This window comes from Saccostrea cucullata, unplaced genomic scaffold, assembly GCF_032062105.1.
Source record: "Saccostrea cucullata isolate Sc308-1 unplaced genomic scaffold, CSIRO_AGI_Scuc_v1 ctg532, whole genome shotgun sequence".
Taxonomy (NCBI): Eukaryota; Metazoa; Mollusca; class Bivalvia; order Ostreida; family Ostreidae; genus Saccostrea; species Saccostrea cuccullata.
The window spans coordinates 605,072-677,160 of record NW_026936742.1 but is presented as its reverse complement, the minus strand read 5'-3'; the positions used below and the strand labels follow the sequence as shown (position 1 = coordinate 677,160).

The window sequence follows — 72,089 nt, the reverse complement described above, 5'->3', positions numbered from 1 at the left end:
AACAGGGGATGTTCAGCCCTCCGTGGCCCCTAATCCCACCTCCGATATTTTGGAGGTTCGTGTTGCTCTGCTCCTATTTTGTAGTTTTATGGACTTTTGATCTCGTTATCTCCATATGTTTCATACATGTAGTAAGCATTAAAACATGAGGACTGTATCTTAGAAATTAGAGATGGAACCATTTTCATTTTTTTTTACAGAAGTGGTAACTGATAAATAGTACCCCACCCTCAAAATATCCGTCCCCATTTGTGGTAGAATTTGATTTCCGGTGTTTTTTTTTTTCATTAAGTATAGAATAGTAAGTTTATAAAGCTGAGGATTGTATCTGAGAAACTAGAGATGATACCACCATCATTTATTCCACGCAAGTGAAAACTGACCCCTAGTACTCTACATGCAATCAGGATTTTCGACCCTAAGGTCTAAAGATTTCGATGTCCCCGATCCTGATGTTGATTCACTTATTATAATATATTTGTAGGATAAAAACTGAAATGTAACTCAGAAAGAAGAGATGGTAACATCTGCATTTTTTTCAAAGAAGTGGTTACTAACCTCTGGTACCCTACAATCAATTGTCGAGATGATAAGCATATCGACTTGAATCAGTTAATCATATTATTGATCATATTAACCATTAATTCATCTTTACAATTGGAATATTATACTTTTGTGAAATAAAAACACTATTAACTCTTAAGTTAGCCCATATATATTATTTTTCTTTTGAAATTTCAATTATCAAGTACTCAAAGTATAGTGTACAACTGTATAATATTTTAATACTGTGTATCTACAGTTTCTGATGTCAATAATCAGTTCCCAGGTACTATTGTATATATACATTTGATCCAGTGTCTATTGTGTGTCAATGATCAGTGGCATTTAATGAAATTTTAATTTTGGTATACTCCAAGTCTTTTGTTTGTAATCATGGTCACTGGAGATCTCCAATACTCTCAGCTTAAAATAAAATCCTGAATTGGAACACCTCTCACTCCTCTGTGGTCATTTCACTCTTGAATTCAAATGTATGAAGTCGTCAAAGAATCTGCGAACATGGCGTGCTTCCGGTCGTTGCTTCGCCTCCAGTGTCCAGCATTGGATGATGAGGTTACTCCACTCCTGATCCGGACGATAACGCTCAAACATTTCCGGTCTGAGTCCTTTCTCCAACAAGAATCCGAGATCTGAGGCTTTATAGCCTTTCTTTGCGAGAACATCAGAAATGTGGTCTGCTGCGTCAGTGCCATACCACATTTCCCATAACATGATACCGAGGCTGAAAATGTCGGCCTTCCTGTTGTAGATTCCTTTCTGTAGATGAATTTCCGGTGCCATGTAAACTGGAGATCCCGCGAGAGTTCCTGAAATATCGTCCTGGGGCTTAGAGAGACCGACATCGGTTAATTTTACATCGTTGTTTTTAGTAAGCTGAGAAACAAAAAATATTAATTCTAATATAAAATCAAATTAAAGTATGTCAACTATTTTCGTTTCCTGATTATAGGGTTTATGAATAATTTTTAAAAACGATACAAGCTTCTCACAAACAAGTTTATTAAACAGGGATATCAACAGTTTGTAAAATCGTCAATGCTTGACACAATTACGTTGTCAGCAAGTACAATTTATCATCAAGTCGAATGCTGACTGAACTTTCAATGCTAATTATATGATCATTATTTACGCATTGAATTGTCTACGGATATTTCTGTTTTCACGGTCATGACAAGGAAATACAGCCGGTTATGACTGGTCAACAGGGGATGCTTCCTCCTCCATGCAACCTGATCCCACCTCTGATGTTTTTAGAAGTCTGTGTTTGTACTGCTCTTGTTTTCCATTGTGTCAATGGACTTTTTAGCTTGAGTACTGTTCGTTATCTCCATGATTGATTGCACAATTCTTTGCGCATTTTTTTTTCAATGAAATATATACACTTACTAGGATGTTCTCAAGTTTCAAATCTCTGTGTACCAAGTCCTTTCCATGGAGGTACTCTAAACCGTGACAAAGCTGAGAAGCGTATCGAGCCATTTCTAATTTGGGGCGTAGCTGTAAGGCTTCGTCAACTGTTCCGGGATTCTGATAGTCGTCGGTGATAACTCTGTCTTTAAGTGTGCACTGGCAGAATTCTAAGATCATTATCCAGTACAATTTGCCGTTGTCCTTAACTTGGAGAGTACAACCATAATAACGAATCAAATTGCGATGGTCCATCTCCCTAAACAGAAATTTCATTTTCAAAATATTAACTCATTTTTAGCTTTAAAAATCGTAAAAGAAATTAAGGAGTATGACTTGCACCTACATCTAAACATACAACAAACATAGTAAAAATTCATTGAAATGGAAGTAGTTGATTTTCACAAAAATTCAAATTCAAATATGGAATGAAAACAAAGCTTATGCAATACATGAAGTCTCCCACTGCAGCTGTTTATAAATAAATTATAATTTACCTCATCGTGCGATCCTCCAGCAAAATGTCACTGACTGTATTAGAACGAACTGGATCTTTGAACAGTTTCAGGGCAACATTTTCCGATTTGTGACCCTGCTGAAGTTTGGCGGCGTATACATCGGCGAACGCTCCACTTCCGAGTTTGGAGTTGAGGCTCCACTCCAAATCTCGTAACCGATAGTCCTTGCGCATGATGTCACTTACATATATCATGTCTAGTTGTCCAAGCAAGACAGTGCTCCTCCGTATCAGTTCTGGGACTTCGTGCATGCAGTCGGCAGACTCCTGAAGCTGTTTTTCTATCTCCATTATCATTTCCTCATCAGATGAAATAAAATCTGGAATTTTGCGAGCCACCATATCTATGCCTTTTGTATATCGCATAAGAAAAATTTCTATATTTTTGTAAAGTTCTTTGGAATTAAGAATATTTTGAATGTAAATATCGACAGCGTCTGCCATGCTTTCTTCCGGGGATTTTTTCTTGTAGCTTTTGAAAAAGGACTTGGTTGATTTGCTGCTGTCAAATCTCCCTGCGATACTAACAGCGCCCCCTAGCGATCTTACTTTAAGGTCAGCAGTCCTGTCATCTTTTTTGCTGTCTTTCTTCTTGTCTTTGGGTTTCTTGCGCCGAGGATCGCCTTTAATTGTTTTGTGTAGATCTCGGATGATAGCATTTTCACCAGCAATAAGGGTACCTTTGAAAACAAAGAAAATACATTCACAAAATCGAATGATTGTATGATGACCTTACTGTTAAAATGGATCTTAAATTTACATACTCGTACTTAATTTAACTAAACTGCTCACTTTCTATCTCTCGAATCTGGTCTTCCATGAGTTCACAGTCCCTTCTCAGTTTGGCGATTATCCTATCTTTAAGTGTCTTTATCACTTTGTATTGTCTCTCCCACTTGTCTATGTTCATACAGACACGGTTCTCAATGAGCTCTGAGGCATCACGAATGAGTTTCTTGGAATCCTTTGACCCTGGACACTCTCTCGGATCCCATGATTTGCAAGCTCTTCGGAATTCATCAGAGTTTATTATACTTGTCAAGCTTTTGTGCAGACTTCCGATTTCATGTTCCATTCCTCTTCTGAGGTCGTCCACTGATTGCAAGGCCTTGCATTGGATAGTTTGCATTCGTGCCTTGATGTCGTCAATAAGTTTCTGCTTCTCAATACTGTTACATTTCGCCATGTTTTTGGCTACTTTTAAGGAATAAATGGATCTTTTCAGGATTTGGGAAATGAACCTGAGGACAAAATTCATAAGAACAAAATTAATACCCAAGAAAGTCTGATTATTAGTTACCTCAACTATATCTATCCGCTCATCATGTCTAATAAAGGTTACACTGTTAATGTAAATTGAACACTAGTAACAAAATATGTCATGTTATTCAAACGATATCTGCAAAGTTTTCTTTTACTTTTAAGAAGAATAAACTTGCAGTCAGTCTTTCCTACAGAAGATAAATGGGCAGTAGTTACCTGTAGTGAAGGTTCAACTTATTTTCAAGACTAGCCGGAAGTAATTTCTGTATCCCAGTCAGCATCGTTTGTTGTTCCGGTGACATTTTACCCAGTGTGGCGTAGTGTTTCTGAGCCTAGATTAATATTTATGGACAGAATGTCAGATGATGTATCTTTTTCCGAGAAAAGGCGATTAGAAAGAAATACAGGTATTTCAAAGATTACTGATAAACTTTGACCTCCATGATTTTTATAAAGAATATGAATTGGAATACCTCCTCCACGGACATAAAAAACAGCTGATCTTCCGTTATGTTCCGGAAGAACTTTTGTAACTTCCGCATTGTGTCGTCTCTGACTTCCTCTTTATATTTATCGGGAACGGTTTCCCATTTATTGCAAATAAACATGGTGCTGTCGTGGTGCAATTCTTCTTCACTCATATTGATGACAGTCCGGAGAAAGTCTTTCAGCTAGAAATATTTTTAAAAAAGGTGTTCAAAATATTTACTAGCTGCAATAATGTAGCCCTCTCCGATTTTTTTTATCTGATGTCCCCCCCTCCAAAAAAAAAAATCGGAGAGGGCTACATTATTATAGCTAAATATTTACCTGTGCACATTACTCTGTTCTGCATGGCTTGTTTTGTCACTGATGATAAAATTCACAGAGCCTGGAACGTTAATACAATTTATAAGAAATCACCTTTCATTTCTGAAAAAAACGTTTGCAAGATATTTACCCTTCCCTCGTGCACTCCGCCAGCATTGGAACTGTTGACCACGTAAATGAAGCCAAATGATTTTTCCAGATATCTGCCCACGTGTTTTACCATACTTTTACTTTCTCCTAGCCCCGGAGTATCCACCAACACGATACCCTCCTTTCAATCAATATAACAACAATTACACAACAAGAAAAGTAGCAAGGGTAAAAAGTCTAAAACACATATAAACTACTGGTGGAAGAATTTTGTTTAGGTAGACGTTAGGTTTTACTCCAGCGAGCAATTATGTTGCCATAAATGCATAGATACTTATTACACCAATTAGTTTTAAAGATTTAGGTCTATGCCTATATATTTTATCCATCTTCCAACCCTTTATAGACTAGTGCACGCCCATGGAGTTTTGGGTATCAAACTCTGCAAACACGAAAATTATTTCACATTATATCGATTAATAAATAAAGGTTTTAAGCCTTTAAAATAAGACAAATACATCTTACCTCTAGCAATGGGAAAGGGTATTGGATTATGATTTTCTCGTAGGGACTTTCCTCCAATACCTCATCAACTTTTGTGATTCCATCTTGCAGTTCCTTTAAACCTTCCTTTGAGCTGATGTCGACTTTCCTTGGAGATTGTTCCCTGATACCCTCAATGGTCTTGTAATAGAATGTGGCGGTCTTGCGGTTGTCTCTGCTCTTGTGGAGCTCACAGAACGTGCTGGTACAGGCTAGTTGACTGGTCGGAAGGATGTTTGTCTCTAACAGGAGATTGATGAAGCTACTTTTACCTGCGCCTGTTTCTCCTGGGGAGGAAGAAGAGAAGAAATAAGTGGACCTGAGTTGAATGAGAATCTAGCTTACCTTTACTACAAGTACAATGGAAAACATACATGTGTATGGTGTACTAGTAAGTGTTTATTTGTATTTAAAGAGATGAGACCTTTTAAAAAAATCGTTTCGTGTTTCTGAAAGGGAGATAATTTAATACGTGACACATGTATTCATTTCTTTTATGATTTGCTTACCTGCTATGAGAATTGTGCATTCCGGAGACATGAGCTCGTGTTTCCGGACCTCACATTTGTGCACAAGATCTGGAATGAACCGTATAAGGTCGCTCTTTTGTTGCCTTGGCAATCTTTTGAAGAGTTCAAGCGTCTCGTCAATCTTGATTCCAAGTTTTTCCCGTTTCCGATGATCATCAGACATAGCTTCCTGGAAGCCATTGGATATCTAAAATGTTAATTGTAAAAAGTGATGAAATTAGGTCATCAAAACAGAAGTGTCGGGGGTATTTTGGCTTGAGAGCATCTAGTGTTTTATTTTGGAGTGATACAGATAATTATTTTACCGGGTTTCCATAAATTTTTCATGACATATGAACTACTGTATCAAATTGAAATAGCAAGTTTGTATACAATAAATATACTAGTTTGGACTTTGTCTAATTTTTCTAGAATCAATACATTGAAAATATGCATTATGATTTAAGGATATGTTTTTCCAATATAATATAAATACTAGTGTCGTGTTTCTATTAAAGCATTAAAATTCACTCTAAAAAAAACAAGAAGATACAAAAGCTCTTTGATAGACACATAAAAGAAAAAAAAGCGTTGCAAGAGAATAAACTCTTAAAGTAATCTTTAAAAATATTATGTATCATAAGAATAAAATGTAAACTGAAGCTTCTGATTTTAATGCATTTCAAAAGCGAGTTTCACCTTTCTAATTTCTAAGATAAATATAAGTTAATACACCCTCCCATTTTTTAAAATAAATTTATGAAATGAAAATTGATCAATATCTATTTTCAATTTGTTTGAATTTTATTTTGAATGTATGTGTGTTTGCCCATGATTTGTTTTTTTAATTTTTTTTTTGTTCATGGACACGGAACATCAAAATAAATAGGTATAATTTATCTTCGTCTTTTTAATAGCAGATTCAGGTATATATAGTTATTTTGTCAAGCAGTCCGTTTGTCTGTCTGTTTGTCTGCAAAACCTTCACCTTGCCCATAACGTTTGAATGAGGATCGAGAGTTACAACTTCCATATTTCACTTATTTATACCTTGTGAAAAGATATTTCTTTGAGAACCAACCTATTTGACCTCTTGACCTCGGAGTTCGACCCACTTTTGCAACAGTTTATCAAACTTTAGCCTTGGTCATAGCTTTGAATAGTTGATGTAAAGGCTTTCACACTATTGTAATATGACTTTCTTAACGATATTATTTTCCTTAGCTTTGACTTTGAGCATTGAGCTGGATAACAAAAATTTTGATCTTTTGAACTTGAAATCAAATTGCATTTGAGAAACTTTATTCTTTGTAAGAAGCTGCCATATGGAAAGGGACATCAGTTTTTCAAAAACACAGCTTGTTTTTCTTGTATTAGTAATATAGTAATAAATGCACAAATAAGGTATACTGAGTACTACTATCTGCATTAAAAAAAACAATTTCCAGTTATTATATTATTATTCTGTTTAACCATGTTTTTCAATAATATTGCACAGATTGTATGAAAACACTCCCTTATGTCTCTTAAATCATTACACATATAGAGAATCCCATCTGCTGTTTTATCCACATATTTACAAGCACTTTGAAAAAAGAACGATTATCATAATGATTATGCTATTCTTGTTAATCCAAACGCTTCAATAGGATTGTTTGCAAATTTGTTAAAAGAAAGCATAATTACTCCTCGCCCTGGTACGTCTTTAGAAGCGTTTCACTTTATTAACTGGCCATAAAAACAGAAAAATCAGACACCAATATCTATGTTTTGACAGAACCTTTGATTTCCGTATTCAAGAGCACATATAATGCGTTACCTTGTTTTCGTCCTATAAAAATCAAAAGACGCATACAGGTTTTAAGTGTTAAACGTTTAAAAACACTTTAATTTATTTGATGTGCTAACTTCTGAAATAATATTGAACATGGCAGTTATCTCAACGAATTTAAAATCAATACATGTGTCTTTATGCTTGGGCGCATTCTGAAAGAGTATTATTCAATAGAAAGTTACTGAAAAAATATGCCAAATACCTTTGAATATTTCATAAGTTATTTGAAAATAATTGTCGTAAATTTCAAACAAAATCCAAGTTCCTAACTTACTTTTGACCCCCTTCCCCCGATAAGTCTTACGTCTGTGTTTCTCATCTGTATAATATTCTGAATATGTAGCTAACCCTTATTTAAGATTATATCTTATTGATCATATATAAAAAATGAACACCTTTTTGTGTGCAGCCTCCAATATTGTTATTGAACTTGAATTGTTTAATTATTTTGACAATGTGGCATTTTTTTCTTTATATATTTACTCAGTGTAACCCCCTTCCCCATATCCAACTACCTCTCCCTTTACATGTCTCCGAACATTTCTCCAAACATGTTTCAATTTCATATTTTGTCAGGTTATTCTACCTCCTTTTAATTACCTGTTTCTTTACTTCTCTGGTTGGTTTATCCTTTTTCTTCCAGTGATCCACAAGGATGTGCACGGCCTGTTCTGTATTATTTATTCCTTTGGTCGGGAGTCCCCAACTTTTCATGAACTCTCGCGCCGTCATGAGATCTGGGATTTTTAAGATGTCCTCCTCACATTTCACACGATAACTGTCCTTGCCTACGAAGCTTTGCGACATGATGTAGCCCAAAACCAGAAATCAAACTTTCCAAAATGGATAGCTTCACTCGTTTTCCGCTGTCTCTGATAGATCGCCGTCTATCATTCCGTACCCGGTAGTCAATCTAAGGAACCCGTCGCAAATGCTTGGTTTGGTTTAGGTTTCGCACAAAAATGGCTGACAATTCAAATCTTCCTCATTCCTGTCAAAACATACAGCGCGTATGTCTTCTTACATTTCCTAAACAAAAGGGCCGGGTAGGCCCACAATACCTCATGCATACTTCGTTTATTTGGGGCCCTTTAAACGTGTTCTTTGGTGCATGTAAGAATACAAACATTTTGTATCACATTCGTTGAATAACTACTTTAAAAAAACAATAAATTACTGTAGTTTAAACAAAATTATATTGGTTTTATGAGATTTTAAAATTATTATTGGCTGTCAAAATTCAATGCAGTAAATATAAGTGAAAGTTGTTTTTTTATTTTAAACTACGATCTTTTTTAAGTACTGGTATATTGATGTGTGCTTGTTAAGTAAACAATGTTTTGATAAAACTGCATTAATATTGAAAATCTGGCAGAAAATTTTATTTATCCTGTTTATTCTAAAACCTTAAAGCTTCTTAAATGGTTTTAGCATTGTAGTTTTCCGCATTTAAAAATATCAAAGTCGCAAAATGAATAATTATGTATTCTACTTCCGGTCACAATATTTCTTTTATAATGCAATAGAACTGATTTAAAAAATACGGAATTAAAATTGACTTGAAGATATGAATTATAACCATGACGTTATAGTAAATCATGATTCGAAGTAAAATATAACAATTCACCGAGTTTGACTCATCTGTTTCACGCATACATTGTATTTAGATATTTCACTAGATAAATAAATTAGAAGCAAATTAACTGTTACAACAAAATTTTAATTTATGATAAACTTGATGACTTCAAGTTGACTATCATCAGCTTCCCTTATTAATGTAGCAATATCATATCTGCATATAGAATTTATGTGGTTACGCATGAGTATACTCTACGAATGAACAATTTCTAGAACGATGCAAACTATTGATTAATAAGTAGGTGAGATAAGAAATATCAATAGCCTCGTTTAAAATTACATGTAACTTTTCGCAAATTCAAATAGTCGAAACACTCCACATGCTAGTAAATACCATTTATCCTCTCTGCACTGTACACTTGTTTCAGGATACTATGGTACTTTATTTGATGAGTTATTCATTTTCTACGATTGTCTACGATTGGTTTTTTTTTTTTTTTATCGTTTGCTCCTTCATGACAAGGAGTACATTAAGGGTGTTACCGGTAAACAGGAAATGATCCTCCCTGGCACCTGATCCCGCAGTAATATTTTGTATATGAAACATATGTAGATAACGAACAGTATTTAAGATCAAAATCCATAAAACAACAGGACCAGAGCAAACACGGACCTCCCGAAGTGTACTCCTTGTCATAATCGGGAAATAATAAATAATGGACTAACAATAAGTGTGAAAAAAGTCAATCAGAAAATACTCAATGATAAATTGTATTTGCTGACAAGGTCATTGTATCGACCACGTACGAAATGACGTCTTTAAACGAGACTGCTGAAATTCTTGTTTCATCAACTTGTTTGTCAAAAATTTACCTAGCTCGTTTTAGAAATTGTTTATACGTGGAGCATGCTCTTGCGTATCGAATCAACTGAGATATATAAACTCATATGCAGTTGGTGAAATTATATTTCCATTTCCCTATGATAAATACTACAAAAGTGAATCTTGTTAATTTCTCCGTGATTTCTGTGGCATGTAAATTTCTCTATATTGAAATACTACTGAAAGGTCAAATGTCAACCTGCATGTATACGTATGGTATATGACTGGCGTATAATTACACTGAAGAAAAACAGATGTTTTGTTTAATTGTTTACTAAGTAATTAGATATGATATATATTTTTACAAACAAAAAAATTAATGAATTATCTCCGGATCAAAAGCAAGTCACCAGTCCACTATCATCGAGACCTCGCGAGACCGAGAACTCCACTTCCGTAAACATGGTAAACAGCCCATTACGTGGAGAAATCGGCATTGCCACATAGATCTGCACTTCATTTTCTGATACAGACATCGTCCCTCAGTCATTACCATCCGACTTATTAAGCAATCCAAGTTCTTCGGTTATTTTAACATCCACACGTATCTGTTTCCTGACCATGCTGACCAACTCCCGTTTCATAAACTGCAACATTGCATTCAATATGTCGGCGGCGAAGTCTCCTAGGGCCTGTACACGTGTTCGTGCTTCCGACAACCTAAATTTAGGTCACATATATAATTAAAATTAACAAGATTGCTTTGATCATAATTTAAAATTCTTTTGTTGTTTATTCTATAAATGTTGATATTTGGCTACAGTAACTAAATAATCATTAAATTTGGTTCGTGTTTTATGGGACTATTTTTTTATAGTAAAATTTGACGTCACGGGGCGGGGCTATGGAAAATAACATGGAATGCCTCGTGTATTTTAAATATTCTAAATTAGACGTATTCTAATTTATTTTAAGATTGTTATTTCAAGTAAAAATGGAAATGTAAGGAATCACTGTCTAGTTAGGAGGCTATGCCAGGGACATCAACAATAGTGGGGAACATGGGATAATTTTAGCATAACGGGCTTCGCCAGTTATGCAAATTATCCCATGTTTCCCACTATTGTTGATGTCCCTGGCATAGCCTCCTAACTAGACAGTGATTCCTTAAATAAGTCTTTCCTTACCAAAGTACATAGCCTCTCCAAAGGTCCTAAGCAATGCCTCCACGTCGAAGCAGGTGGATACTGGGAACCTTTTGATCCAAGGCTATATTGCAAGGGCGCACGGGAAGATGAGACTTGATTGATTGATTGTATGTTGTTTAACATCACTCTCGAGAATTTTTCTCTCATATGGAGACGCCATCACTTGCCGATGGAGAGCTACAAATTTTGTCCTATACTCGGCACTCAGGGCCATTGAGCAGTGAGGGATCTTTTTCGTGCCAATACCTACTGCTACACGTGACCTCGGTTTATACGGTCTCATTCGAACGACTGGTTTCTACTTCCCACAGTGAGATTTGAACCCGCAACGTAAGGATCGACTCCTTACTTCGCGACTCTAGAGCAGACGCTCTATCCACTGCGCCACGCGGGCGATAGATGAGACTTGAAAGCCTTTGCTGATAACTCATCTAAAAGAGCAAACTCTGATCAAAATCCAGTTTGCTAAGTTAAAAGTAACAGAAATATACAGTCCAATAAACGAAGCAGATGAAACGGATAAGAACACCCTCTACGAGCAGTTACAGAGAGAGAGAGAGAGAGAGAGCACCAAAACATTATATACTCATGTTATTTGGCGATGTCAATGCAAAAAGCTGGCTGAAAAGCTTAAGTGTGCGCTCTAAATAACTTATCTAAAAACCCTCTTTAAGCACCTTTACATAAAGATACCTACATACCAATCTCCTAGTGGAAGAGATATGAACCAAAAAATGATCATGTGATTGTGAATGGCAGATACAGCAAGTCTGTATATGATTTAAGGGTTCTTCGTGGTGCAGATGCCAATTCAAATCAAAGTAAAGATGAAGCTCTGAAGAAAATTAAAGCCATTCAGAAAGCAACAGGAAGATGTTTGAGGTCAGCAAGATGAAAGATCGAAGAATATTCAAATGATAACAGCTTTGAATAAGAAATAGGTGTCAGCAAATATTTGTTTAGAAAAACAGTCAACGAAAATGGACCCTTGTGAAGAAGGTATACACTAGTAATAAAACAGCAGAAAAAGCCTTGAGCAATAAGAAAAGGAAACACAAAGACTTTTTGCAGAAACAGAGCTGATAAAAGAAAAAATCTGGAGGATACTTGGTATGGCAAACCAAACGGAAAAGACATCAAACGCAAACCGCCCAAGTGAAGTTTACCAACTGACTAAACAGTTTTGTGTGAGAGAGAAAAACAAAACAAGAGGCATAAGGAACAAAAATGATGAGCATATCATCGAGGATGAAGTAATATTGGAAAAGTTGAAAGGACTTTTTGAAGAGGTTCTTAATGTTCCAAGAGAAGCAACAAAATAATCCGAGGGATGAAAGATCCAAGAGAACATAATTGCTGAAATTACTACAATTGACACAACACAGTGCGACAAGGATGTATTATGTCTGGGTTCCTGTTCATCATTGTGGTAGACTGATTAATGAGAAAAACCAACAATAAGGAGAAAGGAAAACGATGGAAATTTATGTTCACCACAGAGGACCTGGATAATGCAGAATAATTCGCCCTTTTCCCCAGCAAACACAGCTCTATATGCAAGAAAAGACCAGGAGATCTAGATGTCGCTGAATATACACACTTAAAATTTAAAGTGGACAAGACAAACAGAATCCGGTTAAATGATAAGGAAGTAGAAGATGTCGAAACATTCCTCTGCCTGGGTGAAACAATACACAAGACGGGAGAAACTGAGGCAGACAAAGGGAGAAAGCTAGGATTAGCCAGGATTACTTTTGCATTCCTTACCAAAATATGGAAGTCGGCACAATACAGCACAAAGACTAAACTTAACATCTTCAACACAAAAGTTTTATCTGTGTTGCTGTATGGTTCCCAACTAAGAAAACCACCAAGAAAGACAATGAAATTTTGCACACATTACATCGAATTCAAGGAGATCCTAACAATTGTATGAAAGAGCAAGATTCATACCTTATTAAATACGATCAAAGGATGGAGATGGATAGCCCAAATTCTTCGAAGAGAAGTCAGTTTACAGATTAGAACAGCTCTCACATGGACCCCTGAGGGAAAAAGAAGAAAATGACGGCCAAAACGCACCCGTCAACGCTCTTCTGAGAATGGAAAGAACTGGGTTGGAGCAGCTAGAAGGAGGTGAAGGTGGTTGCCATTGACCACCGTAAGTGACGTACTTTGTTGAAAAGTTTTATGCATCCTCCAGGGCACGGAGAGGATATCTAAGCAGTATTGACGATCATGACTCAACATCTTTCTTCGCGGTTCAATAGAGCTTTCAGAATTTTTTTTATTAAGATTATAAGTTAATTCTTTGTCCTGTGACCGGTCTCGGTATCCTAGTGGTAGAGCGTTCGCTTCGTGATCGGGAGGCCCGGGTTCGATTCTCGTTCGCGGCGCCGCGTCATGCCTAAGACGCAAACATAGGTGGTGACTGTTCCTTCGCCAAGCACTCGGCACTAGAAGTGAAAGTCACGGATCTTTCGGATATGACCTTAAAAACGTAGGTCTAGAGTCACGGTTGGAGTTGGCACGATAAAGAACCCTCACTGCTCAATGGCCCTGAGTGCCGAGTATACGTCTAAATTTGAAGCCCTTCACCAGCATACAGAGACGTCTCCATATGAGTGAAAAATTCTCGAGAGGGACGTTAAACAATATACAATCAATTTTTGTCCTGTGTTGGACTAACCGATCCCATACAGTACGTTGTTAAGAGATGAAAAAGAACTACTGCAAGAACATGCTCTACGTATACGTATGAACAATTTCTAAAAAGAGGTAAATTATTGAAAAACAAGTTAATGAAACAAAAATATCAGCAGTCTCGTTTACAGTCATCATTTCGTAAGTTTTATGGTCGATACAATGACCTTGTCAGCAAATACAATTCATCATTGAGTCACATGCTGACTGACGTTAGTCCATTATTTATACAGTGAATTGACGACGGAATTTTCCATTATTCCCCGATCATGACAAGAAGCACACGGCGGTTGTGACTGGTCGGCAGGGGATGCTCACTCCTCCATAGCACCTGATCCCACCTCTGATGTTTTGGAGGTCCGTGTTTGCTCTGCTCCTATTTGTATTGTTTTATGGACTTTTGATATTGAGTACTGTGCGTTATCTCCATATGGCTGAACCTGACCTTCTTATTTCTGCCTCAGTCCTTCCTTTTTAATCTATTGTGGCTCCCAGTTAAAGAAAAGTTGTGTTGTAAATTCTCCTTGTCCCCTGCTATTCATACATTTTCTACGGCCACATCTAGTATATTTGTAAAGAAGTATATTTTTGTTTTGTTGTTCCTCTTTCACTAGGCATAAAGCTTGGTCTGGTCTCAGATTGTCTTCTATCGTATTTGTACGATGCAGAATCATTTTTTCCAGGCTGGCGATGTCTCTTGTTTGTACCGGTCACGGTAGCCTAGTGGTAGAGCGTTTGCTTCGTGATCGGGAGGCCCGGGCTCGATTCTCGTTCGCGGCACCACGTCATACCTAAGACGCAAACATAGGTAGTGACTGTTCCTTCGCCAAGTGTTCGGCATGAGAAGTGAAAGTCACGGGTCTTTTGGATATGACCTTAAAAACGTAGGTCCCGTGTCACGGTAAGCGTTGGCACGATAAAGAACCCTCACTGCTCAATGGCCCTGAGTGCCGAGTATAGGACTAAATTTGAAGACCTTCACCGGCATACTGTGAGTGAAAAATTCTCGAGAGGGACGTTAAACAGTATACTATCAATCAATCAGATGCTTCACCCTCTTTAACTAGATCTACCTTGATACTGTCTCTACTCGTGATTATTACATAATGATTTTTTTTAATATAACGTTCTCTTCTCTTATTGGCGAATCATCGCTTACTCTACATTCATTCTAATACATTCTTTCTTCAAGAAGTTCTCATTTTTTCTATTGGGACATTAAGAAATCTCTCAAAGTGTCTTGACATCTCTGTAATGTTAATCATGCTTACATGTAATGAGTAAAGTAGTCCGCCGATCTTTGATTGTATATCACTACATGTTTACCCGGCAAAGTGGGAAGAATTTAGACTTTCTCGTAAGGTTTGAAGAGTGATGCAAAATGTTGTGTAGTATTACATAAAAAGTGAAACAAAGAAAAAGTGAAAAGAGAAAGTGAAATCTAAGAACTAAAGAGAACTTACAATTTACTTAAATTTTAGGTACTAGTATTTATTATTTATATTTAATTTATTTCAAATCGAAATCTTTTAATCCATGCATCAAAATTTTGTGTTAAATACCCAATCCATGTCTAGTTTTGCCCGTTTAACTTGGGAAACAGTACCTTTGCCTTTGGTAATCTCGTTGATACCTTTTGGAATTCAGACCGATTGTTGGAATGCCTGGTCTCCAAAAACGACATAGATCTGAATATATTTCCATTTCTAAATTTTTTCTCTATGATAACCCTTTGAAAGTAAGCGGAGTTGATTTCCTGATAATTCTGCCGGAATGTAAATTAGGCAGGTCGATAGGTCAGGAGCTATGGAGGCCTAGTATGCATGAAAATCTCGTGCGCATCTGTCTCTGAGTCTGACGCTAAGGAGGCCAAATATGCATGAAAATTCCGTGCGGCTGCTGTTGTGTTCGGAGAGGCCTACCACAGGAGTCTGAAGTTTTACTCATCAAAAAAAAAAAAAAATCCGGAAAAAAATTTTCCTACCCTTAACTAAAAAAAAACCCCCCAGGATGGCAACGTGTTTTGGGGGGACCCACCTAAACAAATAGATCTGGGCTTGGCTAGAAAAATCTCGCGACTAATTCAGTTTCCGGAACGTTTTTGTTATTTATTCAATGTGAAAAATTCAATCTGCTTGACGACTACGGGCCGTTCCTAGCCCTTTTTCCACTTTGACAGCTCATCCTGGACTCCATGCCACTAAACCGGAAGAGAATCTCGCAGTGTATATTTGACGTTTATAAAAACTTGTTCAAATGAAATAAAATAAATAATTGTTCAACGTAATTTTATTCAGTTATTTTAAATATATTTAACAGAACTTTAAAAAGTTATTTATTCTTTTTCTTACTTGTACGACGATGTGTACCAGGGACAGATAATTCAGTTTTAACAAGCGCCAATTTTAAATCAATGAAAAGCCATGTCGACAAAGAGCCAAACAGTTAGACTAAGCACCATTATAAAGCATTATTTTGTTTGAAAAATATATCTTTTTATTGATCACGTATGGTAACATAAAATTGTACATGAAGTTTTACATGCATTTTTTTTTGGTTCTTTTCTTCAATTACGTCATTTATTCACCTCGGAGTTCACTTCCGGTTTAGTGGCATGGAGTCCAGGATGAGCTGTCAAACTGGAAAAAAGGCTATGAACAGCCCGTAGTCGTCAAGCAGATTTGATTCCTCAACTTGAATAAATAACACAAACACTCCAGATACTGAATTAGTTGCGAGATTTTTCCGACCAAGCCCAGATCTATTTGTTTAGGTGGGTCCCCCCAAAACACGTTGCCATCCTGGGGTTTTTTTAGTTAAGGGTAGGAAAAATTTTTTCCGGATTTTTTTTTTTTTTTTTTTTTTTTTTTTGACGATAAAAACTTCAGACTCCTGTGGGCCTACTAAAATTGGGATGGGAATCCTCGTGTAATTCAAATCTATGTCTGCATTTTTAAAGTCTAAATCAACAATTTTATTTCACAATGAAATGGAAATATAAGGAATCACTGTCTAGTTATGAGAGTATGCCAGGGACATCAACAATAGTGGGAAACATGGGATAATTTTAGCATAACGGGCTTCGCCCGTTATGCAAATTATCCCATGTTTCCCACTATTGTTGATGCCCTGGCATACTCTCAAAACTAGACAGTGATTCCTTAAATACATCTGCATCACGCAAAATGCACCACTCTCGCATACAAACATCCTTTTTGATTGGTGGGTATCACCTATGAATATGCAGAGAGGTAAAATTATGTTAGAGTTATCTTTCTTTCAGGAGGTTTTGCAGGACTTTGGCAAAATGCGATATAAGCTCTTAATTTTTTTAAGCTTGTAATTATGTAAATATAAGTTGGTTTTTTTTATTTAAGAAAATGATATTCACTTAAAGTACCAACACTGCTTTGTTTTCTTTACGAGTCGGCTCTGATACGAACAAACAAAAATACAAACACACAAACTTAACTTGGCTTTTCGTTGATTTTGGTAAATTCTTATGCTTTAGTTTTTGAAATTGTCAAATTTACTACCATATTTATAATAAATATGTATAAATTTGAATAACGATAATAAAAAGATTGAATCGGGTATCATTTTACATTCACTGTCATCACTGGACAATGATGAAAAAAAAGTGCATTTCATAATGTGGTATAATTCCTACATAGTAATTCTCAGAATTTTCTGATAATTACATGAACGTAAACGTACATGTATCTTTAACATTTTATTTCAATTTACTAGTACAATATAGATACGCTCTGATTGACGATAGTGGATTCTATCTGATAAAAAAAATATATTTTTTGTGTTGCAAAAACATGAATGTTATTCTTTGCAATAATTTTGGTTGCAGCAAATTATGAAATAGTTTTGCCTGGATTTGGATATTGTGAAAATCGTTTTTGTAATGCAACCAACATTTAAATATGATTAAGAATTAGGGTATATACCTTTGAAATCCTCGAAACTTATAAGTTTCAAGTTAAACTAGAATGTGACACATACTACATTTAGGAATTTCTTTCATATCGAATTCAAAATTTGTGCTTGATATGCAAATCAAACCCGCCACCCCACCCCCTATCACATTCTACTTTAAAAAATATTAGCTACGGACGGTTTGTCCACAAATTTTCCCTTAAATTTTATTTTTCCAAATAACATAATAAAAATGAATCCACCCATTCACTTAATATAAACAGGTGCATATTCTGACAAACTATGAGCAGGTCAACAAGAATGTTGCAATTAATGGGGTCTATTTTTCTTTCTGCACATTTTGCATTCCATTGTGATTGTCTGGAAAAAAAAAATGTACCCAGTGAAGTATACATCGTTTTATGATTGTTTCTCTGAAAATGCATTGACCCGCTTATAAGATATATCAAAATAACTCTCCAACAAAGTTTTAAGCCTCTTTTTTCTGTCTGTCTGAACTTTCTTTGACTTGGTTTCCAATTGTCTTTCTATTTATTAAAATTCAAAACAGATTTTGCCGGTCTTCCGTGACCTAAATATTCAGTCATTGTTCAAATCACTCCACATTTTTGTGGCTGGCTAAAAATTATGAATTAGATACCTATTTGGCTATCAATCAACAGAGTAAAAAGTGCGTACACAATCTACAGAGTAAATCTTGCCAGCCTTTACAAAGAGTCTTACGGTGGGCATTGTTACGTCCATCCCCATTGGTTGAAGTCACTGGAGTGTGACGAAATCACAGGTCTTGTTATTTTACCTACAGTGTTACGTTAAATGGAATTCAGAACTCAGGTGTATTCATGTGTGCGGGCATTTTTACGAATGTTTAATAGCACACCTGTCATTATTAAAACTCAATCGAAGTGGAGGACCCACGAAATTTAAAAGACAGCTGTTTGATATGGACCCTAATTATAATTATAATCAGGGAGTTAATCCTCCAGAATCATATAACGCTGTGCCCCCCTCGCAGAACATGCAAGGGACCAATATATGGACTGGGAATTATCCCAACTTTCAGCAAATGCAGCAACTCAACGCACAGCTCGGTGCAATGAATCTGAACAATTCTGGAACAAATTATTTGGATGCTTACATGTCCATGGCAAGAAATGACCCTTCAGCAGCAGCTAACAATGGACCGTACATCATCGCGTCTGTACAACCTTCTCCGGTGACAATTACTCAAGGAACCCCGGGACTAAGCATGCCAAGCAACTTGCCAAATAACATCACAGGCTTTCCAAATGGACAATTTCCAGCGCCATCCCAAGCAAACCAAGTTGCGGGGGTGATGACGCCGGAGCAGTTTGCCTTGTGGACACTTCAAACAAACATTGCTCTCGGAAATATATCACAGGAGTCTTTAGTTAACAACCTCCAATCCATTCCAAAGGGATCTGTGTCAGTACCAATAACTGTTGCCAGTATTGTTTCTCAGACATCTCAAGAAGCCGTCTCGCCGACCACCTCTGTCAGTTCTAATTCCGCTCCCCAAACGCCGTCTACCCCAGGGGCAAGACATCTTTCTGAAGGGGCACCAGGAATTGGAAAACCTTTGCAAGTGCAGCTGAATGAAACCGGAAGTACCTCATCCAGTTCCATGCCTGGATCGCCGTCAAGCATATCAGGACACTCTCTTCCGGAGACATCAACTTTCTGTCCTCTTTCTCCGGATTCTGAAAATGTATTCTTAAACGGTGAATGGAAATCAGGAAATGTTCCCATTCGTTCCCATTCCCTTAAATATCAAGTGAAATATCCAAAGGACAAGTGTTATAAGTGCATGAAGAAGATCTACCCAATGGACAAAATGGGTCCAGTAAAAGACGCAATGTATCATAAAGGGTGTTTTGTTTGCAAAGTATGTAAAACTCTTCTAAATGTAAAGAATTATTACCTAAACAAAAATGACACATTCGACCATGACGTTTACTGCAAGTCACATCAGCCCGTGGGCACGGGGAAAGGGACTGATGCGGACGCTGTGTTAATTAAAGGTTTAATGAATGTCCCAAAACTGGACAAGGTAAATGAACAGATCAGGGGCGATAAAAACTATCACCTGGATGCCAATGCTGTGGAAATTGCCCATGCACGGAGTGTTCCGGCACCTGACCTTCAGATGGCCAACAAGGTCAAGGAGAAAGCGTGGACTAAAGATCAGAGGAAGTCGGAAAGTGTTCCTCCCCCAAACGTGGTGCGGTACAAAGATCCGGTTCCGGAATATGATCCAGAAAGTTATGAAAGATACGTGGTAGAAAATAACCCTGATTATTAGTTCATGGATAATTGGCAATAATGGGTTAGAAACGAACGCGGGAGTGGATATAAATCGGACCTCAAAATATGTATATCCCCTCTTATTATGGGAAGTCATCATATTTAGGACCATCTACATTGGCCATTGTATGATTTAAATCGCCATACTTACGGTTAAAACGTTGTGTGAGATTTAAGCTTGATTTAAATTGTATAATGGAAAACAATCCCGAGGTTTTAAACAGAGGACTTATTTGACCCATTGCGTTTTATACAGTTTTGATTTCATCGGAGAGAAAATAGGGTTGGCAATGGTGCGTATAGTTAACAATAAGAACCTGTGGTGTCGGGCAGAGATTTAATAAAGCTGACCCTAGTCGCCTATACACCTGAATACCTGGACACCAAATAACAATTAATAGCTCCTTATTTCGCCACATTGTCCATTGATGGTCATTCTAACGCCTCTCGGTGGATAATCGCCGCTGAAATCGTTAAAATTTACGGAAAGTCTCACACGTGTTTAGACAGATTTGGTATGAATACACCAACGGAGTAATGTCGTAAGAAAAATTCTCAATTATCTGACTAATAATATTGGTGTTAATCAGTATTTACTCTTGTAGATGTTCACATTTGACATGAGTAATCAGCATATATACGATAGATATTATTACAATTACGACTATACAAGATATTTTATGTACAGTATATAACTTTCTTAAGGGGCATCAATCAAAATTATAAGCACGTGCTAATTATGTTTGTGTAATTATTTTACTTATAAATGAGATGTCAGAAAAACACAGAATTGAGGACTATAGTTTATACTTATCATCCATTTAAACATGACATACATTGTATATAAGTATTTATAATATACCTTTGTTATTTATTGTTTGCAATTGTTTATATACCTCAATAACACTATAACGATGTGTTCTTGGTCTTTTTTACCACAGAGATAACGATCTCTACAGATATTCGCTAGAGTTTTCCATAAGCTGAAAAACAGATATAACTTGGCTAGTTATATGACCTTTTCTCGCATGCTTCTGTTTCTAATACAAAGGCAGTGTTTCGGCGTACCATGTCATTTTTAATGCAAAGTCTTTTGTCCTCGTGTAGTTTAAAGTAGTTTTTCACAATATGTAGGATGCTTGGAAAGATATGCGTTGAAATGCTTAAAATAAGACGTAGATCCAAATCGTCCCATTTTGGATTTATTTTTTATTTTTCCTCTATGACGAATACTCCTTTTCGATGTTACTTTTCTATAACAAAACGACTTTGCTCTTGTTCAGAAAAAAACATTACCCTGTTTCGCATGTTTTTCTGTTCCCCCTTGCAGAAGAGTTACCACAAGGAAATATACGTATAAAATAGTGACTGCGTCTTATTTTCGTAACTTATTTAATATATCTGACCAATTCATTTATTTGAAATCCATGACAGCAGAGTGTTTTAGGTGCGAGTAGTAACCCCCCTCCCCTCAAAAAAGTGGAGAAAAAAAGTTTGTAAATTAAAATGTTATTGTTTGAAAGAAAATAAATAATTTATATATAATATGGACCTGAGAAGAGAAATCCCTCCTAGCCAACACCCCCCCCCCCCCTCGGCAGTTCCACTTTTTCAAAAAAGTGGCAATTACCGCAATTTATTTTTGTGTCTTTCCAGTCCTTTTCTACAAAAACACATATAAATATATACTCGATCAACTTACATGTGTATGTTTATGACTAACATCAGGTAATTTGAGCGCGTGTATTCATCAAATCAATCTTCATATTAGATTTATTGAAATATTGTCATATATTGTATGTTTAATGTGCTTTTAGCATGACATTTAGATGTTTTAGTGAGTCATTTTGTTTTTGCGTTAACCAAGTCCTAAATAATAAGAAAATTTTCTTGACTGGGATAAAATTACGAGTAGCAATTTTCACGAAATATGACGAGTTTGAATTATCCACTTTTTGACATAACAAGGTGGAATCCTTTTTATTTTCCCCAATTATTTCATATTAATAATTAACACGAATGTAAAGTAAATATTATGAAGGAATTAATTTTGATGAAGTCTGGCATAAGCACCCGTTAGCCTTTCGACTACTGAGTATCCGGCTGCTCTTTACCGGTGCTAGGACATTCAAGTTCGTTTCAAAGGTCATCTATTTGTCGTTCGCAAGAACATTTACCCTAGCTGTTGGGTCCGCAAGAACAGGATACAACTAATATAATTGGAAGAATGATGAAGGATCAGACTTCAGTAATATCATCCCAAAGATATACAAATGGGAGTCAAATATCCCCCCCCCCCTACTCTAAACGAAGTACATGTAAGATTTTTTGTAGTCTGGACAGTTGAACTTTTTATGCTTGATTTTTTTATTACCTCCTCCAACCCTTACTTACTTTTCTCTGTCGGGTAATTAGTTTCCCAAACGATTTGTCAACTTTTAAAGAACTAGAAAATATGTTGCTTCGGGTCTGAGATGCATTTGACACAAAACCATAAAGGCAATTCGAGCATGCATCATACCTAAAGTAGTCCTGCCTTTTTAACGAGTTTTCATCACTTTGCATTTAAATTAACTGTCACTTAAACGGTAACTTAACCCGGATCTCTCTCTCTCTCTCTCTCTCTCTCTCTCTCTCTCTCTCTCATGTATAAGGTGTATGGTTTAAGTGCTTAAATATCTGCTTACAACACTGTAATTAATCTAAATCAAGATCCGTCCTTCTGACTTGATAAATCACAAGATAATGAGCTCAAAACCAGCCTTCAACATTTCCTAGAAATTTCTGTCAGATCCAAATCGAGTCACAGCTAAAAACGATAAACGCATTATTGCAAATTTATTTTACTGCATTCAAGTATATGAAAAAGGAATCTGCAACTGCCGTCAATAAAACTTCCAACGTCATTTCTTCTCTTCTTTTAGAACATATCAGGAAAAGATTTTTTTTAATTTCCCAAACGATTTCAGTACCTTTCTTTCAAAGCAAAGAGGAAAAAAGTTTTTAGCTCCATTGGCGATTGTGTTTCGTTAGTTTGTTGAGTGAATTTGTGGTGTTAAAAGATTTTACTGGATATGAAAGGTTCTCTTATGTTTGCGTCAATGATATAAATTTAATAAAACATGACCGAGAGCAATACAAGCGAAAGAAGGGGACATAAATCCTGGTGTCCTTTTCTCGTCGGTGACTCGTGTGACAGGAGCAAGACTGAGGGAACAAAACGTACCTCACCCCCTGAACCGAAAGTCGCGTCTGCCGTCAGGTCATGCGGACAATGTGATTATTTACTGTACAAATACGGCAATAATTTTTCACTTACTTATCAAAAAAATCTTGTCAAATTCAATGAAATATCTTGTCACAAGGCTGATCTGAAGGAATCCGCTCGGAACTGTCTTGTTTACGTGGTTGTACACTGGTCACGGATAATATGTCACGAGGAGTCACGATTGAACAATCATACAGACAGATAAAACATCATTTGGTTATTTAAATCGGTCCTCAATGATTGAAAAAGTGATTTCTCTTCATGTATCATTAAGATTCCCTGATTTATTGAATAATGCGAAGGATTGTATATGCCTTAACTCTTACCTGCGCACATTGGGATAAAAGATTAAAATTTTAGAAAGATGCTTCAAACAACTTGGCCCTTTTCCCCTGAAAGAAGAGTATTATAAGTGTTATCTTTTAAACAATAGAAGCGGGTTATGTAAATTTTTTCTGCAATTTTATTGTTTATATTTATATTTTTTATCAATTAAAGTAGGATTAAAAAGATTAATTATTGTATTAATGATGCGAACGTCTTTATACGTATGGATTTATAGGCGACCTGCCTACTGCAGTTTATGCAGTGATGAAAGCAATGGGGTTTCTTAAGAAATAAAGGAGAAAATATTCAGTGGATGTAAATATTTTAGAATGAAAGCAATGTTATTAATTTTTTTTATACATCACATTAATTTATAGGGGGAAATACTCAAAAAATACAATGTACTTCAAATGGAGAAATAATTGTTTGGTGTCACAAACATCTATATACCAGTTCTTTGATTTTTTGGGGCCAAAAAATAACGTGCTTTCATAACTTTGTTTTGTATATGGCCTGTTTCATTAAATTTAATGTATTAGCCGTCTTGAATTCAACTGCAATGCATGTACACATGAATACCTTTGTTCTTAATTTACGACATACAACTGCTCTCAAAAATCTTATCCAAACATGTAAGTTTACATCATATTTATCAGTCTTTTATTTTATATCTCAAATATTGTGTATATTTTTTTCGCTTATTGAAGCTTATGTAATAAGGTGCCCCATGTCCATCTGTCCACCCGATTGTAAACAAAGAGCTTGGTTCACTTTATGCATAAAACGGCCCTGTAGATATACAAATTTATTGACCAACACTTAAATGTTCCATTTTACACTTAAAAATGAAGCAGAGACTTAGTTCTTTCATTTCCTATAGCTATTAATTTTTTTCTCCTTAAACTCCAGGTCTTGGAACAGAGGCTTTATGGAATTGCAATGTTCTTGAATTTTGATGGAAACAGACCTTATATATTTGAGTTCTTTCAGAGAAGATAAGTAATATGAGCGCACCCTCCTATCTAAAAAATAAAACATGTCTTGTTATCCTCAGAAACAGTTCATTAATTTACTGGTTGCATATCTTATATCAGAGATTGCGCTCTATATCAAATATTGAAAAATAGCTTTAAATTGAAAATTGACTGTTTTTTGTAGATTGTTTCAGAATATGAGTAAATTGACGCATTTCATGACGTCATAATGCATTGACTAGCCAGAAAATTATGTCATTTTTGATAGACATGCAATCACCAATGGTCTAAATGATATTTAATGCATTGTTAATTAAAATAAAACAGTTTCAGTTGTTTAGAAATTCACAGGGCCAAAAAGACCATAAGTGAACCTTGTTCTTTTCAAAGTGCTATTTTTTCTTCTTCAATATGACTTCACTTGGTTCACGATACATAAGGAGAGGAATCATCGCAAATGAGACTGCAATGCATTATTCTAATTGAAGCATCAATGTATGGTCTTTTTTTATTATTATTTTTTTTTTTTGCATAGAAGTATAAAAGAGTATTTTTCTTCATTTATTTCATTCTGGACCATATGGATTCAAATGAGTAATCGGCTTTGTCAGAAAAGCAATATAACTGAAAACATTCAGGCCCTCTCCTTCTTTCTATGTGCTCTATCTGTGCCCGGTTTTAAGATTAAACTTTTCAAACTAGAGAAAAGCACGGATTGTTCTTCACCGCCCGGACGTGAATGGTGGAATGTTTTCTTTTCAGGGTAGTGAGTTGACACAGTGTGTCTTGATGGTCAAATAATAAATAACATTTAGTTGGCCAAGTCAATATGTATACTAAAAGAAAACCAATACTATTGTTACTGGTACTAACACATAACCGTACCTATCCTCCGGGTCTCCTTTTCCTTCGGGGTGCATTCGGTTTCTTGATGTTATTTTAAAGTTTGCGAATTCCTTTGGATACATTTGGTAAACTGAATGTAACTTTAAGGTAAAAATCGGGTCAAATATATCATGAATAGTAAAACGAGCAATCAAGTTTAGAAAAACCAAAGGAATTTTGTCAAAGAATACATATTTGAACTATGAAAGCCAAAGTTCTAACTTTTAAAGTTATGATCAAGATTAGAATTGTTTTGAATTGGTAAAACTCCAAGTCAGAGGGTAATATGTGAATATCTTGTTATAAGATATAAACAAGTGAAATATTAGCTGCAATAATGTAGCCCTCTCCGATTTTTTTTTTTTTTTTTTTTTTTTGCACCAACTGCAGCTAGTGAAATATGAAAGCCATTGCACCAACTATTCAAAATTTATGGCCTGGGTCAAAATTATTTATAGATGTAGGACAACCTCAGTTAAGGTTAAACTGTCAAAATCATTTGTTTCCAAAAGAAGGTATTGTAACAAGGATCGAATACCTTTGAAATATGAAAGCCCTATGAACAATAACCGTCCGAAAGGCCAAGGTTAAAGAATTTTAAAAGTTGGTCAAAGTCTAAAGTAAAGGTCAAAAATAGTTATACCCTTTGAAAGGTCCTGTCACAATGAATACATATGTGAAGTTATAAAGACGGAGCACTAACTGTTGATGATCAAAAGTTATGACCAAGGTGAAAGATTGGTAATTTTTGCAAAAGTTTTTGAAACTCCAAGGTCAAAGTTCAAATTTGTTAATACCAAAAAAAGGTCTTGTCAAAAGAAATATACCTGTAAAATATAAAAGTCAGTCACACGATCAAAAGTTATGGGTGTTATTACAGTTTTTGCTGACAAACTGACAGACGGATGGAGAAGGTAAAATCCATGTACTCCCGAATCTTTGATTACAGGGGCAAAAACAGCGCCATATGGTATGCAATTTGTTGGTAATTCGTGGATAAAAGTCATCCCCCGCAGTAGTTACATGTACCCACGAGTGATTCGGGTCCAACATCAACGCAAGCAGAAAGGTCAAGTGCTGGAAAAAAGCCGAAGAATTCCGTGCATAACGCAAACGTACTGCACCCCAAACAGAAGGACAACATACGAGTATACTATACAAATGTTGTCCGTTACAACAGTCGAACACGCTCAAACTTTTCCGTCGGATATAGAACGAACTATCGCTACATCTCTCCGGACATTGAACTTACACACTAAATAAGAAATTCCAAGAAAAGTTTGCAAACGAAACGAAGACCAACAGATAATGCTATCTTGGAAGGTTAAACCACGTCTATTGAAACAAGTCTTTGGATACACGTACTCAAGTGCGTAAAAATCAAAGTACAAGTATATAACTTGAGTTTACTGCATACGAGTGTACATGTACATCTAATCTGATGAGAACATTAAGATGATTGATTGATTGCTTTTTTAAAAATTGATTGAACTTCAAATAAAGTTTTCGCTCAAATCAGGTCGTCCACTGCATAATTCTTTTATCTTCGTTACAGGGCCTTTGATTTTTCATAACCAAATTCTTAAAAGACCTTTACATATTGGCCAAAGTCAATTTTTATTTTTATTATACATGAATGTCACATACACGTGCGTATATTTTAAATAAAAGTAAAGTGGTCATCAGAACATGACCATCAACTGCATGAAGTTATGAAGTGAGAATTAGAAGATCATTTCATTACATAATTTATAAACAAAGAAAATGATAATTGTTGATCGCAAATTGTTGTATGTTCATTTACGCTCGACAACTTGGAAAGATCCCTTAACAATGTCTTTGTTACAGACGTCCAAGTTAAAACGGCGCCACTGCAGCTGAAATGAAATGCATCTGGTAAAAACTGTTTTATCCATTTAAAGCTGTCGCTTTGCAATGTCCTTAAAGGACAAATCTGTATAATTACACAGTACACGTGGGGATTATGGGTACATGTATAATGAAACATACCTGTATACAATATATATACATGTAAAAACTATTGACTCGGAGGTGATCATGATGTTTACAGATTTTTGTACTTTTTTAAAAAATTCCACAGAGATACGTAACTCTGAAATTTTAAATATCCAACATTATGAAATCGTCCTACGCAATATTATAATGTAGAAAGGAACTCCATTAGAAAATGATATTTCTGTATCGTATGGACACAAAGATAATGCTTTATCGTATATCTAAATCGGTAGCAATAAAACTCTCAGGTTTCTTGCATGATATTGTTTACTGTTTAGAATAATAAATTGTGTTATAAACCTGTTTTTTTTTTAAGTATTACTTGTAAATCGCCGCTCCCTTTAAAGAATTCTCCTAGAAAGGAAGAGAAATGCATTTACCGAACTTTTTTATTATTTTTTTATTATTATTATTATAATTCAAATTTTGTAAATTTACTTATTCATTTGAATTTTTTACTTCAATTTTTAATGTAACATTTGCAGAAAAATAAAATATACATGTATACGAATTAAACAACAGTAACATTTAGTTACCTTATATTGGCAAATTAAATAAATAGAAATGCACAAATGAGAGGCCTTTGCCGACTTATTTAATTTGATTCAGAATTTGATCATTTTCAGAGTCAAAAGACCTCCATGCTAGATTATGCGGGATCCGTTTTCAAAAGAAAAAAAATCAGAATGATAAATGTACAAGTATAAATTGTTGTTTATTATGAACATTTTCCCCATAAATGTACAGGTGTATATGTGACTGAGAATTCATGTACATGCTGTTTTTCATTAATTACAACATTTGTCCTGGATCGTCTGAAGTCGTTAGGTTAATGCAGGCCCAAGGGGCATGTGATAATTGGCAGAGGGGGAAAAGTTCAGAGGAAACTTGGAAAGTGTGCCTCTCTCTAAATAAGTAAATAATGAAAATTTATCAACAAATGACAGACAGCTTATGTGCCTCCCAGCTTCCCTTCAGCAACGCTGATTCGTTCTGTATTTCATGCATGCAGATCGTATTGACTTTGAATTGCTTTAAACAGGTAACCCTTTAAACACGTGTTTTTTATTTACTTATTTACTATATATGCATATAGTGATGGTTTTTGATAGGGTTCACTTAATTCTCACTAAAACACTGAAAGTCAGTTTCAGCGAAAAATATAAGAATTAATCTTTTTTTAATTTAAAAAAATATTCATAGCGCGTCAAATTAATCGCCCGATGGCATTATTCTATTTCTTTTTCTTGATGTAAGCATTTAAACAATTATCACGATCATTGTGAAAATCTTTAAAGGATTTTCTCATAAATTGTTAAAAGACTTTCACATAAAATTCCTTTTTCTAATTTTGAATGTAAACACGCGAACTACCGAGGTTTATCCGCCGAACCATCTAAAATCGTTGCGTGTAAGTGTAAATACATTCTTGTCATTTCGTTTTAGGTTCGTTTCTGAAAATAATGACAACAATATGCATTTTCATTGCAACTCTACCAACCATCACGCTTCGATTATGCAAAATCCCATTAAAATATGGCATGTGTCGATATAATAGGGCAAGAAAAGAGATAACATTGAACTCATATACTCAAACGAGGACAGTAAAAGTGTGATTTTATTTTCATGTTTAATGGCATTGCATGCCAAACATTTTTCAGTGACTTAGAATGTCAATATTTATGTATTATGTTGTTTATAACATTTAAAAATTTCTTTCTATGATGTGTGTAATATTATGTGTTCTAAATGCATGCAAAGATAAATGAGTCACTGCAAATATGACTGCGTACAACAAAATACTTTAATTGATGATTTATTTTCTTGTTATATTCACTTGTTTACTAAAAAAAGATCAATATGTGTAATATGTAAACTAATTGTTTATTTCTTTCCTTGCTTGTTAATAGCATCAATTACAAAAATTATTTCATTCGGAATTTCCCTATACATCCCCTTCTCTTGTGCCTATATTATACTTATGAAAAGTCTTAGAAAAGTAAAGATCTTTGATTTAAAAGAAGTGGAAGATGACCAGCCCCATTAAGTAAAGTTGACATGATTTGCTTAATAAATATTCTCATAAAATTACTTCGCAGTATTACAACTGCACCAGAAAATTTGACCACCATTTTAGTAATTTTAATCAGGACAATATAAAACTAGTCCATATCACGTGTATTTCTCCACACCTGCCTGGTATTTAGGAGTTTCCCCCATCTGTCATCATAAGCAAATATGGCTGCCTCGTGTCACTCCCCCACATTAAAATATGGATGGTAGGAATTTACCTGCCGCGGGCACATACAGAACATCCCAAACTTTATAACTGTAAATAACTCATCACTCAAGCAGTTAACTCAAGGACTCTGAAGCACAAAAACATTCTGCCTTTGCCATCTTAATGTTTATTTTGTTGGTCATGAAAAGAAGTCGTTCTCCTTAAAGATAGATAAAAAAAAAAAAACATTTAATATGGAACACATGCGATAGATCCTGTGTAGATTCAATACCTCCTTTTATAAATGAAATATTTCAAAACAGCGTCTAACTTATCTGATTCATATTTTAATATCTTTTTCATCAAAAAAGGGATATTAATGCCAAACTTACAAAGCTGTAATTAATTCAATTTTTCTAAATATCGTCTGCTTTCATTGTGAATATTTATCAATGATTTAATTCTGATTGTAACGCGTCATTTGATTGGATAAAAGAAATAATCTAAATTGTATAACCTGGGTTGCCTACGTCACAATGACTTATGTCAAAAACGTATCAACCCGCTTGACGTTACGTTTAAAATATGAACAATTTGAAGACGTTTTTAAGGTAGAAATTGTCTTGTTTTCTATATTTAATTATTGAAAATTAAATGATAAGGAATAAATTAATTCAAACTGATAACAATTTACAAAGAAGTTTTTAAAGTTTTTATACTGATATGTATATATTTATTTTTAAATAAAAATTCCTCACGTGTGCAAAATTGGAGCATAGGCCTAAGAAAGTCGACAAGTGAAATCGATAAAGTGTAAACTGCCCGTTTCAAAGCGCAGGTTATACATTATAACTTTTTAAAACATTATTTAATCACAATTCACTTAAAGACTATGTACGCAAGAGAATATTCGACGTATAGGAAGATTTAAAAAACGAGGCACGCTGTTGACAAATAAATTCATGATACAAATATATCATATTACATGTTACATGTACGTCGTTTGGTCTCCAGACGTTAACATTTTGCTTTTTTATTACAACTTCTTTGATATGATACAATGGCCTTGCTAGTAAAAAAATCTTTCGTAAGATCGATCAAATGCTGATTGATTTCTAGATATTTGTTAGAACCATTATTTTCATGCTAAATCATCTTCGCTAGCCAAGGGTTTCTGATACGCTACTCTCCTCATAAACCCTTGGCATACGGTGAAGTCAAAAGACGCGATTGTTTTCCGTCACGTGATCTCGAATCTATCAGGTATGCACAGATTGCGTCATCGCCAGAAATAAAGAAACATGTTTTAAAAAAATTAAAACAAAGTTTTTTCAAGAATAATTGAGAAGCAATAATTGAGTTATATTTATTCATTATTTATAGACCAAATCTGAAGCTTCAATTAGATTCTTAATCACATATTTAGAAGATATTGAATAACACATAGAATTGAATGTTATCTTACGGATCGTTGTTTACTTGCGTTTTTCATTTCCGAGATTAAAGAGTGAAGATGTATCCCGAACGCAAATATCTTCATTTACAAAAAACAATTGCTGATTGGTCGACCTTGGTGTACTGAAATCCAATCAGAACTCTGGAAAAAAATCCCAATTTCTATAACACCATAGGCCAAGGGTTTATGAGAGTAGCGTATCAGAAACCCTTGGCTAGCGAAGATGATGCTAAATTTATCTACCGATTTCCACAGGTGCTTGGCGACAGGACCACCCCCCCCCCCTAGTTGTTCCGTACCCCAAGGTTTTTGAATTTTTTAAAGTAAAATATTTTTCTCTGACATATTTCGTGTTTTAAAAAAGTCAAAGAACCCTTGGGGTACGGAACACCCGGGGGGGGGGGGGGGTCTGTGTGGATTTTGCCAGCAGGTGCTCAACCGTTTAGTATTCCGTGACACTATATGCTACTGATCCCATTTCTAACATTTTTAGAGATCCGTATTTGCTCTTCATTTGATTTTTTCATCACTTTTCAGATTAATAACGATTCGATCGTTATTCTCGTATTTTATTCTAAACATAAATATTCCAAGTTACACACTCATAAATCCTTGATCAGTTTCAAAATTTTCATATCAACTTCGCCAATTATTTTGTAATCTAAACTAACTGAATAGTCTTCCTTTCATTTAGATATGTACATTGAAAAGATACAAAATTTTATTGATATATTTCCTAAACATTATTTTTTTTATTATAAAAACCCATATCATTATTGTTCCGTGCTAATGAAAAAAAATCTTTTTGAATAATCACAGGCATGACAACAAGGAGATAAAACCTACTACCAAAGTATTGATAAAAATTTACAAAATCATGAAAATACAATTCAATTATTCAAATTGAAATTTACAGACATTTTTTTTTTATTTTCAAATTGTAAAAATACAACTTTATGGAAAATAGCAACCAGAATTTATTAGCAAAATCTTTAAAATATACTTGGATAAAATGGAGTTTATGCATATTCAACAAATAATCGTTGATTCTCATTATTTTTTTAAAGAAAGTTAGAGTTATCCTCCCTGAGATCAGTAGTAGTCAGCAAGACTCGTTCTGTTCCGTATGGAGACGACTGAGATCGCAACTTCTCAGACCTTTCCGACAAGAGGTAAAACGTTGATTTTTCCGACCTATTACGGAAAGGCCCGAAATTAACCGTTTGCAGTCGACTGATGGGAACCAGTTGATAGTTCTTGGGATCTTCTTGTATTATTCTTGATCCTACGATCAGTCTAGAGAGAAATCGAAAAACCAAAACAATGGCTGAACTGCTGCTGATCGCTGGGATCGGAGTTTTGGGTTTATGTCTGATACTGACGTTCCTGGCCCTGTTGCTGTTGTCAGGCTTGTTTGAGACGATTGACGTGAAGACAGGGAAACCCCCTCTAGGAGAGGCTGTCATTGCCTACAAATTCTGCCGCGGTCCATACAAGGAGTGCGGCCCTGTGTTTACAGAAGTCTGCGGACTGACCCCTCAGGGCTACAAAACCATAGGCATCTATTATGATGACCCGAAAGTGGTGAGGCTGCGATTATTGAGCATCACATATAGCCCTATTTTACTTAATGCAAATAAGGGGGGGGGGGCATTATAAAATTGGGTACAAGTCAAAACGGCACCTGGTGAAAACGGCACTTAGGAAATATGCAAAACGGCACTTGAGAGTAGTCAAAACGGCACTTCAGAAAAGTCAAAACGGCACTTTTTAATTTTGATAATTTGCTATTGTTTATACAGAAAATGGATCTTTATATTAAATTTACAGTAATAAATGTGTATATTATTATTGATAAAAATGTTTTTAAAATATATTAGGGGGAAAAAAATAGACTAATTCATCTGAAAATTATTGTACTTTTGTACAGTGGTTAGATTTTTTTAAATGTACTTCTTTAAATATTTTCTACAAAGAGATCAAATCCAAATTATATTATTATGATCCTTTGAAATTTAAAAAATTATAGTATTGCAAATATGTACTATACTACTCTGTTTTGGGGGTTGCCAGTCACAGTTGACTAATATTAGAAGCCAGTTAGAGTATGTTTACTTAGAATACACTTGTAGGAATAAGAAACAAAAGACTTTTTCACACCTCCCCCTCAATAATCTGTTGATCGTCAATTTGCAATCATATACAGTTACTATTATGTATTTCTTGACAATGTGTCAAAGAGATTGAAACTTAGATTTTCCTCTCTAAACTGTACATAAAATCTTTAAATTTAAGCCATACAACATTTACGATTAGTTTTTTTTTTTTTAACAATATGAAACCTGTACATAGAAGAACAAAAACATTTATTTGTTGGGTTTTTTTTATAACTGAAGAATATCAATTTATTTCTATTAAATAATATTGATTAAATATGATAGTAAATATTGATATTGTTACAAATAATTTATTTAGATGATAAAATGATGCTGTTATTGTTTATAATCTTGTTTTTGAAAATAATGTTATATTTCAAAACTATGCTGTTATTTCATTAATTTAAAAATGAAGGAGACTAAAAGATGAAGATACTGATATTTCAAGGAATAGAATTAATTTAAAAAAAAATCATTTCAAATTTGGTATTTAAATGTATGAATCTGTGGAGAAAAGTATGTATGCGCATAGGTTCATAATAATTTAATTTTATATACAGTATATATCACATAGATTTCATAACTTATTTCAGTGTATACATAATTTGAATTGTTTTCTTGGGAAATAAATGGACCCTCACAGAAAACAAAAATTATATATGTTTACATGTATATATACTCACACAAATATATATCAATCCATATATCAAATTATCATTGCATATAATTATGCTTTTTTTCTATAAGTGCCATTTTGACCAAGTGCCGTTTTGACTAAGTGCCGTTTTGACCAAGTGCCATTTTGCATAATCCAAGTGCCGTTTTCACTAGGTGCCGTTTTCACCAGGTACCGTTTGAACCATAATTCATAAAATTAAATATTTGTAAATCTGTGTGTGACGTCATTGCCAGAAGGAATGAATATATGAAAATGAAAGTGCAGATCATGAGATGTCATATGCGCCTATTAATTCATGTACTGTAATTTAGGCATTCTCAGTGAACAACACATAAATAAATATCTTGTTTACAACAGTCGACCCCTCAATGTGCATTGACCAATGACCAGACAGTCAAGATTATTCAAAAACTCAACCAAAAAAAATCATTTTTTGTAAAAAAAATTTCAGCTAAGACTTGAAAAGTATGGTCTTTTCACTCTTTTGATTGCATACTTTGACAAAATAATGACTTCTTGAACATGTCTTAGATTTTGATATAAAAAAATACCTTCAGTTCAGTTGACAGCCTAATTTATATCTTTTAGGTAGAAGGGGAGAAATTACGTTATGTTGTTGGCTCGATTCTCTCTGAAGATGGATCTGAGATTGACGAAGCTGTACAGGAACAACTATTGAAGTTTGGTTATAAGATAGCCAAGCTTCCCTCTGTGTCATACGCTGTCAACACGACTTTCCCGTACAGAAGTGCCCTCTCCATTCTTATTGCAGTATGGAGGGTCTACCCAAGAATGAATGATTATGTGAAGGTTAGGATTGATTCTCAGACTCTGTAAAACTTCAATTTTATCAATGATTTGCATGAATTGTTTCTGGAAGCAGGGCTCTCACACCACTTTTTGGGACTGGGGCCGGGGCTGTTCAAATTGGGAAAATTATCGTCATTTTGGGAAAAGTTGGATAACCAAAAGTCATTAAAAAAAATCCTCAAATTTTCCTTTTCTAGCATTTTGTCATCAATTTTATTCTGGTTTTGAATAAACAGTTAAACAGAACAAACATGGGTACGTAGGCTAATTGTGAAAGTACATTAGCTTTTTCATTACTATCTTTGAGTGTTGATATTGCGGTTATATGTCTTACTGAGCGACACTCGCTGGTTACATCATCCCGAATTTCCTCGATCACATGGACAACTTTGCTTACCAATACAGCGCGAGACTGAACATGCCGAAGCGTGGGTATTTTTCTAGGTGCAGCTTACTGATGTTTAAATGAAATGTCTATTTTTGAAACCAAAATAATGTTTTGTGTCGAAACTACATGACAAGATACTCTGCACTCATAGTTAGTACACATTTTTGTAAAAACAATAACCTGGTTCCCTGAACCAGTTTACGAATGCATTTGGTGCAAACTAATAAAATGGTAATACAGTTTCACTTTCATTTGCATGTGTGTTTTGTTTGGGTTTTTTTTTGCGATTAAGTTTCATGGACTTTTATTCTTCAATTAATATTTTGCTATGGAAATTGGGAAATTTACACCTTTCTTTTGGGAAAAAAGGTACCTTTTTGGCATTGGGAAGGGGGCCGAATATCGGCCCCAGATTTAGAGAATCAAGAGCCCTGCGGAAGAACATTCTAATTTACAGGACAGTCAAAATTAATAAATCTCTGAGACTCAGATAAATGTTCTTACATTTTTTTCGAATAAAACTTGTCAGAGAAGAAAGGATTATTAAAGTATTTCTGAGTATGTTTTGGTATTGTGGAGAAAGATTTCAAGATTTTACTTTTAAAGAAAAGGAAAATGTAATAAGTTTTCTTATTTTTTTAGGAGCGTAAGTTATGTGCTCATCCCTATTTAGAGGTATATGATGGGGGCTCCATATATTTCATTGCTCCACTGGCTCGTCAGAATGAATTCTATGTCCCTGAGGTGCAGGAAGATAATGATGAAGCAGAAGATGGAGATGATGAAGATGATAGTTCTGTAGATGAGAGTGTGTCAGGTAAGGGCACTGTGGGTAAAAGTGGAGTTTTTATACATTACATAGGGAGTCCTGGCCTGGAGCTACTAAACTTAGACGAGCTCACTTTTGATCTCAGTCTCTTTTTTCCACTATTAATTCCTTTGGTAAAGTGAGAAAGATTAAAAGTGAGATTGTCTAAGTTTTATGGGACCAAGGCCTGTCCTTATTTCAGACTGGGGTGAAATCAAATTTAATATTAGGATTTGCCTCAAATGCATCTTTTTGATATTTTGGGTTGATTTATGTTATATTTCATTCTACTTGTAGTTGTTGAATTTTCCACCTCCCCCTTCCAATAATTTCAAAAATTGTCTGAAACCCCTTACAGTATCCTTTTCTTACTTTTAGGGTAAACTCATAAATACTATAATACATGTTTCACAAATAATAAAACCTCAGATACAACCAGCTTTTAAAAAAGTGCATAGAAAATAACAAAGTTCATAGCTTTTCTTTTCAATTTTTTTTGTAAATCAATATATCCAGTTTAATACATTTTTGTCGTTACATTCTGAGGAGTGGAGGGGGTGTGTAGATAACAATTTTGATTAATAATGAATGTTCATCGCTGTCAATCAGGAAAGCTTTCTTGAGGTGTATGTACTCGGCAAGAGCAGTTCATTGACACTTGGATTTCATTCCCAGCTGATCATTTATGACAACATAAAATGTTATTGAACGAAGTACATGTATTAGAATACTGATATTATTGTACTAAGTATTAGACAACTGAGGGAATTAATCTAGTGCAGATAAAAGAGACTTACACATATAAAAGTTTATTTTGACAAGGGCAGGGGCATTGCACTACCATGAACTTGTTTTCAATATTATGATTTTGTACTATATAGGAGTTACTCCCCTTTAAGCAGAATACCTGTTTGTAGAATACTTGTAAACAATTGATTTGGTTTTCCTGGCAGTTTTGATTTAAAACAATTACGTAGCTGCCACTTCACGTAGAAAGATAAAATATAACTGTCCAGGTGCAATAGTTATATAAATAAGTTTATTTTAAACTACGAGGTACATTTTCATAAAAATTTTCTGAGGAACTCTTAAGTTGGTGTCTTCAGGAAAGACTCCATACATAGATAGCTTTTGTTGGGGATCAATTATCACAGCTCTAGTGAAATTCTGTAGACCCCTCCCTCTATTGGAATTTTTTCTTAATTTCTAATTTTCTTAATAAATTGTTACCATGTTTTATGACATTATTATCAGATATAATTTTTTTGTCTTTCAAAGTTTCCAGAGAGACCAGTTACAGCCGTACAGCTGTAGATGATGGTATGCCAATCTCTGACAGTGAAAGTGAGGCTGAGGAGGAAGGGGGTATAATTTGTCAGAGTGAAGAAATCCTCAGAGGGGAGGAAACTCCACGTAAACTGTTAGAGGACGAGGGTCGCGATCAGAGCACACCAGACACTAGTGAACCCCCCACATTTCAGGACTCGGGGTTTAGCTCTGAACAAATGACCACCCCTCAGTTGAGTCCCCTCAAACAAGAGGAGGGGGACAAGGCTTCAGATGGCAATGATTCAGGATCCTCCTTTGAAGAAATCTCAATGGAAAATGTCCCCAAGTCGATATCATAACAAAAGCTTATTGATCAAGTTCAGTATTTGTCATGTATAAGTGTATTTATTTGTGTTAAGAATTACATCATGATCTATTACTATAAATATCTATCAAGAGTAATAGTATTTCAATCCATGCATTTTTTGACTACTTAAAATTAATTCTATTAATGATATTATACTGCTGGAATATTAGAGGAGTTTAAAATAACTTGAACTACTCTTCATCTGTAAACAATAAAACTATGCTATAGCAGAGTCCTGGGGTCCTGTGAATTTACTTTGCTAAATCGGTATAAATGTATAATTTTCATTTGAATCAAAAAATTTTTCAAGAATATAAATGTATAGCAGATTCCCAATACACATGCATTCCTTTCTATGACTATTACATGTTCATGTTTAAAATTGGAGTACTGGATTTTTTTTGTTCATTAGAATTCAAATATTAAAAAGTTAAATATATATGATCATTTCAATATTTTGAATTTTTAGACCTTGAAAAACCATTAAAAAGTGAAAATTTTGTTATCTTTGAACTTTGTATGACAAAAAACAAATCGCTAAATCTGTAAATTAGCTATATTAGAGTTGTTTATACAATGAAGTTTTATAAGGAATAATAAATTATTTTGCTTGGGATTCTCCCCCAAAAAAAAATCGCTGTAAATTTGTTACATACATTATGATAATGAATTTTAGTGCATCATCATTATTTTTTTTTTTTTGCATTTATGTATCGCAAGTAGCATCCATAGGAGGAACAAGTTTGTTTGGTTTATTGTAAATCAATACAAGAGTCTAGTTTGTCTGAAATATCTGATGTTTTCCAAGCTTTTTTACGATTTTGATGTTTTACGTGCCAAGAAAAAAAAATCGTAACCCCCCCCCCCTAAAATGCCAAGAAAATGTAAAATATTTTGGACTAGTGTCTAGTGATTACCAAGTTGATAGATCGAGACACAAGGTATTTGATTTAGAAGGATTCTTGTACAATAATGGCCTCTTTATTGATATTATTGTGATGTACGTAATCTGCTTTCACGTGCTTTACACATGTATGTTTGTTAACCTACTTGTTGGGCAATAAAATCTCCATTCTGTATTTTTGTTGTAAGATAAGAGAAGTTTATTGTGCATTCTTGTTCTTACATGTAATTCATTTTTTTTTAAGTAAACCATATTTAGATATTTAGCTTATTTACCTGGAAGATATGAAGTGAATTTGTAGACATAGTTGAACATTTATATGTTTGTTTTTATAAAGTTTCAGACATTTGTATCTGAGGTTAAAGGCCTCTCTAAAACCTCTGGTTAAAAAAATACAGAAAAAAGGGCATTACCCAGAATAAGTCATGGGAAAGGGTAGTTTATATGTGTTTGTTTTAAATGGTGTCTTTATTAGATTAATCAAGATATAAAGATTTACTACATAACGGTACATGTTGTGTATTGGGTTATAAGGGTTAGGATTTACAATGTTTTTCCCTGACTTTTTAATCTGGATAATCTTTCAGTTTCAATACTGCCTGTCATAATTGTAGAATGAGATATACCAGGATTTGTGTAAGATCTCTATAATCTCAGTCAAGTGGATTATAAATGATATAGAATGGAGCCAAATCTTCCTATGTGTTACAAGAAAATCTGTACATATTGTACTAATACTAGGGAGCTCAGGGGTGGGTAGGTGGGTAGGTTGTGGAAATTCATTCTATGAACAAGTTTATGTATTTACTACTTAGTGTTATGTATCACCATAATGTGTTTTATAAATTTCTCAGTCGCCGACATTTCTACACTGGTATGTGTTTGTGCACCTATCAAACGTTACAACATCCTTTATTTTGTATTTGTTACATAAAAATGCAATTTTTCTTTTTTGTATGAAGAAGGGTTTGTTTATTGTGATTTTTTTTTCAGTATCTTATAGTTCAGTTATATGTCCATCTAGAGCTTTGTTGTCTTGTGAAAATTGTGGAACAATTAAGTAACAGTGCTTTATACATTTAAATCACAAAGATTTTTGTTTCTTCACGTTTTAAAAAATAAAAATACAACATAATTATTTGGAGTTATGAAAAGTTCTTAAATTAATGTCAGTAACTTTTGTCTGGTGAAATTTCTTACATATATATGTATGTACAAGTGATGATAGACATACAGCAAGTATATTCCATTTTCCTTGTATGGCTCTGGTGAAAGAGACACGTGCGTTTTTTTAGCTTTTGGTTGTCTGTCAAATCTAAGTTTAAAATTGTAGATAATAAAAAATGTCCTGATTTTAAAACCCCAGAAGGGATTGTAAATATTTTTTATAAGAATTAAAAAGATCCTTGGTTGTCGTTACGTAACTTTTTTTTTTTTAAAGTCCCTTGGTAGAGCGGGAAAGATACTAGGTATATATGCACCTGGCACAATATTAACGGTGACTTAAACAAGCGATGAAATTTAACTCGCGACCGAACAAGATAAAAATCAGTTCTGTCATGTTTGCATTTAGAAGGTATTTAAAAACTATGTAATTTGTTTACCTATCTAATTAGCTGTACATTGTGTGCTAACGAGCCCCTGTTTATTTCTGACACCGTAGACAATATATTGAATAGGAACCTGTTGTTGAGGATCAGATTTTATCGAACTCGGAGCAAAGCGGAAGGAATCTAGGTAAGCTTCTTCATCTGTTTGATATGTAGGATGAATACGTTTGAATTTAATTACTTATAATAACTTAAGGGGGGACCTTTGTCGTTCTACGTCAAAGCAGCGTTATGTGACGTCACAATAGCGATGTTTGTTTTTACCTGTTGATATGCAATTGTGATATAAGCATAACATTGTTATTTATCAATAACGTACACAATTTACAAAAAGAAAATTTATACATCATTAATAGCAGTTTTATTTGAATTATAGAGTTTGTTAATACCGGGGTAAAAGAATTCTCTTCCTTTGGTTGATTATTTATAGCAATTTCAGTTGTGAAAAGATACCTCAATAATATGCTAATATAAGTACAAAAAGATAAAATAAAATTCAGCAAAGAAAGCGGCTTAGATCAGGAAAATATGTCTAATTTTATGTTTACCATTAATTGTATTTTCCCGATAAAACTAAGAAAAAATAAGAAATGTACTAGTACCTATATTTGTTTATTGATTAGTACATTTAGATTTAACTGTATAAAGTCATTCCTAGTTCTGAGAGGTGTTGGTTGTTGACGGGGAAGAAGGGGGGGGGGGGGGCAGAATGATTGGAATGAAAAAGAAAAGATTTAATCAGTGTAAATTGTTAATAATCAAAACAAAATAATTGTTTTCTGCAAAATAGTTTTATATTCAGATGTTTGACAGTGCTTCCTTACCTTTGTCTTAGTGCAGAAAGGTCAAATTTATGACACAAGAGTACGAAAATAAAAGAAAACTTCATATTTCTCGTTAATTTTATCATAAAGGTATACTTTTTTCTTTGTTAAAATAAAGAGATACTTCATTTCTTTTAAAAAATATGACTTTCAACATTTTCACACAAAGACTTTTTAAGATATTACCTATTATGAATGTCGGAATTGTAAAAAATACGACAAGAAAAATGGGGTAATACTTACAGTGTGCTCCATTATAATTTTTCATGCGACATTAATTACAATGAATTTACCGTTATTTTAAAGATACAAGTCATATAATTTATATACCTGTTGATTTTAAATGTGATTTGACATTTTTGGTTCTTTTTAGCGCATATTTGGGGTAGAACAATAGTGTCTGAAAATAATCTATTTTTAGCATTTCACACTGTTTTTGCACGTGCTCCAGTGTAAAAATAAACATATAAAGGTATTGTTTTTAATACCTAAAAATTAAGAGCAAGTGGCCATGAAAGAAATGTTAAAGTTTTTAAAATTTCACACAAAGACTTTTCGGACATAGGTCCCCCCTTAACATTTGATAACACTTAACATATTTTTCTTCTTATGAACAACAGGATTCAAGAAAAGTAATGTGCATGCATCTTCTGATAAGGTACAGATTCATGTTTGGCCAAATTACGCCACAGGGTGTATAGTGGGACCACAATAGGCGACCAAAGGTTTTGTTTTGTTAGTTGTTTTGTTTTTTGTTTTATTTGTTTGTTTTGTTTTGTTTTTGTTTTTTTTAGCTCACCTGAGCCGAAGGCTCAAGTGAGCTTTTCTGATCACATTTTGTCCGGCGTCCGTCTGTCCGTCTGTCTGTCTGTCTGTCTGTAAACTTTTCACATTTTCGACTTCTTCTCAAGAACCGCTGGGCCAATTTCAACCAAACTTGCCACAAAGTATCCTTGGGTGAAGGGGATTCAAGTTTGTTCAAATGAAGGGCCACGCCCTCATTCAAGGGGAGATAATTGGGAATTAATGAAAATTTAGTGGCATATTTTAAAAATCTTCTTCTCAAGAACCACTGTGCCAGGAAAGATGAAACTTATGGGGAAACATCCTCAGGTAGTGTAGATTCAAGTTTGTTCAAATCATGACCCCCGGGGGTAGGGCGGGGCCAAAATGGCCGACCAAAGTTTTACATAGAAATATATAGGAAAATTCTTTAAAAATTTTCTTCTCAAGAATGACAAAGCCATAATTCATCATATTTATATGGAAGCATGTCCAGGTAGTGTAGATTCAAGTTTGTTCAAATCATGACCCCCGGGGGTAGGGCGGGGCCAAAATGGCCGACCAAAGTTTTACATAGAAATATATAGGAAAATTCTTTAGAAATCTTCTTCTCAAGAATGACAAAGCCATAATTCATCATATTTATATGGAAGCATGCTCAGGTAGTGTAGATTCAAGTTTGTTCAAATCATGACCCCCGGGGGTAGGGCGGGGCCAAAATGGCCGACCAAACTTTTACATAGAAATATATAGGAAAATTCTTTGAAAATCTTCTTCTCAAGAATGACAAAGCCATAATTCATCATATTTATATGGAAGCATGTTCAGGTAGTGTAGATTCCAGTTTGTTCAAATCATGACCCCCAGGGGTAGGGCGGGGCCAAAATGGCCGACCAAAGTTTTACATAGAAATATATAGGAAAATTCTTTAAAAATCTTCTTCTCAAGAATGACAAAGCCATAATTCATCATATTTATATGGAAGCATGTTCAGGTAGTGTAGATTCAAGTTTGTTCAAATCATGACCCCCAGGGGTAGGGCGGGGCCAAAATGGCCGACCAAAGTTTTACATAGAAATATATAGGAAAATTCTTTAAAAATCTTCTTCTCAAGAATGACAAGGCCATAATTCATCATATTTATTTGGAAGCATGCTCAGGTAGTGTACATTCAAGTTTGTTCAAATCATGACCCCCGGGGGTAGGGCGGGGCCAAAATGGCCGACCAAACTTTTACATAAAAATATATAGGAAAATTCTTTAAAAATCTTCTTCTCAAGAATGACAAAGCCATAATTCATCATATTTATATGGAAGCATGTTCAGGTAGTGTAGATTCAAATTTGTTCAAATCATGACCCCCGGGGGTAGGGCGGGGCCAAAATGGCCGACCAAAGTTTTACATAGAAATATATAGGAAAATTCTTTAAAAATCTTCTTCTCAAGAATGACAAAGCCATAATTCATCATATTTATATGGAAGCATGTTCAGGTAGTGTAGATTCAAGTTTGTTCAAATCATGACCCCCGGAGGTAGGGCGGGGCCAAAATGGCCGACCAAAGTTTTACATAGAAATATATAGGAAAATTCTTTAAAAATCTTCTTCTCAAGAATGACAAAGCCATAATTCATCATATTTATATGGAAGCATGTTCAGGTAGTGTAGATTCAAGTTTGTTCAAATTATGACCCCCGGGGGTAGGGTGGGGCCAAAATGGCTGACCAAAGTTTTACATAGAAATATATAGGAAAATTCTTTAAAAATCTTCTTCTCAAGAATGACAAAGCCATAATTCATCATATTTATATGGAAGCATGCTCAGGTAGTGTAGATTCAAGTTTGTTCAAATCATGACCCACATTTTCATCTTCTTCTCAAGAACTACTGGGCCAATTTTAACCAAACTTGCCACAAAGTATCCTTAGGTGAAGGGGATTCAAGTTTGTTCAAATGAAAGGCCACACCCTCTTCCAAGGGGAGATAATTATGAATTAGTGAAAAATTAATGGCATTTTTTAAAAATCTTCTTCTCAAGAACTACTGGGCCAAGAAAGATGAAACTCATATGGAAGCAACGTTAGGTAGTGTAAATTTAAATTTGTTCAATTCATTACCCCTGTGGTAGGGTGGGGCCACAATGGCCGATCAAAGTTTTACATAGGAGTATATAGGGAAAATCTTTAAAAATCTTCTTCACAAGAACCACTGGGCCAGGAAAGATGAAACTCATGTGGAATCATCCTCATGTAATGTAGATTCAAGTTTGTTCGAATCATGACCCCCGGGGGTAGGATGGGGCCACAATGGCCGATCAAAGTTTTACATAGGAGTATATAGGGAAAATCTTTAAAAATCTTCTTCTCAAGAACCACTTGGCCAGGAAAAATGAAACTCATGTGGAAGCATCCTCAGGTAGTGTACATTCAAATTTGTTCAAATCATGACCCCCGGGGGTAGGGTGGGGCCACAAAGGCCGATCAAAGTTTTACATAGGGATATATAGGAAAAATCTTTTAAAATCTTCTTCTCAAGAACCACTGGGCCAGGAAAGATGAAACTCATGTGGAATCATCTTCATGTAGTGTAGATTCAAGTTTGTTCAATTCATGACCCCTAGGGGTAGGGTGGGGCCACAAAGGCCGATCAAAGTTTTACATAGGGATATATAGGAAATTTTTTTTTTAAATCTTCTTCTCATGAACCATTGGGCCATGAAAGATGAAACTCATGTGGAATCATCTTCATGTAATGTAGATTCAAATTTATTCAAATCATGACTCCAGGGGATAGGGTGGGGCCACAATGGCCGATCAAAGTTTTACATAGGAGTATATAGGGAAAATCTTTAAAAATCTTATTCTCAAGAACTACTAGGCCAGGAAAGATGAAATTCATGTGGAATCATCTTCATGTAATGTAGATTCAAGTTTGTTCGAATCATGACCCCCGGGGGTAGGGTGGGGCCACAATGGCTGATCAAACTTTTACATAGGAAAAAATGGGAAAAATCTTTAAAAATCTTCTTCTCAAGAACCACTTGGCCAGGAAAGATGAAACTCATGTGCAATCATCCTCAGGTAGTGTAGATTCAAATTTGTTCAAATCATGACCCCCGGGATAGGGTGGGGCCAGAATGGCTGATCAAAGTTTTACATAGGACTAGATAGGGAAATCTTTTAAAATCGTGTTCTCAAGTACATCAAAGCCATGATTAGTGATATTTATATGGAATCATCCTCAGGTAGTGTAGATTTTAGTTTGTTCAAATCATAACCTCTGGGGATTGGGTGTGGCCGCAATTGGGGATCCAAGACTTACATTTAAATATATTTTAAGAAATCTTCTTCTCAAGAATAGCAAAGCCATGATGATACTAGTATATACATATATGGAAGCATTTTCGGGTAGTGTAGAAAAATAAAGCCAATTAAAGGGGAAAGAACAAGAACAAAAAAGTTTTGTTTAGTCATATTGACATGTAAGCATCCTCATGTATTGAAGATTTAAATTATTCAAATCATGTCCCTTTGGGGTAGGGACGGAAACAATGGGGAATCAAATTCAAATTACAGTGTATAATGAAGTTATATATAAGAAGAAAATGTTTTTAAAAAATATTTTTATCAAGAAAAGAAAAGCCATATGCTGTATTAATTTGAAGGCATTCTCTCTCAAGTAGTATTAAAATTTAAGTAGTATTAAAATTCAAGCCCCCCCCCCACCCCTTCAGTAAAATTTTCAATTATGATCTGATTTTTGCTTTTTCCTAGCTGATTTGCTCAGGTGAGCGATGTGGCCCCTGGGCCTCTTGTTTTTTTTGCATTTAAATATGTATAGCGAAAAATAGTTCGAAATTCTCTCCGCATACCAATGATCTTTTATTGCTGATATGTAGGCATCTTCCTGTAAGAGATGTAAGTTTAACATGGGAGAACTGGAAAAAATATATTTTTTTAAAAATCTCAATATTTAGTGACATTAAGCATGCAATCAAATTTGCTACTGCTATGTTTTCCGAGACCAGAATAATTTGTCCACCAAAGGGTATTTAAGATTTACTTAAAATATACCGGTGTATAGAAATTAATAGGGAAATCTTTTCAAGATTAGAGTGGGCCTCATTAATTATACCCCCGCTCCGAAGGAGAGGGGGGTATACTGTTTTACCCTTGTGTGTCTGTCCGTCCGTGTGTCCGTGTAGCTGTGTGTCCGTCCGTAACAAATTTTCGTCGCAGTTTTCTCAGCAACTACTCACCACAGATGCTTGAAATTTTAACACAATCTTCTCTGAGGCATGCCATACGTTGGGATACATTTTAGTTAAAATCTGATGTCAACTTCCTGTTTGTCTGTGCGTCTGGCCGTTTCATCCATAACAAATTTTCGTCGCAGTTTTCTCAGCAAGTGCTCATCGCAGATGCTTGAAATTTTAACACAATCTTCTCTGAGGCATGCCATACGTTAGGATACATTTTTGTTAAAATCCGATGTCAACTTCCTCTTTGTCTGTACGTCTTTCCGTTTAATACATAATATAACAAATTTTCGTTGCAGTTTTCTCAACAACCACTCATCGCAGATGCTTGAAATTTTAACACAATCTTTTCTGAGGCATGCCATATGATGGAATTCATTTTTGTTCATATCTGATGACAACATCCTGTTTGTCTGTGTGTCTGTCTGTTTCATACATGACAAATTTTCGTTGCAGTTTTCTCAGCAACTACTTATTGTAGATGCTTGTTTTCTCACCAACTACTTATTGCAGATACTTGAAATCTTAACAAAGTCTTCTCTGAGGCATGCCATATGTTGGGAGATATTTTTCTTCAAACCCGATGTCAACTTCCTGTTTTGTCTGTGTGTCAGTCCGTTTCATACATAACAAATTTTCGTTGCAGTTTTCTCATTAACTATTCATAGCAGATGCTTAATTTTAGTATACTATTTGTTGAGGCAAGCCATATGGTGGGATTAATTTTGAAATGAATCTGATGTCAACTTCAAATTTTTCTGTGCATCTGCCTGTTATTGAACTTGTGTAAATTAACATGATAGTTGTTGATTTACATCAGAGCGGGGGTATTACTAGTGAGCATTGGCTCACAGATTTCTTGTTTATCCTGTTTGTATTACAATATTACATTTAACAGATCCCAAAGTTCTATAGCTTTTTTTTTTTTTCAAATTACAGATTCTTACATAGAGATAAAGTTAAATCAGAATTCAAAATTTACCTAGCATGTAAACAAGATATTAAACTAAGTCTTCCTTTGCAGAACAGCAAAGTAATGTTAGTCATATTGAAGCATCCATAGGATATAAGGATAGAATGATTTCGTGGGGCTATTATGGGACACAATAGGAGATACCAAATTTTCTTCCTTGAAAAAAAAACCAGCAGAGTCGAGCTGACTTGGGTTAGTGTTATTGCCCATGAGCCTTTTATTTTAATGGTTGTATCAGATTTTAAATCTTCAGTACGAACTGTGGGATTTATAGTAACTATGTTTATTCGCCTCCCCGTTGGCCTCCTTAATTGCTTTAGTAACACGATTCACGTAGAGCGTATTTAAGAGCTTTTGCAATGATGAAAATATATACGTGTCAATTTGCAAAATGCGTCAGATTGCAAATCTTGTACCATCTTGCAGGTGTTAAATTAGAGACCATCTGAACAGTGCTAATTGCATCTTTAATATGTTTAAGAAACGCCTTAATTTTGACCTTTAATATTTTTTACATACAGAAAATATTAACAAACTGTACTCCTATTCTCTCTGTCAGTACTGTAAAATCGTTTCATTTCAAACAAAAATCTTGAGTGATATATATGAAAAAAGACTCCTTTGTAAACTTAACTATAAAGAGTTAGGTGTATATAACCACAGCTAGGTTTTCAGATATACGTACACGTGTGGAGTCCTGATTGTTGGCATAATTCAAAATAAAAATAATCCTTTAAATACACAGTACGGTAAGGAATCTGTTTAAATGATGTTATCAGACCAAAATCTATTTATCATCGTCACGTAGAACTAGTTTGCAACTTACTCATTTTCGCCCCAAAGCAAAAAATATAAATACTGTAGTCCCACCAATGCTTAGATGAAATTTTTGGATAAAGAATGCTTAAATTGCATTAGATGTATTCTGACTGCGCCTTATTTTGAAATCGGTGTCACCCTAAGATATGGGCCAAAAATCCATTGTTCTCAAACGATGATTGACAGGCGGCCCCCGCATTTGATGTTATATATTTATTGACACACGAGATATTTTCAAACCCAATCTGTTTGTTTATCCGTTATATGTTCTTCACAACTGATCTGAGATATGTAAGAAATGTTCCTTATCTCAAAATGATTACATCGGCCACTTTTCAAAGGGTATAAATATATCAAATTCAGTTTTGTCCAAGAAGTTTGTAGACCAATCTTGTTTTCATTAATTGATAGGAAATTTGTCTGTAACAGATTTTACTTCAATGAATCGTGAGGTGTATCTCAAATCTTAATACCACTTGACTATCTGAAAGAAAATATTTCGACTATGTCTTAGGTTCAAATCAAAATTTGACAAATTTTAGAAGCCATGTATTTAATTCCTGTAGCTCTTTTCATAGCTCAGATAAAAAGGACTTCTTTATTTGTTAAAAAGCTTAATCAAAACGATTTACGGTTGCATTTTCTTAGTTTTTGGATTAGTATATTTTAATGACTATTTTAGCATCTGTACAATGCGAATATAACTACGTGATTTTATTTATCGTACTCTCATGTTGTATGAGTACCGGGTGGCAGTAAAAACAAAATTTATAACATAGCAGTGCTATCCGTTTCCGCCCGTTTGCGTTCGTCGTTTGACTTTTGGGGTAGAGCACCTGACTTATGATGCCAAGGTCCTGGGTTCGAAAGACATAGAAGTGAAGAATCTTAGTCCCGGGTGGTTTTGCAGGGATAGTTTAAGTTGAGAAACTGAGGATGCTTGAATAACTTTCAAAAGTCTTTGGAACTTTTTTTGCCTTGATGGAAGAAAAATATTTGCGGTCCTGTAACCCTTTTACTTTTAATTAAGTATACGTCAATGAAATTCTGAACATGTGCATGCTCATTCACAAAATGTAGGCCATTTTAAATGTGTCCAGTATATATATATAATGATCTTGCATTCAATGGGAAATAGTATTAAAATTGAATGAACATTTTCTTCTCTTTTTAGACAGGCTATAGACCAAGTGAAAAAGAACCAACAATAGATTTAAAGCGTCTACACCTGCACTTTTAAAAACATACATTTTTTTTACCGGCGACATCGTATTTATTCTCCCAATTGAAGAAAACTTTGGAGCGCATCTCGGTGATTTAATCTTTATCGATAATATGTACCTTACATATACCTGTCTATGCGATTAATTTGTGATACAAGAATTCCATATTATATCGAGGACTGCAGGTCTATACAGGTATAACATAATCAATCCGGGAGAGAAAATTTAATTACAGGTGCGGATTGGAATCACTGCAAGTCGTCAGATAGACCGAGGGACTGGGGGATTTATCTCCGAGGTCCGATTCCTGCCAGACCACTGTGTATTACAGGACCAAATATTGACAGAATTACGAAACATAAAAGGCCAAGGATTTAAAAATGAATGAAGAAAGCGACTAATATAGGGGAAAGGCAGGGACAATCGATTCACAAGACGGCATTTAGTAAGGAGAGTTGTTTTCCACACGAGAGGCGTTTCAGTAGCGGGTGTCCAAGTTAATTGATCTATCCACATTAACGATTCGTGTATGAATAGGATATACCCAATAAAAAGAGGATAATTCAGTGTGGGGTTAACGTGGTTTAACTTCTATAGTCCTTTGGAAATTCGCCAACCTATCGATCTAAAGCACATGTTATTATAAAAAGGCCACGATAACAGAAGGCTGGAATTTTTTATATATGGTGACAACGGTCGTGTGTTTGGCATCGCCTGAATACCCTGGGTCTGATACAAGGAGATATCCCGATAGCGAGGACTCTGGGGAGGGCGAACAGTTCTGACAGAAAATCTACTCTAAGCAGAAATATCTTACCTGTAAAACAACACGCATATATACAGTGAGAATGGAATTTCTATTTACATGACTGGACAAAATTTTATCGATCATGTAAAAAATTACATGGAAGAAATTGTAAATGTAAACAAAAGGATTTGAAGTGAATTCATAATGGAGGAAGCGAGGAATTTTAAATCTACACTGATATGGCAGGCAAGCTGTAATTCTGTGATGCACCCAGCGCCACTTCGTACAATTGTCACGCGAGATCCCGAATATATTCTGGAAGTACACGAAAACGTAGAAGACAAGACATTTCACGCATCTGAAACCCACCTTCCGGCGCCACGACCACTTAGTTATAACTTTGACCCAGAAGATTGTGATCACGTGACCCCTGGGCGAACGCTGAAACTCGATCACTGTGACAGTCAATTTTCTGTTGAACCTCATGTTATCCATGCACGTGAGTACAGAATCGACAGTGGGTACGATGATTCCAGTCACTCTGAACACGTCTCTTCTGATGGGAGTCAGGAACTTGTAGCTCACGATGACTGCAGACCAGAATCACCGGACGATGAGGATCGCATGATCCGAGCGGAACAAAAACTGGTCAAACGAGACAGTCGGAGAGTGGAAGCTATCCATGTTGAACACCACAAGTCGCCGCGACAGGCTTCCCTTGATGAAGCTTCCCATGATGTTCACCATGATGTACACCACGATGGTGAGCATGGGTCGAAAACAAAATACACTAATGTTCAAGCACTAACAGCAATGGCTCGGATGTTATCTCGTCCTGTCCTTCGAAAAGACGACGAACAATCCTCTTTCGATGAAGAGTCATGTGACATTTCTATGTGGACAAATGGAAGTGGGTCAACCGACTCACCGCGTAGTGATAATACTTGTGAATTTGACAAGTATTCGGATATAACTGTGGAGACCAGAAAAGCAACCAAACCTACGGTTAAAGACCTTGACCTCACACCAGAGAGAACCCGATCGAAATCGTTCAGCACAAAAAGGATTCTTTCTCCTACCGTTCCAGCTTTGTCACCTAACAAAGACAAATTCACATTTTCTAGAAGTCTAAGTACAACCTCTAGTTATTCTTCTTCCTCTGAGGCGACAACGCCGACCTCTGTCCCTGACCCCTGTTTCCGGTGTAACAAACAAGTCTACCAATTGGACAAAATTGGACCAGTTAGACGTGTTCTGTACCATAAGCAATGTTTTCGATGTGCCGAATGTAGCACTACATTGACGTTGAAAAACTTTTGTCAAAACGCAAATGATAAAAATGACAAGCAGGTGTACTGCAAGAAGCACCAACCACAGCAGGAAAAATGCCATGTGGATATCGAGGATCGGAACATCAATATCGCTCTGAACAATCCAAAGCTAAATCGAATCAATACGAACATCCGGGGCTCTGATGAAGATAAAGCCAGAGGACAGAATCAAAGGCCTATTTATGTCAGGGGAGCAAGCATACCGAAGCTGGACGTCGTCTGTGGAAATCAATACGGATTTAGTTACACTGGTGGACATCCTGTAGAACATGATGCCGGGTCGCTGAACCCGAAACCAATGAGGATAACGAGTCCGAGAGAAATGAGTCTGGAGGAAGTTGAACCAAAACGAGTCTGGACAAGGTCGGCCATTAATGCTGCCAGCCTCGATCTGAGTGCGCCAATTTCCGGTAGAAGCGCTCATCATTTCTATTCCTATGGAAGCTCAGCTTTTAACCATTTATGATATTATAAAGCTTTTGTGTTGCCACCTGTTGCTACGCTACAATAATGTGTTCCCCTATATAGCTTAATTGCGCAAATTGTACTTAATGCAAGGCCAAAGTATTTGTTATTGAGATTTTTCCTTGTTATATATTTTGATAGGATATTTTTCCCCTGTACTGTGATAATATAAATATTATATATTTTATGAAGCATTGAATAATTACATGTATACCCATTATATTTTCTAAGGAATTGTAAAATTTAATACACCAAATCATTTTTGAAGAGACTCTTTTGTATCTCCAAGTATTCCCAACCTGTGTTAATTGCTCCTAATTGCATTCAGTTTGTGATATTGATACATGTCTATTTTCCATAATGTACATTTCTTTCTAACAACCCAAAACTATATTTTATATGTATTTTGAATTAATATCGATATAACATATTGCCTCTACAGTATATATTTTTATATACAATACTTACAGTGTACATAATTAAAATGAATATTTTTTCATTGTTTATGTTTTTTCTTAATCGTTCTTCATCCTATGTGCATTGTTTATAAAACTTATATATGTTAATATCAATAGTAATTTTAATTTCACCCAATCCAAGTTAATTTTAAACAACAGTTAATACAGCTTCTCGGGATGTTGCAGTCCCCACTTGGTTGGCCACGCGACACTCAATTCTACCAGCATCAGACACCCTTATGTTCTGAATCGTTAAAACCTCGCCATTACTCGAGATCTGATGACGAGAGTCGGGAACCAATAGTTTGCCATCTTTGTACCACGTGACTGTTGGCGTTGGAATACCAGAGTTCACACATCTGAACTCAGCGGATGTGCCTGCGTTGTTCGTTGAACTCCTAGGTTGTTTTGCTATGTTTGGCAAAACTGAAATAGTGAATAATATGTTGGACTGTGCGCATACATGTAATTTTGAGTACCATCAAAAACTTTTACACAGCTTTTACTTGACTGATAAGCCTCTTCAAACTTCAAGCCACAACAGGCCCAATCTGGGCTGTAAAGTTACATGACGTCATATGTAAGATTCACTTCCATTATTTTATCAATTTATCATTTCTTAAACAACTACCAGGTTATAGAATTTTGGATGATATTGAATTAAACTGCTCAAGGCCAATATATACCTCCTCTTACGACATCAATCACTTTCGTTATAGTCCCAAGTGCGTTTTTGGCAGTACAGACGTAAGTTCCAAAGTCTGACGTCGCTGCATTCATGATGGTATACTTTCCATTCAGCTTCAAAAGGTTGCGTTTGTCACGTGATCTGACGCCTCGGCGCGTTATTATCTGTTTTTCGAGTGTTACAGTTGGAGCAGGACTCCCTGTTGCATTACAAGGCAGGCTTATAGACTCCCCCACACTCAGGTAAAGCGTGCTGGACGGAGTAGGGTCTTCAAACTTGGGATATTCTGTAAAAATCACATCTTGTGCATTAATTTCTGACGCCATCAAAGATAAAAAAGACTATTTTTAAACCTATTTATATACTGAATATTTAAAAGCAAGACTTTCAAAATACTTGATGCATTTGAAGTAGGGATGTCAATTGTACTCAGACAGCTTAGTCGAATAGGTGGGGGCTTTAGTAGAAAGATAGTCGAACATTCGTTAAAATTCTTGCAGATGCCAATTGTGCTTGGACAGCTTAGTCGAATACTCGGGGGCTTTAGTCGAAAGGTAGTCAAGTATTTGTTAAAATTTGATTTTCCCTAGTTATTTTCACTCTTTGTCTTTCACAGACTGCCTGACGTGTACAATTTTCTTTTCAATAAAATAAGTTGATAGTCGGTATTATCGAACTCAGCCGAGTATTCGAATATTCGTTGACATGTCTATATTGAAGACTAATTATTTATTCATTATCCTTTATAATATAGACCTCTGCAAATGAACCCCTAAAGAAATCTTCAGAATTTAATTTTACTGATGAAATGTATATTTAAACATCTTGCACATACGAGGGTTGTCCCAAAAAGTCGTAGACAATGGTAATAACTTTTTTAACATGCAACCAATACTAACCAAATTTTGCATAGACATAATACATTCAATGTTCTTTAAAATTGTGAATTCTTGAATATATATCTTTCATATTAATTATATTGGGACGATTTATATGAAGGCCGATGTGGTCTGTCGGCGCACGACCAAAATTCGGAATAATTTACGCATATAACTTTTACATTTGTTTTTATTTCTTTGGTACTATGTAAAAGATTGAACTAAAATTTAAATCACTGAAACCAGAATCAATATCTTAATAATATGTCAAAATTTCATATAAATAGCATAAGAAACAGACGACTGGTGGCATGATTTTCAAAGTGTTCTTCGAATTGAGATTGATGAAAATGACGTCGTCGCACGCGTACCCGGCGCACGGAAATGTAATAAATTGTGTTTGGTATATTTTATATTCATTAGAGACGGGGGAAAGAGTACAGAAAGGACATTACACACTAGATTTTAATAGAAAAGTTGTTTTTCAATAGTATGAGATTCAAAGATAGTTTTTCCTCTATATCGAAAAAAGGTAGTTATTGCATGTAAAGTAGAGTACTGATTGTTTAACGCAGACATTTGCGTGAACGTTCTGGGCCATGAACGTCGTCAAACAAGGTGTATTCTCTGCTGCTTAAAATGTAAGGTGATCTTTCAACTAATTTAATTTTGACTAAAATTTGAATCTACTTAAGAAAACGGACAGTAGTAAATTTAAATTATTCCCTTAGTCAAGAGTGGTTTTTCACTATTAAAATATTCATTTGGATGTTAATAGCCTCATGTAAAGCAGAAAAAGGGCCCATGACGTTATCAGAGACGTAAATTACGCTTGCTTTCGTGCGCCGATGTACACTCACATGGTTTCTTTATTTTTTCATAATTTTCTTATTAATCGTGGTATCGTCATGAAACTTAAAATACATAATCATAGGATGTTACTCTTTGCTATGAAAAGAAAAGAAATTTGATTCAGCAAAGAGAAAATAAACTATATTCCCTGTCTACGACTTTTTGGGACAACCCTCGTATTTTACGACACACACAGTCCTATACATACCGAGACAGACACAGCCATCTTTAACATTATCAGGTCCTGCCGGTCCCTGGGGCCCAGGCTCTCCTTTACTTCCTTTCAGACCTTGCCCACCTGTCTCTCCAGGTGCCCCCTTCTCTCCTGGCGATCCTTTGGTTCCTTTCGGACCACGATTCCCTTGTTCTCCGGTTTCGCCCTTTTCCCCCTGTTTGGTTAGCATTGAAATATTCTACATTTAACACGTCAAATTAAAAAGTCATAAATACATAAAATAAAAAAAACTAAATCTTCCATAATCATGATGAATTAATACATGTAAACATGGTTATTGTAAATAACTTACTTTTACTCCAGATTCCCCTTTAGAACCTCTAAGCCCTTGATCTCCTTTGGCGCCCCGTGGACCAATGTCACCTTGAGTTCCTTTGAATCCTTTCGGACCAATATCTCCCTTCATTCCTTGTTCGCCCTTACCCCCTTGGAGCCCCGGGTCGCCTTTATCGCCAGTTTTTCCCGGAAGTCCTGGATCACCAAGGATCCCCCTCTCCCCTTTGTCTCCTGACAATGAATTCAAAAAGTTAATGTCCTTTTTCTCACCGTGTTTGCTGATATTTACTCAGATTTGTCAGTATTAAACCTAAAAGAGGGTGTTGCAGAAACTCGCGATTATTCCCTATATATCGAGAAGGACATTAAAATACCCTCATTATGTCTAAATATAGATACAACTACGTAGAAGACTATGTTTACGGCGGGTATTTCCTGCTTGATACATCAAAACACTTTCGTCATTTTGCACAAAAGAGGTTGGAACAACAAAGAGCACAATGGCTAAAGCAGCATTTTGAAAGATATAATGTAGACATCGTGCGAAAATAATTTTCATGAAATAAAACTGCGTCCCAAAATCACACTGTTGGTGCTACATCCAAGACATTTTATTTGTTTCAAATCAAATCTTGGCTACTAACTAAGAGACCAAAATTGCAATAACTACAGCATGTAAAAAAATAAATTATTTAAACAATACAGTAACTTTATTTTCCAACACAAAACTTAATAAAGCATTAGTTTTAAGTCACAGCATATCAAGGAAAACAATTTAATCCTGCATTTCTAATACATGTATATAGATTAGTTATTACTCAATTAACTTCTTGACATTCTCTCCCCCTCCTCCCCCCCCCTTTCAAAAAATATAGAAGTTCATTGCACTACCATTACATATGGAGAAAAAAATATGCAAAAATGATCCATACCATGATTCGAACCCATTCTCCGGTAAAAGTACTAGTTGGAAGCCCACCAGCATATCCACTAGACTATTTCAGACACGATGATTTTGCAGTGTTATTTAAAGTACACATCTTGCATTTCGTTTGGAGACAAATTTTTATTCAATTTTTGCGTTTTTCAAAAATGTGCCTCTTTGAAACAAAAATCGGAAATGGCAGTTTTGAAGAAAATTCCTGCCTCTTTGTGTATATATCAAAATTATTTTGTTTCAAGGAGGCACTTTTTTAGAACAATGGGGATTCCCTACTTAAAAAACGGAAAATCTGATATATTTTGCCGTAAGACTAATTTTCACATCATTTAGTGGCAAACTGGAAGTCAATACACACCTTCCAAATATTGTTTTTCGTTGTGCTTTATATATTGTTACATTTGAAAAAAATTAATATGAGTTTCTGCAACATAAAAATTCTTCTTTAAATCTGCTACACATGTAGGGAAAATAACAAAGGAACTGCAACACCCTCTTTTCAGACTTTACAAGTCTCCTGAGGCTAATTTTGAAATTTGACTGGATAAACTCTTAACATTTAATGTAACAGTTATACCATCTGTCGATGGTGTGTTACAAATTATATTTTCTTGTTCTTGAAACAAATATGATAGTAAAATCAAATTTTAGGGGCTTTTGTATATTTCACTTTTCCGTAGGTGTCATAGGTGGTGAGGTATCACCTGTGATTCGAACCAAGGGCCTCTGCCGTAGCGTGCCAGCGCTCTAACTACGATCTACTACGACGCGATATATTGACTAACTCTCACACACCTGTCTACTCGGTGACATATTAATTAATCGTGTTTATTAATACAGTGTGGTTGTGATATCTGTGGTATAAATTGAGTGACAGACTCACCTGTGTTACCCGATAATCCGGAATCGCCTTGGTCCCCTAAAGATACAGATAGTAAACCTTCACTAACTCTTGTAATGCCTTTCACTCTGAAGGATATTATACGAAGTAAATGTAACAGACAATATTTCTTCAATGTTTTCTAGAATAAAACATCCCGTTAATTGAAGATGACCATTAATTAAATGAATAAATTGACTGCTTACCTTTGATGCAGGTTTTATTTTTCTCGATGCAATGTTGGGCTATAACAGCCTCCTGCAAAGTTGAGCAAACTCTTGAGGAGAAATGTTCAAAGGACACGGCATTAAAGCCATGGTAATGTTGTTTTAATACATATATTTCTACTATCAGTAAAGGATTTCAGTGATGTCGTACCTGGGCAGTGAGAATGTCCGCTATGAAGTTTCCCGCCCTTTTCTGTTTATGGAGTTTCTTGTTGTCATAATCCAGTAGGGCCTGTAATCAGTAACTAGTTCTGTAATGTCTTCTCATAAGCAACTGCAGCAAGAGACATTTTAAACTATAAGCAATTTACATGTATACAAAATGTTAAATGAAATTTTTAAAAATACAAAAAATAAACATATATTAAAACACACTTAATTCTTTCATACATATATAGGTTGTATCCCGTTTAAATCAATTATCAACTATGCACATCACCATGTATGGTAACAGAAAAATCATTACATGACAAAAGAAAACCAAGTAATTATTATTATAGTAAGAGTATATGAACGAAAATAGTTTTTGAAAATTATGCTGATCAATTTGATGGATTGGATTCAAACCATGTAGGTTTGTACCTGTAGGTGCTTGATTTTGCTGTCCAAGTCTTGGTCCTTTTCCTGGAGGATCTCTGTGTTGTCATACTGGTACAGAGTGACCACGGTAAACAGGGAGGTCTGGACCACAGTGATCAGTAACAGGACCCACAGCCAGGGAGAGGAATCGACTTTGTTCTCCATATCTTCTGTTGTCTTAGAACCTGTAGACTTTATCTGTAGAATTCTGACCTTAAGAACAAAGGCGCAAATGTGGAATAAGATAAGGATGTGAACAGTCTGTTGTGCTGTTCAGGATTTTTGTGCCAATTTCAAGTAAAATGAATTTATGTCAGAATTTCTGTTATCCCACATGTATGTCCAGTTTCAACAGGATAATATTTTTGAAAGGAAAATTCTTAAAGTTGAAGACATTTTGCTTTCATTTTCAAGACAAAATATTGCTATGATATTATGTCTTTCAGTAGAATTGTAAAAGTTGTACAATACATTAATTATTTTATAATATGAATCAGTCCAAAACGTTCAATCCATTGAATTTCCGTTATATGTATATAATAAATATTGACCAGACCAATTGTAAAATTGTATAGGCATATCCTGATGTCCACTAGCCAATGGGATCACATTGAATTTAATGAAAGTCTGAAATTGAAAAAATTACATTCCTATCACACGCGTTTAAAATCATTTTTTAATTTCCTTATTACTTCTGATATATCACAGTATATTGTTGCCTTCTATCATCAATTAAAATGGGTGGTATATTGACCTTTTAATTACTTTAACAAATTATTATTCAACAACTGCCTTCTCCCCTCAGTTTATTGTTGACCTTGTAGCTCCAGAACTTCTTAAAGCTATAGCCTGACATGTTTGGTTTTCCTAAACAGCGAACTGACTTAAATGTTTCAGGAAATGTTCTATTAAAAGGACGTTATGTCAATCTAGTATACACATTCAAATGTGTGATCTGGATATATTTGCATGATGAAAATCTATCTTTACACTAATTATAAGCCATGATAGATAGAAATAGAAACAAATCATGGTATCTATCATTCAAAATAGGAATAAATTTGTGGTTTTATTCGAGGTTACATTTTTGAAATCAATTTTTGTTACCTGAATTTGATTTTTTTTTCATTATAACCAATGGCTTTTGTTAATTTCTGTTTAGTTCCTTTCTTAATGATAATATATGGACATTAAGTGTTTATCATTTAACAAGAAGTACAATGTTTTGATTCAATCCATCATAAATAAAATATGTTGAAGATGCCGCATGTGTATTTTATATTCCTTTTATATACAAACACAAAATTGTTAGTGCGACGAATATACTAATTAAATACTAGCAATCACAGGATGAATTTAAGACAAATTAATATCAAAACAATAGTTTGAAAATGTTGTTTATTTATTTCACAAAAATATACATCTGTCAACAGTATCTAAGCTTGTGCAAACAACAACAAAAACATCACATAATTTAATCGAAATTTTAATAATGAAATGAAATTTTGAAAATTGGACTTGTTTTTTTTTTTCATTTAATAATATTTTTTTAGCTGTGTGACATCGACTTTTAATTGATATGCATTTGAAAATAGTGAAGATTAGAAACGGTGGTCGGTCTCAAACAAAAACTACAAACAAAACAAAAGTGTCAAAACTCAACTTCAAAACATATACAAGAACACTATACATATTTAGAGTAATTAAAAACAGTACATCATATTGAGGTAGGACTATATCACAGATCTGCTTCGTCGTTCAGGGTATAGAACGTTCAGTTTTTAGATGCCAGGGATAGGGTCCTCAGAGCGCTCTCGATCAGTTTTAGATGTTTCCCATTGTCGGAGTTCTTCAGCTTTAGGAACATGTCCCTTAACTTTTGCAGACCTTTCTCGTGTACCCTGCTTTCCAGAACTTCCCATTGGTTTTCTTCTTTCATGTCTTCTTTTGTAGATTGGACGATTTCATGTCCTGCAATATTAATTGATTGAAGAATAATGTGCAGACAAAACTATTGCTATAACACTTATTTATTACAATTATCTATACCAAACCAGTTTTCCCTCAAATCTAATCGTTATAATTGTTTTTATGTTTAAAATTAATTCAAAAACATGAAATATCCTAAGATTCCAAGTTATACTTCATCCACTAGGCTTAATAAATATTTTAAAATTAATTAAATAATGAATAAACAATATTTTAACAAAGAGTTTTAAATTTTGCTTTTGGATAACTTTTTGGGTAAAGAGAGTTTTTAATGTTATTGATCTTTTCGTTGCTTACCATTACGTTTAAATCTTCTTCCTAACGAAAAATCCAACACGGACAGCAAAACAAAGAAAGCGAGAAAACTTGCCGGAGATCTGATGGCCATATCTTTAATTCCCAAAGAATCTTAGAAAGTGTTCATAGATTGACGTGTATGACTTAATATAAACATTTACCTTCTAATTCAGAGTTAATTAATTCAACAAACACGACCGCGAGAAGCATGAAGAAAAATTTTTATGCATAAATTATTTTTATGTCTTTTTATAGAAACAAAAAGTTATTTAATTAAAGGCATGTTATACAAAGTTTTATTATTTCCTTTAACTTTTAAAGGCAAATGTTTTTTTTGTCTTTAAAATTTGTTAAATTTCTATAGGCCTGTATTACTTTTATCTCTCTCTCTCTCTCTCTCCCTCTCTCTCTCTCTCTCTCTCTCTCTCTCTCTCTATATATATATATATATATACGTTGATAAGTTAAATCCTTGGTACAGTAAAAAATACTTAAATAAATAAAAACAGAATGCTGCAGTCCAAATTAAATAAAATCTTTACTGTTAGCGCTTTCAGCCATGTTGGCTCTTCAGACAGTTATAAAAAAAATCATCAAAACGTTGTCAAGAACGTTCTTGACAACGTTTTGATGATTTTTTTTATAACTGTCTGAAGAGCCAACATGGCTGAAAGCGCTAACAGTAAAGATTTTATTTAATTTTGACTGCAGCATTCTGTTTTTATTTATTTAAGTATATATATATATATATATATATATATATATATATATATATATATATATATATATATATATATATATATATATATATATATATATATATATATATATATATTTAAGAAGAATTTTTGTCGATAAATATTTTTATTAAGTATTTGTTATCAAGTGATACTTTTTATCTGCTAATCAATGATAATTTTAAATTAAATCTGCAAAAAGTTTGATTTTACAAACCATATAGCTTTGGAGCTATTGTAAAAATAAAATTTCTTTTCTCTTAAACTAATGTGGAAGAATCTTCAGTTATGTAGATTCAAGTTTGCTGAAACCATGACTCCTGGAGGTAGGCTGGGGCAACAATTGACAATCAAAATTTTTCATAGAAGTATATAGGAAAAAATCTTCTGCAGAATAACAAGGCCATGATAAGTTATATTGAAAGTTCAAACGTGTAGAGAGAAAAAAGTCACAATATGTCAAAGAAATATGTAAGCATTCTTAGTGCAGATTCACGATATTAATTCAAATCATACACACTCTTTTTGAGGGTTAGGTCGGGACCACTTTTGCATTTAAGTTTTTCATTGCTGTATTAATTTCTGCTTTTTTCGTACCCACAGTACTCAGCTAAGCGATGTGGCCCTCTCTTATTTCTGGTGTTATGACTAGAAATTAATTTTAAAAATATAAGTAAAGTAGAAACATAATCAAATATCATATAAATAAAACAGAGAATTGCACTGTGCAGGTGAGACCTCCAAATATAATGATTCATTAATTGTATCCCATATTAAAACTGAGGTATTTTTTAAAATGATGACTTTAGGACCTGATACAGTAGTTCGAAATATCTGACGTTTTCAGGCCTTAACTTTTTTTCAGACTTAAAAAAGAAGGCCATCCAGAATTAAGCTTAATTTTTCAGATACTTAACCGAAATTTACCTATCCTCGTTGCTCAATCCATCTAATTAATAGATGCAAACTTTATAACAGGAAGAGTAAATTTTGTACTGTGTATCTCAGAATTCGTAATTGACCTTTTTGGACTTGTACACCTGCAATATTTGTTCCAGCGAAAAAATAGATTTTAGCACATATTGAATTAGAAAACCTGACTAATTAAGGCGCATTCTAGATCGGGAATAATCATCCTTTTAATTTAGCACATCTAGTATGATTAATAAGAGTGATCAAACCATAAGAAAGCAAGTATTAGCATTGTATGTCTATATATGACCAGTTATTTTTAATGTCATATTATATTAATATTTCAACAAGGTGTAAATATCAATTTATCTCGACAAGCAAGAACTATGAAGAAACGCTACCTCAACACTACAATTTGGCAAAAACTAATCGTATGAACGTTGAAACGAGTAGCAATTATTAATTCTCATTTTACAATGGTGAATTAGGTCTAGCTGTTATTCACCGGAAAAATATTAATATTGACCGAGGCGAAGCCTAGGTCAGTATTGACACATGTATTTTTCTGGTAATTTCATTTTTTTTATCTCTTTGCATTCAAAATATTTACCAATTAAGAAAATGTGTTTGTGAAATACTGATGCCCCCATATGGCAGCTTATGTCGAGGGATGAATTTGAAAGAATTTCACAGAAATTTCTATTTTTCATCGAAATCAAAATCCGATAACCAGAATTATGTACCTTAGTGTAGTCTACTTGTGTGCCAAGTTATATTGAAATCAGACCAAAACTGTAGGAGGAGTAGCATTTTGAAAGAATTTCACAGAAATTTCTATTTTTAGTAACCACGGCAACATCGTTCATCGAAATTAAATTAAAAACCGATATACAGAATTACGGACCTTAGTGTAGTCTAATTATGTGCCAAGTTATATTGAAATCAGACCAAAACTGTAGGTCTGACGCCGGACGCATTATTATCGCATAAGCTCTTCTGGTCTCTGACCAGTAGATCTAACCAGCTACAGTTTTAAATCATAAAGAACAGCTTATAGTTTTGGTCTTTTTTCTACCTGCATTCCTTCATTTCTCAAAATGCATTCAATATCCAAGTCCTATCAGTTTAAATACTCTCTATATGTTTTACTTAGCATTTGAGATTCAATTTGATGCTCGTAGCGAGTGTAAAACTGTCAAACATAACAAACTACTGAAGTGGGCAATGAAGTTGTCAGAGGAATTTCAAAACTAAGTTCTTTCAGTATGTGTTTGTGACAGTGTGTTTAACAACCAATCATGACCATTTTCAATAATTTCTAAGAAGGGGATGGAAGAGTCAATGTTGCTATTACATGTTTAAAAATAAAACATGTCTCCTTTTTTTAGCAATAGAGATTTCATTTGATGTCTATCAGCATTACTGTACTTAGGCACATTGTATTGTGCAGTTATTTGATCATTATAATAATTGTATTATTTTTACAGGTATAATTTTGAAGATACTCCTTTTGCAGGAAAGGAAAAGAACATATGGTAATGTTGTTAATGTAACTTCAGGGGAGAACTACATTTTGTATTCAGACATGTTTTTCTACGCAACTCACCTTTGTCGATTGATCGTATGTGTCCGATCTCTGGGTACTCGGTCTTACCAACTTTCGGAAGCATTCCCTGTGGTACTCCTTGCATGCGGCCTTGAGGAGGCATATCTTCTGCTGTTCCCCTTCCGTTCTCAGGTTATGTCGGGGAAGAGAGAAAGGTCATCTTTACCTTGAATAAGCCGTTATCAACGTAGGGATCTGCAGCCCACTGGGAGAGGGAGCGACGAGTTCAAGTCATGGCACAGATTCAGGTTGTACCATCTAGCCGTGTGGCTTTACGATAATTTCTCCCCCTCCACTTACTGCATCTGTGCCTTGTACACCTGGGTTTGTACCTGAAGCTGAACCTTTCTGTGTACCTGTAGTCAAGATAGTCCGAAATATTCGACGCTTCCCGGCTTGTTCACGATTTTGATATTTTTCGTGGCATATTAAATATCAAAATCGTGAAATAAAAAAGCCAGGAAAACGTCATTTATTTCGGACCACAGTCAAGTCTATGTCGATTCAGTCCATAGCATCAAGCAAAGAAAACATATATGTTACGTCTAAATTCCTTATTTTTGAAGATATCAGAAAGTTTGACATTGAGAGAAGGCTCCAGACTGTGCGCCACTGGAAGTCCCCTTCCCCATCAAACAAATGTTCCTTTTATTTTTCTTAAGTGCGAGAATTCGTTTTGGGACCTAATCCCATCATGTTTTAGCTCTACTGGTCAGAGACCAGAAAAGCTTATGCGTTAGTATGGTGTCCGTCGTCCATCCGTCTGTAAACAATTTTTCAAAATGCTACTCCTCCTACAGTTTTGGTCTGATTTCAATATAACTTGGCACACAAGTAGACTACACAAGATACATGATTCTGTGCATCGGTTTTTGATTTCAATGAACGGTGTTGTCATGGTTACTAGAAATAGAAATTTCTTTGAAATATTAAAATGCTACTTCCCCTACAGTTTGGTCTGATTTCAATATAACTTGGCACACAAGAAGACTAGACTACAATACATAATTCTATTTATGCCTGTTGCAAAGTTTCGAATCCAAGTGCTACTTTTCCTTTATTATACGTACAGACCAGTAGAGCTAGTCTCATCAGAGACGTCTGGTTTATTGGTTGTTGTAATTTAAGCGAGGTTTATGATTGGTCGCGTTTGATGATTTTATATCGCTACGTATAAAACCACGAGTAGTAACAAACAATACGGATTTTGCATGATTTGGGTCGTAAAGAGATGTTTTACTCAAGTTTGTTGAATTAATTCCGTTGAAGATTACGCCAGACGATGGGCCAGATATGAAAAAGAAGACGTTGACACTTTGTCAGAATTGCATTAAATTAACGATCAGATCTATATTTAAATCGCGTATCAAAAGATTGAGGGACAATATGAAAGCCATCTATCCATCTGTATTCAATAATCCAGAAGTGAAAAAAGAATTAGATTACATATGATGAGAATGTAGTGGTCCCTGCTGATAAAGCAGATACCAACATTGTCTTTGTAAGGCTTATTATATTAATTGTAAACTTATACTAATAGCTCCCTTTCCAAGGAAGAAATTCTTCAAAATCAAATGTCAGTTTTGAATATTTTTAATATCCCAAAGAACCAAAATGATTTTGAACTACCATATGTATATTGGATTCCGAAACTTCATAAAAATCCTTACAAACAAAGATACATTGCGGGTTCCAGTAAATGTTCAACCAAGCCTCTTTCTTTACTTCTCACTAAGATATTAATAGTAGTGAAAGAGAAACTTCAAGAGTACTGTGCAACATTACATTCAAGAAGTGGTGTGTGAATCAGATGTGGATACTCAAAAATTCCAAAGAACTCCATGGAGGAGTGAGCACCCCCTGCTGACCGATCACACCCGCCGTGTCATGACGGAAAAATCCGTCGTCAATTCAGTGTATAAATAATGGGACTAACAATTATTTTGAAAAACGTCAGTCAGCATTCAACTAGATGATAAAATGTATTTGCTGACAAGGTCATTGTATCGACCAAAGAACTTACGAAATGATCACTTTAAACGAGACTGCTGATATTCTTGTTTAATCAACTTGTTTGTCAATGATTTACCTCGTTTTAGAAATTGTTCATACAAGGAGCATGCTCTTGCGTATCAAATGAACTGAGATACTAGTACATAAACGCCGTATGCAGGTTAGTGCTTCCAACTGTAAATATGGCTGTGCCCCTCTTCCAACTGATATTGCTTCCGACAGGTCTGCTGTATTAAAATAACAACTTCCGAGGTGCTTTAAATTTTTATCGTTATGTTTCTTTGATTTTTAAAACCATTCCTGATTATTCTCCATTTCCTCAATTTCGCATTATTTTTAACAATCTGCCCGTCTGTAAATTATGGTGGAAACAATTTATGTACTGTTACGTCATACTCTGAAAAATGACGTCAAATTAACGGAGAAGAACCCTGGAAAGTCGCACATGTGTCATTTTTGCTAGCTAAGTGTCCGGTTATTAACCCGATATCCCCCTTGTTAGTTTCTAAACTTTCAAATCCTCACGCTTTGACTTTTCAGGGCAACCAATCAAATTGCTTTAAACAAATACATTTGGTTCGATTAAAGGCGGCGACGAGTGTCGACTTCATAGTAAGACAAACTGACCATATGAGAAGCTTATAATATCAGAAAAGATAGCCTTTGAACAAAATACAAGGGAGGATGAAGTGCAGAATGAGGTAATTTTGATAGGATGCTCACTCCTCCACGGAACCTGATCCCATCTCTGATGTTTCGGAGGTCCGTGTTTGCTCTGCTCCTATTTTGTATTGTTTTATAGACTTTTGATCTTGATTACTGTAGTTATCTCCAAATGTTTCATTGTTATTCTGTTTAGTTTTTCTTGATGTAACTTCTTCGAGACAAATTCTTATAACTGCATCCAAGGATGCTTGGCTAATATAACTTCTTCGAGACAAATTCTCATAACTGCATCCAAGGATGCTTGGCTAATGCGATTCCTCTTGGATGTACAGAGAGAATTCATAAGACTGATTATCCTCTCCACACTAGCTGTGCTTGATGGAAAATTTGAACTTAAATAGACAAGAATTTCTCACTCATATGGAGACGCCACCACTTGGCGGTGGAGAGCTGCAAATTTTTTGTCCTATGCGTGGCACTAAGGGCCATTGAGCAGAGAGGGACCTTTTTCGTGCCAGCACCTTCTGCGACCAAGACCTCGGTTTATACGGTCTCATCCGAAGGACCGTCTCAACGTCCCACAGCAGGAGCGAGGCAAGAGCCTTACTTCGCAACTCTAGAGAACACGCTCTAACAATGTGCCACGAAGGCAGTTATAAGAGAAGCAAACCATTGTCAGGAGTTTGAAGAATTGAGTGAAACCTTTCAACTACATGGTGCAGTTCCTCAATGAGTGTCTTGAAATTAAAAAAAAATGAGTTAAAACATTTATTAATATATCTGTAATCAGCATAAAATTCAATGACATGTGAACTTGGAAAGTCAGTCGTATTGAGTGGACGTCACACCCATTCTCAATATAAGGGCTCAAATAATGTCGCCTCATTTTCATATAAAAGAAATACCACTGATGTAATTTTTAAATCAACATTATAAATAGTCATATAACAATGAATAAGAATTCATATAATTATCGATCTGAAAGGGTATTTAAGGAGTTCCAAATTCAAATATAGTAGCCTATTTGAAATGTACGTTACTGTCGCCGAGGCAAATATTATTCTGAATCCCCTCTGTGTAATATATAGTTTTGATTCTCAAGTAAAAATTTTCTGATAAGTTAAACCTTGTATCATATATATTTCTTTTCATAACAATAAATACATTTTCTTCGTGATAATAAATAATTTTTATTGTGCAATGTCCATGTCGCTTAATTCTATTTCAACCACATTACAAGCAAACACAAAGATTATACACCTGATAGTTTTGTTCTCCTTTATTTATTGATGGGCTAAATTTGAAATTTCAAAGGATTAATTACTCCTACTTAGATAATGTAACATGAAATTGAACAACTTGAGCAACTTTTATAAATATGTTTACGGAATGAAAGACATTTTCAATCGTAGAGATAAGAAAGAAATGTACGTTACCTATATTCTTCCATTAAGAATACATATTAAGTAGAAAATATGAGACGACTCTGAATAAGCAACCCCTTGTATCCTGTAAACTGGCAAAGACGTTTTGCTTAACGCAATTAAAAATTATTTTTTACATGAAAAGTGATCATTTGAAATGTACGTGACTGAGATGTACGTTACCATGAAATTCGAATTAGGTGAATCTCGCACGAATTTTCATGTATTCTAATACTTTCAAACACTCGAATATGTACACAAAGGAAAGTTTCAAAGGTTGGAGGTCGGCTAAATCCCAAAATTAATGAAAAGAAACGTCTCTGCTGAGGAAAAAAATATATTAAGGTCAATTATTATGTAATATAATTTTGATACCTGATATATATTTCTGAATACGAAACCTGTATGATGCATTTCTTGTGATATGCAGGTTCAAATAATATCAATATATTGCGTGTCTGACGTATGCTTGTGGAAGAAAATTGATTTTTATATTTGAAATGTACGTTACGTATGGTAACGTACATTTTATGTATTTCTTACTGACATTTTTTTTAATTTAGTCAATGAATTGCGTTTACACGAGCGAAACAAAATTATCGTTACAATCCATTTGACAACTGGCCACATTAATCCATCTAAATGCACCCCCAATCCTCGTAAATGTTTTAAACTGTTACCACATGCTAGAAAATTTATTTCTAAGTGTCTTAGATTCATCTTTGGCAACCTTTTTGCAGTTTGTTTACTTTTCATACGCGACTTTTCGTCAACATTAATTGAATTGTTGTTGATAATTTAAAACGAGGTATGCATAGGCTTATAATTGGTTAAAAAAAAAGAAAAAGAAACAAAACAAATAAACCCAGAACACAAGACGGTCACGTACATTTCAAATACTGAATACTCAGTTTTGTTTGAATCATTGCATTTTGGGTTATATTTTTCCAGATCTGCTGAAAAGCACGTATGTTTGTGTTTTGAAAAACGATGTTGCAACATACTAAATGAAATTGTTAACAAAACTGTCGATGGATATATTCGGAATAGATTTATGTTAAGTTTCAATGACCAAACACGAACATTTGTTAGATCATAGCAAAATACATCTGACTCTTGTAGTTTTTTGTCTGTACCCTTGCACACAGTTAGAAGTAAGTAGGCTACGACCGGTGTCAATTTCAGCGAAACAGCACAAAAGAATGGTAATGAACTGAGGTGGATGGGGACTCCCCAATAATATGTGAAATGAACGTTACCGAAGTGACGTGACATTCATGTAGTTGATGACAATAACCTCGTTTGTTACATTATGATTTCTTATATTACTGCCTTAAAAAGCTTCATTGATATGATTTTTATGTCAATAATTGATTTTTTTTCAATATTTTCTTATTACTAATTTACATATTATTACAAGCTTGAAATGTACGTTACCTACTCATATTCTGAGGCAATCGTGTCTTTATAGTGGTGATTGTGACATATAACACAATGTGATTACATAGAGAATCTTTTTTGGAATAAACTGAAACAAAACGATGAATTTTTAAATGAATTTTAGATGAATTTTAAGCTTTTTATTAAACAGAAATATATCTTGAAATGTACGTTACATTTACATAGTTTTCTAAATCGGCATGGATATATGTTAAAAAAGACAGTAACTACAAAATAGAATTTTACTACATGTACATGTTAGGTTCCAGTATCTATTAAAAATGACAAGATTCCAAACTGATCCCTCTTAACAAAACAGAGAGAAGAATTTAAAGCATATATTTAAAAAATGTTTTTATACATCTGGATCAAAAAGTAACCTTTGTTTTTTGAAAGGAAAAATCAAACGCACGTTCGTATGCCGCGAAAATATGTTGCTGACAGAGTTGGTAGGATGTGCTGGTGTTAAGATGAGATATTCCAATTGTGATTTTAATGACTACATTTTTTTTACATATTTTTTTGGACATTGAAGAAAGAGTAACGTACATTTCAAGCTACATTTCTGAATAAAATCACCCTCTACTTTATCGTCTTGTCATTATTCCATGTATTATAATTTGATGAAAAAAATCTGGAAATAAAATCTTCAGATACTTTCTTTCAAAGTTAATTGATAGAAAAATTGTTATCTTGAACTTCATTTTTTAAAAAATCAGAGAGGCATTTGTGCCCTTATATTGAGAATGGGTGGTCAGGGTCCACGCAGAAAATATACTAACGAGTTTTAAACCGACAATGGGCATACGTCAGGCTACGCATGCGCGAGCATGATAGAGAGTTCGCCCCTTAGACAACTTGCCCGTAGAATGATTCGCCCAACTTGAATTAAAATATGCCATTCATTGGGAAATCTCGCTTTTAATCTGTATATCGTATTTATATACTGTAGACGTACATTTTTCCACGGGGTCATAATTCCGCGGAATCTCAATTTCTGTTTAATCCGCAGGTAGAAAATTACGCGGATTTCTTAGACTGTTACTATATGCCTTAAATTTATGTTAAGAACGTTTGGACAAATTTCCGCGGAAAATTTTTAACCGCGTACATATACGAAAATTAATACCACGCTGAAAAAAGTACTTCTACAGTGTTCATTGGCGGATCCAAATTTCTCTCGTACTTTTAATTAAATACAAACTGAATATTGATTCTATGGCACAAGCATTTTAAAAAGTAGCAAGAACTTGCAGTTTAGAGATAACTTAACAACTTGAATAAAAAACTTCATTCACCGACTAGTTCTAGGTTATTAAAAATAGAACAAGTCTTTACCAGTAAGTATAAGTTTTAGCAGCAAGGCCCGCAATACTTTAATGACAAAATCTTTGATTGATCGTATGTTGTTTAACGTCCCTCTCGAGAATTTTTCACTCATATGGAGACGCCACCACTTGCCGGTGGAGAGCTACAAATTAAACGCTGGTGACCTATTGCTATCTGTTTTTGTCCGTTGTCGTACGTCGGTCGTAAATTTTTTAACATTTTTAGCTTCTTGTCTGGAACCACTGAACCAATTTCAGCCAAATTTGGTATACAGCATCTATGGGTGAAGGTTCTTCTTTACTCCTGGACATCATGCAGTCAAACTGTTGGCATGATTGTAATAATCAAGGAGCCCTCTACCAAATTCGTGAAATTCATGGCCCTTGGGTCATATATGGGTTCTGTTGTAAGGGTGGGGCTATATAGATCATATAGTAAAAGTGCATTATTTCTTTAAAAATCTTCTCCTCTGCTCCTGGGTATTAAACAAACCTGCCAAGTACTTGAACATAGTTATGATGAGCAAGAGTATTTCTTCCAAAATTGTGAATTTAATACCCCAGGGTCAGGGAGCTCTGGTGTTAGGGCGGGGCTCTATTGATAATATACTGAAAATACACTAATTCTTTAAAAATCTTCTTATTTGCTCTTGGGTATTAAACAAACTAACAAAGTATATAGTTATGATGTTCCATCCAAAATTGTGCATTCTGGTTTAAGGGCGGGCTCTCTATAAATAGTGAAAATGCATGAATTCTTCGAAAATCTTTTACATTGCTCCTGGGTATTATGTTAATGATCTTAGTATATATATTTATGATGAAAGGTGCACATAGCAAAATGGTTAATTTCGTGCCCCCTGGGTCAGGGGTATAGTCTAAAAATAAATTTAATGGTTTGAAATATGCTCTGTGGTATTAATTAACTCTTTATGATGAAATAAAATTTATAATGAAACTTCCAAAGCTTTGAAATATGTGGCACCAGGGTGGTTCCTTTGGGCCCGCGGTGGGGTGCACAAATGGTTATAATGTTGAAATGTATTTCCTTTTTGTTACTCTAATCTAACTCTGGGTATTAAATAACTAGAGTAAGCATGCTAAGTGTATAATTATGCCCCCATAAACGACGTTTTGGGGGAATATAGTTTTTGTCGTGTCCGTCTGTCTCTCTGTCTGTGTGTTTGTCCGCAAAAAGTTTAACCTTGCCAATAACTTTTGATTTAGTGGAGCTATGACTTTAAAATTTCACATGTGTATTTCTTGTGACAAGACCTTTCTTTGGGTACCAACAAATTTGACCTTGACCTTGGAGTTTGACCCACTTTAACACAAAAATTCTTAACCATTACTTTGGCCATATTTTTTTAAACAGTAGATACCATGACTTTCATATTTCATATTTTTATTCTTTGTGGCAAGACATTTCATTGGATACCAACAACTTTGACCTTTTGACCTTGGAGATTTCCATACTTGTGAAAAAAACTTTAATCTTGGCAATAATTTTTTGATCGGTAAGAGCTAGGGCTTTCATATTTCACATATGTAATCTTTGTGAAAATACGCTTCATTGGATACCAAGAAATTTAACCCTTTGACCTTTTTTGGAGTTTGACCTACTTTTAAAATACAACCTTTAACATTTTTTGAAGTGTTAGGACTAGGGCTTTCATACTTCACATATTCAATCCTTGTGACAAAACCTCTCATTCGATATCAAGAACCTTGACCTTTTAACCTTGACCTTGGAGTTTGACCCATTTTTACACAAAAAATCTTTTTACTTTGGCCATAATTTTTAAACGGTAAATACTATGAGTTTTTTATTTCAAATATCAATTCTTTTTGGGAAGACCTTTCATTGAAATCAACACTTTTGACCTTGACCATGGAGAATTCCGTACTTACGAGAAAACTTTAACCTTGGCCATAACTTTTAAAAGTTAAGGCTCGGGTTTTACTTCTTCAAATATGTAAT

General features: G+C 34.7%; 5 protein-coding genes across 5 annotated transcripts; 3 read left to right on the top strand and 2 right to left on the bottom strand.

Annotated features, from left to right (window-relative positions):
* Positions 1-713: 713 nt before the first annotated feature.
* LOC134246446 (uncharacterized) lies at positions 714-8,542 on the bottom strand. Its single transcript, XM_062728813.1, has 10 exons — positions 8,138-8,542; positions 5,704-5,911; positions 5,177-5,481; positions 4,692-4,832; positions 4,225-4,422; positions 3,968-4,083; positions 3,281-3,729; positions 2,469-3,168; positions 1,951-2,230; positions 714-1,437 (listed from the first exon to the last, which is right to left on the bottom strand). Exons 1-10 carry the CDS (start codon positions 8,342-8,344, stop codon positions 1,012-1,014), a joined length of 3,030 nt encoding a protein of 1,009 aa, XP_062584797.1. The 5' UTR covers positions 8,345-8,542; the 3' UTR covers positions 714-1,011.
* Positions 8,543-18,620: 10,078 nt separating this feature from the next.
* LOC134246445 (uncharacterized) lies at positions 18,621-21,039 on the top strand. Its single transcript, XM_062728811.1, has one exon. It carries the CDS (start codon positions 18,741-18,743, stop codon positions 20,118-20,120), a length of 1,380 nt encoding a protein of 459 aa, XP_062584795.1. The 5' UTR covers positions 18,621-18,740; the 3' UTR covers positions 20,121-21,039.
* An 11,491-nt stretch (positions 21,040-32,530) lies between these two features.
* Positions 32,531-38,823, top strand: LOC134246444 (testis-expressed protein 264 homolog). Its single transcript, XM_062728810.1, has 4 exons — positions 32,531-32,853; positions 34,693-34,914; positions 35,945-36,119; positions 37,389-38,823. The coding sequence occupies exons 1-4, from the start codon at positions 32,593-32,595 to the stop codon at positions 37,736-37,738; spliced, it is 1,008 nt and encodes a 335-aa protein (XP_062584794.1). The 5' UTR covers positions 32,531-32,592; the 3' UTR covers positions 37,739-38,823.
* Positions 38,824-40,128: 1,305 nt separating this feature from the next.
* Positions 40,129-52,137, top strand: LOC134246440 (uncharacterized). The gene is made up of 2 exons (XM_062728808.1): positions 40,129-40,387; positions 49,091-52,137. The coding sequence occupies exon 2, from the start codon at positions 50,092-50,094 to the stop codon at positions 51,682-51,684; it is 1,593 nt and encodes a 530-aa protein (XP_062584792.1). The 5' UTR covers positions 40,129-40,387; positions 49,091-50,091; the 3' UTR covers positions 51,685-52,137.
* A 27-nt stretch (positions 52,138-52,164) lies between these two features.
* LOC134246443 (collagen alpha-1(XVII) chain-like) lies at positions 52,165-57,884 on the bottom strand. Its single transcript, XM_062728809.1, has 8 exons — positions 57,700-57,884; positions 57,269-57,349; positions 57,097-57,148; positions 56,894-56,929; positions 55,087-55,301; positions 54,768-54,948; positions 52,828-53,115; positions 52,165-52,567 (listed from the first exon to the last, which is right to left on the bottom strand). Exons 1-8 carry the CDS (start codon positions 57,859-57,861, stop codon positions 52,290-52,292), a joined length of 1,293 nt encoding a protein of 430 aa, XP_062584793.1. The 5' UTR covers positions 57,862-57,884; the 3' UTR covers positions 52,165-52,289.
* Between the last annotated feature and the right edge of the window lie 14,205 nt (positions 57,885-72,089).

What these genes read in the sequence shown, in the direction of transcription:
- LOC134246443 (XM_062728809.1), bottom strand. Translation starts at nt 57,861, where the DNA reads ATGGAGAACAAAGTCGATTCCTCTCCCTGGCTGTGGGTCCTGTTACTG. An exon ending in CGGATTATCGGGTAACACAG is followed by an intron (nt 55,302 to 56,893) that starts GTGAGTCTGTCA and finishes ATTCATTGTCAG; the next exon opens with GAGACAAAGGGGAGAGGGGG. An exon ending in AAGGGGAATCTGGAGTAAAA is followed by an intron (nt 54,949 to 55,086) that starts GTAAGTTATTTA and finishes CTAACCAAACAG; the next exon opens with GGGGAAAAGGGCGAAACCGG.
- LOC134246444 (XM_062728810.1), top strand. Translation starts at nt 32,593, where the DNA reads ATGGCTGAACTGCTGCTGATCGCTGGGATCGGAGTTTTGGGTTTATGT. An exon ending in ATTATGATGACCCGAAAGTG is followed by an intron (nt 32,854 to 34,692) that starts GTGAGGCTGCGA and finishes TATATCTTTTAG; the next exon opens with GTAGAAGGGGAGAAATTACG. An exon ending in GAATGAATGATTATGTGAAG is followed by an intron (nt 34,915 to 35,944) that starts GTTAGGATTGAT and finishes TTATTTTTTTAG; the next exon opens with GAGCGTAAGTTATGTGCTCA.
- LOC134246440 (XM_062728808.1), top strand. Translation starts at nt 50,092, where the DNA reads ATGGAGGAAGCGAGGAATTTTAAATCTACACTGATATGGCAGGCAAGC.
- LOC134246445 (XM_062728811.1), top strand. Translation starts at nt 18,741, where the DNA reads ATGGACCCTAATTATAATTATAATCAGGGAGTTAATCCTCCAGAATCA.
- LOC134246446 (XM_062728813.1), bottom strand. Translation starts at nt 8,344, where the DNA reads ATGTCGCAAAGCTTCGTAGGCAAGGACAGTTATCGTGTGAAATGTGAG. An exon ending in ATGCACAATTCTCATAGCAG is followed by an intron (nt 5,482 to 5,703) that starts GTAAGCAAATCA and finishes CTTCCTCCCCAG; the next exon opens with GAGAAACAGGCGCAGGTAAA. An exon ending in ACCCTTTCCCATTGCTAGAG is followed by an intron (nt 4,833 to 5,176) that starts GTAAGATGTATT and finishes ATTGATTGAAAG; the next exon opens with GAGGGTATCGTGTTGGTGGA.